This window comes from Oncorhynchus kisutch, linkage group LG25 (assembly GCF_002021735.2).
Source record: "Oncorhynchus kisutch isolate 150728-3 linkage group LG25, Okis_V2, whole genome shotgun sequence".
Classification (NCBI taxonomy): domain Eukaryota; kingdom Metazoa; phylum Chordata; class Actinopteri; order Salmoniformes; family Salmonidae; genus Oncorhynchus; species Oncorhynchus kisutch.
Genome location: NC_034198.2, coordinates 15,359,780 through 15,422,792, shown reverse-complemented (window position 1 = coordinate 15,422,792; position 63,013 = coordinate 15,359,780). Strand labels below are relative to the sequence as shown.

The 63,013-nt window shown below is 42.8% G+C and overlaps 3 long non-coding RNA genes across 10 annotated transcripts; 1 reads left to right on the top strand and 2 right to left on the bottom strand.

The window, feature by feature from the left end:
• Positions 1 to 2,485: 2,485 nt before the first annotated feature.
• LOC109870602 (uncharacterized) lies at positions 2,486 to 6,033 on the bottom strand. Its single transcript, XR_002252187.2, has 3 exons — positions 5,344 to 6,033; positions 3,980 to 4,064; positions 2,486 to 3,757 (listed from the first exon to the last, which is right to left on the bottom strand). It is a non-coding gene; the product is annotated as an uncharacterized LOC109870602 (long non-coding RNA).
• Positions 5,261 to 57,483, top strand: LOC109870603 (uncharacterized). 8 transcript variants are annotated; one of them, XR_002252188.2, is made up of 7 exons: positions 5,261 to 5,458; positions 44,103 to 44,180; positions 44,282 to 44,343; positions 45,437 to 46,109; positions 46,601 to 46,646; positions 47,105 to 47,292; positions 57,376 to 57,483. It is a non-coding gene; the product is annotated as an uncharacterized LOC109870603 (long non-coding RNA). The 8 variants fall into 8 exon arrangements; XR_002252190.2 differs by lacking the exon at positions 5,261 to 5,458 and adding an exon at positions 43,770 to 43,881; XR_002252189.2 differs by lacking the exon at positions 5,261 to 5,458 and adding an exon at positions 43,854 to 43,963.
• Positions 42,545 to 44,177, bottom strand: LOC109870605 (uncharacterized). The gene is made up of 2 exons (XR_002252195.2): positions 43,658 to 44,177; positions 42,545 to 43,515 (listed from the first exon to the last, which is right to left on the bottom strand). It is a non-coding gene; the product is annotated as an uncharacterized LOC109870605 (long non-coding RNA).
• Positions 57,484 to 63,013: the final 5,530 nt, after the last annotated feature.

Here is a 63,013-nt window from a genome sequence, read left to right as displayed (position 1 = left end):
GATCCTCAAATTGATGACATGCTAAAAGGGTGTGATTAGCTAAAAGTATTCTTTAATATAGACCCTCCCCCAATTACAGTTTCCACTGGTGCGAATGCCCCAGGTCCTTCTTTACCATTGTAATGAATTATTGTAAGGCGGTAGCAGCAATTACATACATGTTAGCGACACATATTTGCAATAAAAAAAATACATCTGTATACAATATATGACCTACTTTACTTTCTAGCATTCAAAATAATAGATAGATATCTCTAAATATGTCACGACAACTCTGCTCACCACTAGTGGGACAAGCCAATTTGCTTGCCCTGAACACTTTGGAATGATAGCGTTGGACAGTATTACTTACCCACTAATGCCGTGATTGGCTGTGATATTGTGTACACGTACACAATGGAAAGTGCATATCTCTCTGCCCATGTCATGCTGTGGCAGAATACATCACACACACACACACACACACACACACACACACACACACACACACACACACACACACACACACACACACACACACACACACACACACACACACACACACACACACACACACACACACAGAGATAGATTATAATGTGTAATAACTTGCACTCAGGTTAATAAGGAGAGGAGAGACACATGCTAATCCTCATAGAGACAGTGCTGACGTGTACAGTTCACTGTGCCGATGACAAGATGTGTTTTCAAAGTCCTGATCCCACATCAGCAAACTTTTATTTTCTATCCAACTTCTCACAACACTCACATACACTGCTGATGGTACATAGGCCATAACCAACCAGATACCAACACACAGCTGCCAGTAATACATTTGTTTAGAGAAATACATTTAAAAACAACGCAAATAAAACGTTTTACACATCCATCACAAATCTACAAAAAAACCTCACCTAATTTAGAACATAGGTTTTGAGTAATATTTCCATGATATAACAGCTGAAAAGTTGTTATTTTCCTCAATTACAAGACATAACAAATCAATCAGCTCATCAATTACAAGACATAACAAATCAATCAGCTCATCAATTACAAGACATAACAAATCAATCAGCTCATCAATTACAAGACATAACAAATCAATCAGATCATCAATTACAAGACATAACAAATCAATCAGCTCATCAATTACAAGACATAACAAATCAATCAGCTCATCAATTACAAGACATAACAAATCAATCAGCTCATCAATTACAAGACATAACAAATCAATCAGCTCATCAATTACAAGACATAACAAATCAATCAGCTCATCAATTACAAGACATAACAAATCAATCAGCTCATCAATTACAAGACATAACAAATCAATCAGCTCATCAATTACAAGACATAACAAATCAATCAGCTCATCAATTACAAGACATAACAAATCAATCAGCTCATCAATTACAAGACATAACAAATCAATCAGCTCATCAATTACAAGACATAACAAATCAATCAGCTCATCAATTACAAGACATAACAAATCAATCAGCTCATCAATTACAAGACATAACAAATCAATCAGCTCATCAATTACAAGACATAACAAATCAATCAGCTCATCAATTACAAGACATAACAAATCAATCAGCTCATCAATTACAAGACATAACAAATCAATCAGCTCATCAATTACAAGACATAACAAATCAATCAGCTCATCAATTACAAGACATAACAAATCAATCAGCTCATCAATTACAAGACATAACAAATCAATCAGCTCATCAATTACAAGACATAACAAATCAATCAGCTCATCAATTACAAGACATAACAAATCAATCAGCTCATCAATTACAAGACATAACAAATCAATCAGCTCATCAATTACAAGACATAACAAATCAATCAGCTCATCAATTACAAGACATAACAAATCAATCAGCTCATCAATTACAAGACATAACAAATCAATCAGCTCATCAATTACAAGACATAACAAATCAATCAGCTCATCAATTACAAGACATAACAAATCAATCAGCTCATCAATTACAAGACATAACAAATCAATCAGCTCATCAATATTCAGAACCACAACTAAATCTGTATTTGCACACCAGAGAGATCATTACAACCAGAGTCAACACGCAGCAGAGAAATACACTGGCCCAAATAACACCCTGTTCCCTACATTGGGCGGTTGTTAAAAGTAGTACACTAGGGAATAGGGTGCCATTTAGAAAAATGGACGTTTCCAGAAAGAACAGTGTTGCTCAAATGTTGTGGATTGTTATGTGTTGCATAAGGGCTATGTGTGCTCACACACACATACAAACATAAATTGGGGCAGGGCCGTGTATGGTGCCGAAATGACGATTAAAACAATTGAGTACACACACACACACACCTTATCACATACACTCTCATACACTTATTGTATCTTTATTATCTTATTAATATGGTGCTGTCTGGGGCACTGGGTTAGGACCATATACAGTAGAAACTTCTCCCCTAACCCCCCCCCCCCCCCCCCCCCCACACACACACACACACACACACACACACACACAATTAGGTGACAGGTCTAAATGGTGATAAGCAATAGACAATGACCCATTCTGCCATTCTCCCTTGAAATGTAGAGGTAAAGGTAAAAAATAAGAACGAATATTGTAAAAAACTCTCTCGATCCCATAATAATACCAACACAATGCTTTTAATTCCATGAGGGGTAGAAAAACGGTGTATTCTTCAGGGAGAAGGAGAGAAATAGCCTACAGACACTTTGTGTAAATAAATTCAGGAGGGAGGAGAGAGAAAGTGGGGGAGGAGGGAGGGAAAAGGAGGAGGGAGAGAATGTGGAGAGGAAAACATTGACAATCCTCCATGTTTAAAAACATAAAAAGGAAAGTCACCGACTGAAACCGTTTTCAGATGATGTGTTTTCTACAGCTCAATGGAAAACGTCTCTAAATCCACAAACACAAAACACACACACGTAACCGGTGTCAAATGGCTAGCTGGTTAGCAGTGCGTGCTACTAGTGTTTAAATCGGTGACGTCACTCGCTCTGAGACCTTGAAATAGTTGTTTCCCTTGCTCTGCAAGGAGCAGCAGCTTTTGTGGAGCGATAGGTAACCATGCTTCTTGGGTGACTGTTGATGATGTGTTCAGAGGGTCCCTGGTTTAAGCCCAAGTTGGGGCGAGGAGCGGGATGGAAGCAATACAGTTACACACACAGACACTAGATACCATGCTGGCAGTGTAGAGCCCTTTAGAGGAGGAGAGAAACGACACACAGACATTAGATACCATGCTGGTAGTGTAGAGCCCTGTAGAGGAGGAGAGAAACGACACACAGACACTAGATACCATGCTGGCAGTGTAGAGCCCTTTAGAGGAGGAGAGAAACGACACACAGACACTAGATACCATGCTGGTAGTGTAGAGCCCTGTAGAGGAGGAGAGAAACGACACACAGACACTAGATACCATTCTGGCAGTGTAGAGCCCTGTAGAGGAGGAGAGAAACGACACACAGACACTAGATACCATGCTGGCAGTGTAGAGCCCTTTAGAGGAGGAGAGAAATGACACACAGACACTAGATACCATGCTGGCAGTGTAGAGCCCTGTAGAGGAGGAAAGACACGACACACAGAGCTGTGTCATACATTGTCACACAACATCCAGCGGTTCTCTCACAACAGACCCCACCCATTTAGGGGATTTCCATAGAGGTGACGATGATGTAGTTTAGGCATGTGGAAGGGACACGCCCACTTATGCCTTTAGACTTTTCCTTTCTGACATCTTCCAGCTGCGACAGAGAGAGACAGTGTGGTGTCATTCTCACGGCATAATACTGTCAAACTGATTCATTGATTGATTGATTGACTGGTTGATTGCTAAAGTGTTTAAACTATACAGTACATGTATATACGTCTGCACTCACTAATGGGATAGGCCACTGGACAGAACTATCATTGCAGGATTTGCACAGGGCATTGAGAAAAATGATTTGATTGGCCAGTATACTTACAGTAGCAGGAAGGATATTGGTAAAACCAATGACTTCAGATATGGAGATGTCCTCTGGCTCTGTCAGAGCCTGGAAAGGAAAGAGTCTGGAAAGGAAAGACATGGTCAGCACACACGCGCGCGCGCACACACACACACATGCACGCACGCACGCACACACGCACACACGCACACACAGAGAAGAACAAAGACCCTAACAGTGCAATGTGGGTCATGTGATAGATGTATGTAAATGTTAAGTATCACATGGGGATTACAAGCACCAGATTACAGAACAACTAATGGAGTATCGTGTGTGTGTGTGTGGATTAAATATAGACATCTGTAATAAAGAAACTGACATGTCCCATCTCCTATATGGCGAGAGAAAGTAGTGGGGAGCTTTAGCTAAGTGGGCTATTGTGATACACACAGTAAATTTATGTTCAATACCTAGATACACACGCACATTCTGCCACTCACAGTGATGTGTTGCAGGCAGAAGAAAGCAGGGTCAGAGGGGGACTGAGAGATTTCTCAAACACCGCTGAGTCGTGACTTTTCACCTTCAGGGAGCAATGAACTTTTGACCTCTGAGAGAAGGTAGGGTGGAGCTGGGTGACATCACTAGACACCTGACCTTTTTTTTATTTTAATTACCCCTTTTTCACCCCAATTTCGTGGTATCCAATTGTTGTAGTAGCTACTATCTTGTCTCATTGCTACAACTCCCGTAGGGGCTCGGGAGAGACGAAGGTTGAAAGTCATGCGTCCTCCGATACACAACCCAACCAGCCGTACTGCTTCTTAACACAGCGCGCATCCAACCCGGAAGCCAGCCGCACCAATGTGTCGGAGGGTACACCGTGCACCTGGCAACCTTGGTTAGCGCTCACTGCGCCCGGCCCGCCACAGGAGTCGCTGGTGCGCGATGAGACAAGGACATCCCTACCGACCAAGCCCTCCCTAACCCGGACGACGCTAGGCCAATTGTGCGTCGCCCCACGGACCTCCCGGTCGCGGCAGGTTACGACAGAGCCTGGGCGCGAACCCAGGGACTCTGATGGCACAGCTGGCGGTGCAGTAGTTAGCAGACAGTTAACGCATTCCTCTTAAAGCTAGGTAAGACTACAACATATCACAGTCATAAAATGTGTCCTCGATAAAGCCACTACCAACAAAGTCAATGTTAATAAGAAATGTTTTCAGAAGATGGGCAGGGACTCAGCTGTCCTGATTTAGGGGGAAGCTCATTCCACCATAGGGGTGCCAGGAAAGAGAACAGCTTTGACTGGGATGAGCGGGAGCTGGCCCATCATAGGGGTGGGAGAGCCAAGAGGACTCGACGTTCCTAAAGTTTAAAGAGAGAGAGGCAGGAAGACTCACTGATTCACTGTTGTACAGGGAGGAGAAGCGACACTTGCCAGTCTTGCAAGGGTCAGATGTACTGGTGAGGGTTGAACGACGGGTGGAGCACATGAAGCTGCTATAACGATCTCTGGTAGGAACACACAGCAACACACCCATACATGGGATGTACTTACTGATTGCCAGAGAGAGCGAGAGAGCGAGAGAGAGAGAGAGAGAGAGAAGATTCATTGCATTGAGCCAGAGAGCTGATGGTAGGTTTAAGGTTGTCTAATCTACAGTATAAAAACTCCATCTGACATCTATTTCTAATCATCGTAAAGACTATTAAAGGGTTAGAGATTAGAGGTCACTAGGAACAGAGTAGATATGCATATTAAACTGCCACACCAGTAGAAATCCACTTTTTCGAGCGGAAAAATGAAGGCCAGAGCTTACCCATGATGTTGCACAACGATTTAAATCAAATCAAAATGTATTAGTTGCGTACGCAATTAGGCAGGTGTTATATTGCGTGTGCAGTGAAATGCTTATGTTACTAGCGCATAACAATTAAATAAAATGTCAATGATTAAAAAGGGGGAAAAAAATACAAAAAATTAAGAACCGCGGGACCAATCTAATTAACATTCCTAATAACACTGTAGCAGTAATCAAATGCTATCTATAGCACAGGAGGTTGGTGGTTCTTTAATTGGGGAGGATGGGCTCATGGTAATGGCTGGAGCAGAATATGTGGAATGGTATCAAATACATCAAACACATGGATTCCATGTGTTTGATGCCATTCCATTCCCAACATACTGGCCATTATTATGAGCCCATACCCACCACCCCAAAAAATATATAAATTGCTTTGTCAATGTGCACAATAATCTGTGCTTCAGTCTGCTCAACTGCAGCCTATTGACAACAACCACAGCTGCAGGTAGCCTATGCACTCTGATCCCATCCAGGCCTGGCCAGGGGAAACTAGCATGTATCTATATGTATCTATAGCCTAAAATAGGCCAATTTATTTGTGTTCTGAGAAAATGTGAAAGTGATCAAATGTGGTTTATAGTCACACTCACGGTGGATAGGCCTTTTTCATCCAAAATGATTGACTGGAATTAATCAGTCATTACAGTAGTGATGACATACTGTATGAGAACCTTTTTAATTACAGATACATAGGCCTACACGATGCAATCCTGCATACAGCGGAGTTCAGACCTGTTCTTTTTTTGTCCAACTGCAGTTGCAGTCTCGGTCGGTGTAAAGAGTTCTAATGTTTTCATCCTCCCTTGGGAAATGTTTGTCCAGGTGTTTTTTTTGTTGTTGTTTGTTTTAAACCATATGACCAAATGTATGTAGTTCTGTCCTTGAGCCGTTCTTGTTCATTTATGTTCTGTATTGTGTCATGTTTTATATTGTGTGGGCCCCCAGGAAGAGTAGCTGCTGCTTTCGCAACAGCTAATGGGGATCCTAATAAAATACTAAAATAACAGTACCATTACTGAATAGAAGCATAATCTTCTCCCATAATAGCCCATAGAAAAAGACGTTTATTTTACAGCTGATGTCATACGCTACAACTAGGGTCCGGAGTTGGTTAGCCTACTACCAGATCAGGAAAAACTGGGTAAGCATATAATGTGAACGTCTAGCAACCCAAAGGTTGAGTGTTGAAATCGCAATTTAGCAACTTTGAAAATACCAATTACTTTTTAGCTACTTTGCAAATTCTTAGCATGTTAGCTAACCCTTCTCCTAAACCTTAACCTAACTCCTAACCCTAACCTCAATATAAGTAATACAATAAAAAAATAAATCCCTATCAAAATCGGTCAGTTTCGGCAAGAGATCTGTTTATTTGCAGGGGCTGCATTTCAATCCAATCAATCCAGAGCTAGTTTCCGTCCTCCTCCTGGTACATTGACTTCAATTCAAAACCTAGAAGGCTCATGGTTCACTCCTTTCCATAGACTTACATAGTAATTATGACAACTTCCGGAGGATGTCCTCCAGCCTAACAGAGCTCTTGCAGCATAAACTGACATGTTGTCCACCAAATAAAAGGATCAGAGAATGAATCTAGTACTGAAAGCATAAGCTACAGCTAGCTAGCGCTGCAGTGCATAACATGTGTATTTGACTCAAAAGTAGAGAAAGACAATAGTTGAACAGTTTTAAACAAATGAATGTCTTCAAAAATTAAGCAGAAGCAAGATAGATGAGAGAGCGCTAGCTATATAGGTTGTATTTTTTTTAACTTTCACTTTCACTTAGCTAACAAATGTAGCTAGCTGGTTTAGCTTAAAAGAAAACACCCGGCTCAAACGGAGAGGGATGTTAGCTAACTGGCTATGGCTATCTAACACTGGAACACTTTCAAGTCAAGGTAAGCTTTTGGTTTTATTAATTTATTGCCACCGACTGATGTGTTGTGCACTGATGTCCACAAGCGAAGTGAAAAGGTGAGAGGAGGAGAGTGCGTATATAGTTGTGAGAAGGAATTATATATACAATGATGAAAGTGATCATACTGTTTTTATGTGGCTGCTATGAAAGTGAACTATAGTGGTTCCTCCATTAAAAGTTGCATGCTGCCGCAGCATTCTGTGGCACGTCATTTAATTCTCAACCATTTTTTTCTGTTACTGTTATTGCTAGTTTGACCCTCAGAGGGCATCTTTGAGAAGCATTTGATAGTATTCCGTATTGGCATTACCAGAGAATTTCTAAAAACTTTTTTGTAATAACATAGTATATGGGATTGATTTTAAGAAATTTGGCTTAATTCATTTGAATCTCTTGAGGCTAGGGGGCAGAATTTTCACTTTTGGATAAATAGCATGCCCAATTTCAACTTCCTGCTACTCATGCCAAGAATATAAGATATGCATATTATTCATAGATTTGGATAGAAAACACTCTGAAGTTTCTAAAACTGTTTGAATCATGTCTGTGAGTATAAAATAACTGTTCAGAATCTTTTTTCTTTTAGCCTCTCTCTGTTCCGATTTGTTATTGCCAAGGGATATTTCTTAGGAACCTGTTTTCAGTTCCTACTGCTTCCACTGGATGTCACCAGTCTTTGGAATTTGGTTGAGGTTATTCCTTTGTGCAATGAAGAAGTAGGCCAACTAGGAACTGGGTACACTTTTGTGAGTTTTGTGAGTTTTGTGAAGACATGAAAAGGGGCGCTGGTTTGTTTTCATTCCTGTATTGAACACAGATTGCCCAGTCTACAATTTGATCGATTATTAACGTTTAAAAATACCTAAAGTTGCATTACAAAAGTAGTTTGAAATATTTTGGCAAAGTTTATAGGCAACTTATGAAATATTTTGTAGTGACGTTGTGTTTTTTGTAAGCTGTTTTTTTCTGGATCAAACGCGCTTTATAAATGGATATTTTGGATATATATGGACGGAATTAATCGAACAAAAAGGACCAATTGTGATGTTTATGGGACATATTGGAGTGCCAACAAAAGAAGCTCAAAGGTAATGCATGTTTTACATTTTATTTCAGCATTTTGTGTAGCGCCTGCAGGGTTGAAATATGCTAACTCCTTTGTTTACTGCTGGTGCAGATGGTGCAGGCTATCAGATAATAGCTTCTTATGCTTTTGCCAAAAAGCATTTTAAAAATCTGACATGTTGGCTGGATTCACAACAAGTGTAGCTTTAATTGAGTATCTTACATGTGTGATTTAATGAAAGTTTGAATTTTATAGTATTTTATTTGAATCAGGCGCTCTGCATTTCCCCTGGCAATTGGCCAGTTGAGACATTTGCGTCCCGCCTATCCCTAACTAGTTTTAATATTATGGTGTTTCTATTCAGAAAAAAAAAACCCTAACGGTTTCCATTAGAATGGAACTGAAAATATGGCGCTGAACAACATGACGGTCGGCAGTACAGTACTGGGCTATTTAGCTAAAAAAATCCCTGTATCGTGCGGACGGGAGACCGGGGTTCAATCCCCAACAGGGAGGAAGGAGGAGGCTGTCTTTGTTCTTAACTGATTCCACATGTGTTATTTCATAGTTGTGATGTCTTCACTATTATTCTACAATGTAGAAAATAGTAAATATATAAGAAAAATCCTGGAATGAGTAGGTGTGTCCAAACATTTGACTGGTACTTGCTTAATTAATTAGAATAATATTATGGTGTTTCTATTCCATGACAAGACAAAAACCCTCAGGGTTCCGTTAGAATGGAATGGAAAATATGGCGCTGTACAACGTGACAGTTGGGAGTAGGCTACAGGATTGGAGGATTCTAAAATGGTTTGCCTTCATTAGACAACTTTGTTCCAATATTTCTGTAAATCAGTGATATTTATTCCCATAGTAATTCGTTATGGATCCGTAACTAAATCAACATTGCATTTTGAAAGAGTGTTGTTTATCATTATTTTATTAACAAGATGTGTTTGCGGGGAAAGTAGGAGACTGGGGTTCACATTCCTGTGGGGGAGGGGTGAGTAGGCTGTCCTTGTAAATGAGAATTAGTTCTTAACTGATTCCATATGTGTTATTTCATAGTTGTTTGCGTGTGACTGGGGGTGTATTCATTCCACCGATTCCGTTGAAAAACGTTTCTTAAATGGAAGCAAACAGAACCAAACGGGGATAAACATACCTGAATTTCTCTAATAGAAACTCTCATTTGCAATTGTTGCACTAAAGATTACAATCTAGATCAGCTGGATGCAGGCAAGAGTGTGCAAGACGTTATTGAAAGTGCCACTGTCACCTTGATTACAAAAAATTCTCTTGACCTGTGCACCTACAGTTTAAGTCGGAAGTACACTTAAGTTGGAGTCATTAAAACTTGTTTTTCAACCACTCCACAAATGTGCTGTTAACAAACTATAGTTTTGGCAAGTCGGTTAGGACATCTACTTTGTGCATGACAAGTCATTTTTCCAACAATTCCAACTTATATTTCACTGGATCACAATTCCAGTGGGTCAGAAGTTTACATACACTAAGTTGACTGTGCCTTTAAACAGCTTGGAAAATTCCAGAAAATTATGTCATGGGTTTAGAAGCTTCTGATAGGCTAATTGACATCATTTGAGTCAATTGGTGGTGTACCTGTGGATGTATTTCAAGGTCTACCTTCAAAATCAGTGCCTCTTCAATTGACATCATGGGAAAATCAAAAGAAATCAGCCAAGACCTCAGAAAAAAAATTGTAGACCTCCAGAAGTCTGGTTCATCCTTGGGAGCAATTTCCAAATACCTGAAGGTACCACATTCATCTGTACAAACAATAGTACGCAAGTATAAACACCATGGGACAATGCAGCTGTCATACCGCTCAGGAAGGAGACGCTTTCTGTCTCCTAGAGATGAACGTACTTTGGTGCAAAAAGTGCAGATCAATCACAGAACAACAGCAAAGACCTTGTGAAGATGCTGGAGGAAACAGGTACAAAAGTATCTATATCCACAGTTAAACGAGTCCTATATCGACATAGCCTGAAAGGCCGCTCAGCAAGGAAGAAGCCACTGCTCCAAAACTGCCATAAAAAAGCCAGACTACGGTTTGCAACTGCACGTGGAGACAAAGATCGCCCTTTTTGGAGAATGTCCTGGTCTGATGAAACAAAAATAGAACAGTTTGTCATAATGACCATCGTTATGTTTGGAGGAAAAATGGGGAGGCTTGCAGCTGAAGAACACCATCCTAACCCTGAAGCACGGGGGTGGCAGCATCATGTTGTGGGGGTGTTTTGCTGCAGGAGGGACTGGTGCACTTCACAAAATAGATGGCATCATGAGGGAAGAAAATTAAGTGGATATATTGAAGCAACATCTCAAGACATCAGTCAGGAAGTTAAAGCTTGGTCACAAATGGTTATTCCAAATGGACAATGACCACAAGCATACTTTCAAAAGTTGTGGCAAAATGGCTTAAGGACAACAAAGTCAAGGTTTTGGAGTGGCCATCACAAAGCCCTAACCTCAATCCTAAAGAAAATGTGTGGGTAGAACTGAAAAAGTGTGTGCGCGCAAGGAGGCCTACAAAACCGACTCAGTTACAGCTCTGTCAGGAGGAATGGGCCATAATTCACCTAACTGCAACAGAAGTGTGTGTGCATGTATGTTTGTGTTGTGTTGTGTCGGTATGTGTGTGTGTTTTAAGTGTGTGCGCGTACGTAGTGTTTGAATGTGTGGGAGTAACAGTGTAGTGTGTGAGTGACTGTGTATATGGTGTGTATATAAAGTCTAATAAGTGTGGGTAGTCAGTGAAAAATAGTCATTTGGGAGTTCTGCTTCGCTGGACAGCTCATTGCTGGGTTTCCCTTTGTAATCCGTTATCGTTTGCAAGCCCTGCCACATATGACGAGTGTTGTAGCCGTTGTTTTAGGATTCTACCTTCCTCGTCTTGTCACTCCCTGACCATAGAGAGCCCTTGGTTCTCTATGGTGTTGTAGGTCAGGGCGTGACTAGGGTGGTGTTCTAGTTTTCCTATGTTGGTGTGCTTGGTATGCTTCCCAATTAGAGGCAGCTGATTATCGTTGTCTCTAATTGGGGATCATATTTAAGTTCTCCATTGTTCCCACCTGGGATGTGGGATATTGTTTGTGTTTGTGCTGGTTGCAGACGGTGCAAATTGCCATACCAGGTGGTGATACCGCCCGACAGGATGCTCTCAATCTGTAGACGTTCATGAGGATCTTAGGGGCAAGCCAAATTTCATCAGCCTTCTGAGGTTGAAGAGGCGCTGTTGAGTATTCTTGAATGAACCATTTCAGGTCGTCAGCCGTAGATGTGGATGGCTCTCTACTATTTCCTGAAATCCACAATCATCTCCTTCATTTTGTTGATGTTATACTCCTGGCACCACTCCACCAGGGATCTCACCTCCTCCCTGTAGGCTCTCTTGTCGTATTTGGTAATCATGCCTACCACTGTTGTGTCAGCAGGAAACATGATGATTGAGTTGGTGACATACATGGGAGAACAGGGAGTACAGCAGTGGCATGCCGTGGGCCTGGGGGCTGGGCCTTCAGTGAGGTCCTACACAGTCCCACCCGAATTAATCAACCTCTTATTACCATCATTATGATGCCATGGCTAGACACTATACATTTAGACAGAAACGCAGTATAAAACCAGGCGTTGCGTCACCTTGAAATTGACATTTTTATTCATAGAATTGCAGGGGAAGAGTACAATACCTTTTCATTGTGCAGCTACCGTTGCCCTGCGCGCTTGTTCGTTGAGCTGTAGATCCACTCGGGTGTCCCCAAAAGTTTTCAAAAGCACCATTGCTTGTAAGTGCCCAGCCGTGTCTCATTGCTCCCTTGGTTAGACAACTCAAGTTTGCAAAGCCAGTGTGGCTCCAAACACCAAATCTATCACTTGCAAATAATAGGCATTCCCAGCAGTACAGTTTGCAGTGCTTCTCGGAGCCTGTGAGCCATTGATAGCGCTCGTAGTTGGAACTTTGAAAGTGGCGAACGAACCCCTTTCCCGCCTGTGACAGGCTTTGTAGCATCGGCCGACCTCTCCTGACAATGTCTAACTTTTCTTGAACAGTTTGTCTTGAGAATGGCGTTATAATTATATCCTCGACCAAATCGATATCTTCTCCTCCTTCCGCCATTGTGGGTTAAAAAACAGCTTAGTAGTACGCAAATTAATTAGTTTATCAAATTCAGATTCCTAGTTCTGAGGTTTGCATATACCTGCGTAATCCATGCATGGATTACGCCTCCTAGCTGGCTCCTGTGTAACACTGGAGCTAGCCAGCAGGTGTACAATAGCCAACTCTAAAGCTGATTGGTTGACACAAAATTTTCATTTCCATTCACTTTAAGCTACAAGCGCCCGCACTGTTGATTCTGAAGGCCTGAGGGCAGATTTTAGACCCCTGGCAACACATGATGGCTGAATATGATTGGATAAAAGATCTAACATAAAGAACAGCCCTCTAAATCTCAACCTGGGGCTGGAAGCAGTGCAACCAAGAGGAAAGCTATGAAATGAAGAGTATAACTCTTACTCTGGGGAATAATTTTATACATATTTGTGGGAAAATTTATTAAAAAAAATATTATATTCTGATGATGTTTAGGCCAGCAGAGAAGGCCTTGCTAGCCCTGACGGCCCACCACTGGAGTACAGGAAGGGGTTGAGCACACACCCCTGTGGGGCACCCCATGTTGAGGATCCGTGTGGTGTTGTTGCCTACCTTCACCACCTGGGGTCGGCCCGGCAGGAAGTCCAGAACCCAGTTGCATAGGGTGGGGTTCAGACCCGAGGCCTCGAGCTTAGTGATGATTTGAGACGATTCAATCGCTGATTACTTGTTTTCACAACTTTACAACTTCTACGATGGTAGTCTCAGACTGCATGCACGTAGCGATAGACAGTATGAGTCTTCAGACAAGGAGCATCCAACAATGTGAAAAATTGCAGTACTTATCCTTATGTTCTATCATGCAGCCAATGATGTCCGAGGAAAACAATGCCTCTTCTAGTCGGTTTATAGCATGAAGTTCATCAAAGAAACACAATACAACTGATTAGTGATTTAATTCAGAAGGAAGAGTAGAGGCCTGTTATTTCGCATCAATACACTGTCCTCCCCAGAGAAAGAGAAAGAAAGAAAGAAAGAGAGCGAGAACTCCAAACAAGGTAACGGTCTAAATTTCACGAATGGATGGACTTCATTAGTTGACATTAAACCTCCATTAAGTCATTTGCCCTTCTCTCCTAAGGTGTTACCTTCATAATCCTATTTCTATGGTTACCTTTATCTCCAAAGATCCACCTGTTATGCATGCTGTTGATGAAGAAGATGGGGATCTGAGTCACACACATGAGGAAGTCTGTTAACGCCAGGAGGTTAATAATGAACATGTTGGTCGGAGTACGCAAACTCTTACTCCTAGAGAGAGAAAGGGAGGTACGGTGGGGGGAGAGAGAGAGAGAGAGAGGAGGGGAAAGAGAGAGTGGAGGTAGAGGAGACAGGGATCGGGAGAGAGAGGGAGGAAGGGGATTAGTAATCCTACATGCACATTTACATTATTCTCTTTTTTTCCCTCTGTCAATTTCTGATAAATGACTTGAACCAGTCACCTGGACGAATAGAATGGGACAGTATGTTCGGAGTGAGCACACAAAAGTTAACTTCCTCCAATAGACCTGAAGGTCCAGAATGGGGTGCAGTCTGTAGCCCTTGGTAACTGTGGATAGGACCCCAGGCGAGATTGCGCACCAGTTGTCTACTCTCTTAGCGAGCAGCCCACGGGGGAGGCTGACTCTTGCTCACCAGTGGAGCATGGCTCCCACTAGTGGTGGCAGAGTGAGTTGCTCTTCAATAGTATTTTTGCTCTCTGCCATTGGCAAGACGCCTGGTTGCTACAGAGATGTTTTATTTAAAGAGACATTGTAGTGACACTGGAAACTGGTGACAGCAATTTGTCTCCCTGCCTCAGCTGAAAAATAAAAGCGGAGGGGAAAGCTGTGGTATGGAGGGCACTCGGAGGTAGAGTGGACTCCCTCAGACTTCCTTGAGAGCGAATGCATATTTGTATTTATTAAGGATCCATTAGCTGCTGCCACTCTTCCTTGGATCCAGCAACATTAAGGCAGTTATATCAAATGTAAAATATTACATGACAAACGTAAAAGTATAAATCATTTCAAATTCCTTATATTAAGCAATATAAGGAACCATTTTCTTGTTTTTTATTTTATTTACGGATAGCCAGGGGCACACTCCAACATTCGGACATCATTTACAAACAAAGCATTTGTGTTTAGTGAGTCCGCCAGATCAGAGGCAGTAGATTACCAGGGATGTTCTCTTGATAAGTGCGTAAATTGGACCATTTTCCTGTCCTGCTAACCATTCAAAATGTAACAAGTACTTTTGGGTGTCAGGGAAATGTATGGAGTAAAAAGTACATACTTTTCATTAGGAATGTAGTGAAGTAAACATTTTCAAAAATAAAAATAGTAACGTAAAGTACAGATACAAAACAAAAACGACTTAAGTAAAAATACTTTGAAGTACTACTTAAGTACTTTACATCACTGCTTGAAGGATATACTGATTTCTCGGGAACCCCATCATTTACATGAAGAAAATATGGTGAAAAGGGGGATGAGGTCGGGCTGCCTTCTGGGAGTTTGTAGGGGGGCAAGTAATCTCCCACTTCCATCCGTTCTATTGGCCAACGTGCAATCATTGGAAAATAAAATCGATGACCTACGATCAAGATTATTCTACCAACAGGACATTAAAAACAGTAATATCTGATGTTTCACTGAGTCGTGGCTGAAAGACGACATGGACAATATAGAGCTGGCGGGATTTTCCATGTACCAGCGGGACAGAGAAGCTACATATGGTAAGATGAGGGGTGGGGATGTGTGTCTATATGTCAATAACAGCTGGTGCGCAATGTCTAATTTTAAAGAAGTCTGAGGTAGAGAACCTTATGATAAGCTGTAGACCAAACTATCTACCAAGAGAGTACTCCTCTATATTATTCGTAGCCGTCTATTTACCACCACAAACCGATGCTGGCACGAAGACCGCACTCAACCAACTCTATAAGGCCATAAGCAAACAAGAAAATGCTCATCTAGAAGCAGCGCTCCTAGTGGCCGGGGACTTTAATGCAGGCAAACTTAAATCCGTTTTACCTCATTTCTACCAGCATGTCACATCTATGAGTGATCCAAGATGGCGTAGCAGTAAGTCGTCCTGTCGTGTCCCTTGTATATATCGTTTCTTTTTCGTTTTTTTTTACATATTTCTCTTCGCATATCTCTTTAAAAACATTTAGCTAAACCTAAGCTTCCAAATACTCTCCTGCAACCTGCCTCACCCAATGTAGCTATTTTTCCTAAAGTATTTATATTTACTTCGGAACCGGAACCCCTCAACTGAAGCTAGCCAGCTAACCACCAGCTATGCTAGCGGTCTTCAGCTAACCGGTCATCAGCTAACCTCTAGCTCGGAAAGCTCTCACCAGTTCGAACAACGCGACTCTAACCAGAGCATAACGGACCTATTTATTTTTCATCCCTGGAATCATCCCCGGATTTCCACCGCAAACGGAACATTTTTCAGCTGGATCTTCACAACTAGCTATCTAGCTAAACCGCAACCCCGGATGATTACTCCTGGCTAGCGTTTCCACCCACTTAGCTTGAAGCTAGCCCGAGCACCTGTGCTACCACCGTAGCATACTCCTGGGCTACAATACCCGGGCCCACGACCGGTCTATCGATGTCACCGCATGAAGAGGAATAAACAGACTCACCCCATCGCGACGTCCCCCAAAGGCTAACTCTCTAGCCCTCGCTATCTCCCTGCTTGCTAATTCGGCCTGCTAACTGCTAGCTTGTCTAGCTCCGGTCCGCTAACTGCTACCTTGTTTAGCCTGGGCCTACGAACTGTTAGCTTGTTAGCACAGGCCTGCTAACCGTCTGAATCGCCGCGCCCCAAACACTCACTGGGCCCATATTTACTTTCTATCTCTTAGATTTTTAATTTGTTTATACCTTCCGGAAACCTGCCACACCCAATGTGATACGGAATCGCTATTATTTTTTATTTTTAGAACACACTCAAGAACCTCCAGAAGCTAACCAGCTAACTAGCTACAAGCTATTTAGTCATTGTTATTTTATTTTATTTTTACCTGGATAACACTCGCCAGTCCAGCTTCCCTGCCCCATCCACCGCTGCCCCCTGGACACTGATCTCTTGGCTACATAGCTGATGCACGCTGGACACGGTACTCCATTCTGCTTGTTTGTTTTATCTGTTGGCCCCGTTGCCTAGTCAACGCCATTTTACCTGCTGTTGTTGTGCTAGCTGATTAGCTGTTGTTGTCTCACCTACTGTTTTAGCTAGCTTTCCCAATTCAACACCTGTGATTACTGTATGCCTCGCTGTATGTCTCTCTCTCTGTATACTGTTGTTCAGGTTAGTTATCATTGTTTTAGTTCACAATGGAGCCCCTAGTTCCACTCTTCATACCCCTGATAACTCCTTTGTCCCACCTCCCACACATGCGGTGACCTCACCCATTACAACCAGCATGTCCAGAGATACAACCTCTCTCATCATCACCCAGTGCCTGGGCTTACCTCCGCTGTACCCGCACCCCACCATACCCCTGTCTGCGCATTATGCCCTGAATATATTCTACCATGCCCAGAAACCTGCTCCTCTTATTCTCTGTCCCCAAGGCTCTAGGCGACCAGTTTTGATAGCCTTTAGCCGCACCCTCATACTACTCCTTCTCTGTTCCGCGGGTGATGTGGAGGTAAACCCAGGCCCTGCATGTCCCCAGGCACCCTCATTTGTTGACTTCTGTGATTGAAAAAGCCTTGGTTTCTTGCATGTCAACATCAGAAGCCTCCTCCCTAAGTTTGTTTTACTCACTGCTTTAGCACACTCTGCTAACCCTGATGTCCTTGCTGTGTCTGAATCCTGGCTCAGGAAGGCCACCAAAAATTCAGATATTTCCATACCCAACTATAACATCTTCCGTCAAGATAGAACTGCCAAAGGGGGAGGAGTTGCAGTCTACTGCAGAGATAGCCTGCAAAGTAATGTCATACTTTCCAGGTCCATACCCAAACAGTTCGAACTACTAATTTTGAAAATTACTCTCTCCAGAAATAAGTCTCTCACTGTTGCCGCCTGCTACCGACCCCCCACAGCTCCCAGCTGTGCCCTGGACACCATTTGTGAATTGATCGCCCCCCATCTAGCTTCAGAGTTTGTTCTGTTAGGTGACCTAAACTGGGATATGCTTAACACCCCGGCAGTCCTACAATCTAAGCTAGATGCCCTCAATCTCACACAAATCATCAAGGAACCCACCAGGTACAACCCTAACTCTGTAAACAAGGGCACCCTCATAGACGTCATCCTGACCAACTGGCCCTCCAAATACACCTCCGCTGTCTTCAACCAGGATCTCAGCGATCACTGCCTCATTGCCTGTATCCGCTACGGAGCCGCAGTCAAACGACCACCCCTCATCACTGTCAAACGCTCTCTAAAACACTTCTGTGAGCAGGCCTTTCTAATCGACCTGGCCCGGGTATCCTGGAAGGACATTGACCTCATCCCGTCAGTTGAGGATGCCTGGTCATTCTTTAAAAGTAACTTCCTCACCATTTTAGATAAGCATGCTCCGTTCAAAAAATGCAGAACTAAGAACAGATACAGCCCTTGGTTCACTCCAGACCTGACTGCCCTCGACCAGCACAAAAACATCCTGTGGCGGACTGCAATAGCATCGAATAGTCCCCGTGATATGCAACTGTTCAGGGAAGTCAGGAACCAATACACGCAGTCAGTCAGGAAAGCGAAGGCCAGCTTCTTCAGGCAGAAGTTTGCATCCTGTAGCTCCAACTCCAAAAAGTTCTGGGACACTGTGAAGTCCATGGAGAACAAGAGCACCTCCTCCCAGCTGCCCACTGCACTGAGGCTAGGTAACACGGTCACCACCGATAAATCCATGATTATCGAAAACTTCAATAAGCATTTCTCAACGGCTGGCCATGCCTTCTGCCTGGCTACTCCAACCTCGGCCAACAGCTCCGCCCCCCCCCCGCTGCTCCTCGCCCAAGCCTCTCCAGGTTCTCCTTTACCCAAATCCAGATAGCAGATGTTCTGAAAGAGCTGCAAAACCTGGACCCATACAAATCAGCTGGGCTTGACAATCTGGACCCTCTATTTCTGAAACTATCCGCCGCCATTGTCGCAACCCCTATTACCAGCCTGTTCAACCTCTCTTTCATATCGTCTGAGATCCCCAAGGATTGGAAAGCTGCCGCAGTCATCCCCCTCTTCAAAGGGGGAGACACCCTGGACCCAAACTGTTACAGACCTATATCCATCCTGCCCTGCCTATCTAAGGTCTTCGAAAGCCAATTCAACAAACAGGTCACTGACCATCTCGAATCCCACCGTACCTTCTCCGCTGTGCAATCTGGTTTCCGAGCCGGTCACGGGTGCACCTCAGCCACACTCAAGGTACTAAACGATATCATAACCGCCATCGATAAAAGACAGTACTGTGCAGCCGTCTTCATCGACCTTGCCAAGGCTTTCGACTCTGTCAATCACCATATTCTTATCGGCAGACTCAGTAGCCTCGGTTTTTCGGATGACTGCCTTGCCTGGTTCACCAATTACTTTGCAGACAGAGTTCAGTGTGTCAAATCGGAGGGCATGCTGTCCGGTCCTCTGGCAGTCTCTATGGGGGTGCCACAGGGTTCAATTCTCGGGCCGACTCTTTTCTCTGTATATATCAATGATGTTGCTCTTGCTGCGGGCGATTCCCTGATCCACCTCTACGCAGACGACACCATTCTATATACTTTCGGCCCGTCATTGGACACTGTGCTATCTAACCTCCAAACGAGCTTCAATGCCATACAACACTCCTTCCGTGGCCTCCAACTGCTCTTAAACGCTAGTAAAACCAAATGCATGCTTTTCAACCGATCGCTGCCTGCACCTGCATGCCCGACTAGCATCACCACCCTGGATGGTTCCGACCTAGAATATGTGGACATCTATAAGTACCTAGGTGTCTGGCTAGACTGCAAACTCTCCTTCCAGACTCATATCAAACATCTCCAATCGAAAATCAAATCAAGAGTCGGCTTTCTATTCCGCAACAAAGCCTCCTTCACTCACGCCGCCAAGCTTACCCTAGTAAAACTGACTATCCTACCGATCCTCGACTTCGGCGATGTCATCTACAAAATGGCTTCCAACACTCTACTCAGCAAACTGGATGCAGTCTATCACAGTGCCATCCGTTTTGTCACTAAAGCACCTTATACCACCCACCACTGCGACTTGTATGCTATAGTCGGCTGGCCCTCGCTACATATTCGTCGCCAGACCCACTGGCTCCAGGTCACCTACAAGTCCATGCTAGGTAAAGCTCCGCCTTATCTCAGTTCACTGGTCACGATGGCAACACCCATCTGTAGCACGCGCTCCAGCAGGTGTATCTCACTGATCATCCCTAAAGCCAACACCTCATTTGGCCGCCTTTCGTTCCAGTACTCTGCTGCCTGTGACTGGAACGAATTGCAAAAATCGCTGAAGTTGGAGACTTTTATCTCCCTCACCAACTTCAAACATCAGCTATCTGAGCAGCTAACCGATCGCTGCAGCTGTACATAGTCTATTGGTAAATAGCCCACCCATTTTCACCTACCTCATCCCCATACTGTTTTTATTTATTTACTTTTCTGCTCTTTTGCACACCAATATCTCTACCTGTACATGACCATCTGATCATTTATCACTCCAGTGTTAATCTGCAAAATTATAATTATTCGCCTACCTCCTCATGCCTTTTGCACACATTGTATATAGACTCCCCCTTTTTTTCTACTGTGTTATTGACTTGTTAATTGTTTACTCCATGTGTAACTCTGTGTTGTCTGTTCACACTGCTATGCTTTATCTTGGCCAGGTCGCAGTTGCAAATGAGAACTTGTTCTCAACTAGCCTACCTGGTTAAATAAAGGTGAAATAAATAAAATAAATAAAAATCTGCAACCAGAGGGAAAAAAACTCTAGATATTTAGCCAATATTGATCAGAGTTACCTTGTGCTATGGATATCTTCACAGTTATAACATTGGCACGGTGGTGTAAGCCTACACAAAACACAGACCTTATTTTAAGTGAATCTAAAAATATCCTATGGAATAAATTAATGAAGGCTGAACCGCTTTTCAGATTTTGCTAGGTGTCATGGGAATTATGACTCGCACTTTGGTAGTCAATTCTTACCATGTCCATTATTAAAATAGGATTTCCTGCATATAGAAATGACAGTTTTTGTTTTCAACATTCATCACAGCAACTTAAACTTAAACTATATTTGTACTCAAACAGTTGAGAGTATTTGTCTCCTAAGCAGACTTTCCAGTAACATTGTCACTTCAGAGCTGTGTGTGTGTTTTACAGATGGCAGAGAAAAGCAGAGCACCAGTGTGGGACTATTACATGGAATTGGCACCAGGGATAGCAAGGTGTCTTATTTGTGATAAAGATAAGCATGGGGTCAGCAACGGCTAAATCAAGAAATACCACCAATCTGTGGAATCACCTTAAAGAACACCCATCCAAAAGCCCATAATATGTATTATATTACGTAAAATAAAAGTGTTCATTAAGTATTGTTGCAATTGTCATTATTACAAAAATGTGTGTATATATATATATATACACATTTTTTATAAAATCGGCTGATTAATCGGTATCGGCTTTTTTTGTCTTCCAATAATTGGTATCGGTGTTGAAAAATCATAAATCGGTCGACCTCTACTACATACACTCGGTAACTCCCCAAGCATTACGACCAGAAATACTACTTTCCCGAATTGGATCATTTGTTCTTACCCCCCAGGGCAATTGAGCTTATTGCGGAGGCTGCTCCAAAACACAGCCAGCGGACAACAGGTATTCAGAGTGGACTTTTAATCTGACTCAGGAGGCATACACACCATCCACTGCTTCATAGTATATTAATCGATAATGTTCAGTCACAGGATAATAAAGTAGACAAGCTCAGGGCAAGGATCTCCTTCCAGAGAGACATCAGAGATGGTAACACTCTTTTTCACAGAAACATGGCTCTCTTGAGATATACTGTCCCCATCCATACAGCCATCTGGGTTCTCAGTACATTGCGCAGACAGGAATAAACAACCCTCTGGGAAGAAGAAAGGCGGGGGTGTATGTTTCATGATTAAAACCTGTTAGAGATAGGGGGCAGTATTTCCCCTTTGGATGATTTGCGTGCCCATAGTGAACTGCATCAAAATCTGTCCTAAATTGCTAACATATGCATATTATTATTAATATTGGATAGAAAACACTCTGAAGTTTCTAAAACCGTTTGAATTATGTCTGTGAGTATAACAGAACTCACAGGGCAGGCAATCTTCCAAACTAGTTTTGAAATCCTGAAAGTTGGGGCAACTTTGACGTCATCGCCCCCTCACTTGCCAACAAGTTATGGATCTGGAAACACTTCCTACGTCTTCCACTAGATGTCCTCATTCAGTAGAATGTGTAATGGAGCATTTGCTGTGAACTTTGACCTAATGGGAAGGAAAGTAGTAGGTGTCGCAAAAGATTTCCATGTTGTTGAGGCGCGTTTGCGTTTGAGTGCTTCGGCTGTTCCAATCAGCCCCAGATGAAAACGAATGATCCGGTTGGAATGCTATTGGATCTATATGATTATAACATCCTGAAGATTGATTCTGCACTTAGTTTGACCAGTTTCGTCGACCTGTAATATGTCATTTGGAAGTTTTGATGCAAAGTTATCCTGGACCAGAAGTCATTTTTTGGGCATTTGAGCTGAAAGTGGTAGCAAATGCTGCTACTTGGACACTAGAATTGAACATTATGAAACAAAACAATTTATTGTTGAACTAGGACTCCTTGCACTACATTCTGATGAAAGATCATCAAAGGTAAAGGAATATTTATGTTGTAATTTTGTATTTCTGTTGACTCCAACATGGCGGAGAAATATTGTTACGTCTGAGCGCCGTCTCAGATTATTGCAATGTTAGGCTTTTTCCGTAACGTAAAAAAAAATGTGACACAGCGGTTGCATTAAGAACCAGTGTATCGTTTTAATTATATGTAGAACATGTATCTTTAGTCAAAGTTTATGATGAGTATTTCTGTTATCTGGCGTAGCTTTCTATAATTCCTCCAGATATTTTGGAGGATTTCCGGAACATGGCGTCAATGTAAAAGGAGATTTATGGATATAAAATGCATATTATCGAACAAAACATTAATGTACTGTGTAACATGTCATATGACTGTCATCTGATGAAGATTTTCAAGGGGTTAGTGATTGATTTTGCGAGTTCTATCTTTTGCTGGAAAAAATGGCTACGTTTTTTCTTTGGTTTGGTGGTGGTCTAACATAAATATATGTTGTGTTTTCGCCGTAAAACATTTTAAAAAATCTGACACGCTGGGTAGATGAACAAGGTGTTCATCTTTCATTTGAGGTATTGGACTGGTTAATGTGTGGAGGTTAAATATTTCTAAAGAATATTTTTGCATTCCCTGCGCCACCTTTTCAGCTGAACGGGGGGTGGGGGGTGGTGGGGGGGGGGGGGGGGGAGTTCCCGTAGGGGAACCCCTCGCCTCAAGAAGTAACTACTCATGGTTTGACTGTGATAACACACAGAAACAGTGGCTAGAATGCCACATTCGCGCAAAACTGAAAGCGCTAACCATTTAACCATGGCAAGGTGACTGTGAATATGGCCGAATACAACACAGTGTAGTTATTCCCTCCATAAGGCAATCAAACAGGCTAAACGTCAGTACAGAGACAAAGTGGAGTCGCAATTTAACGGCTCAGACATGAGACATACGTGGCAGGGTCTTACAGACAATCACGGTCTACAAAGGGAATACCAGCCACGTCGTGGACATCTTGCTTCCGGCAAGCTAAACACGTTCAAGCTAAACACACACAGTGCCACGGACGCAGCCTGCTAACAAGGACATTTGGCTCTCCTTCTCCATGGCCAACGTGAGTAAGACATTTTAAGAGTGTTAACTCTCGCAAGGTTGCCGGCCCAGACGACATCCCTAGCCGTGTCCTCAGATCATGTGCAAGTGTTTACGGACATACTAAATATCTTTAGCTGCAATGACTGCAACCACATGCTTCCTGTAGTTGTTGATCAGTCTCTGACATCGCTGTGGGGGAATTTTGGCTTACTCTTTCATGCAGAACTGCTTTAAAATCTGCGACATTTGTGGGTTTTCCAGCATGAACTGCTCGTTTCAAGTCCTGCCACAACATCTCAGTTGGGACTTTGACCAGGCCAATCCAAAACTATCCATTTTCATGTAGACTTGATTGTGTGTTTGATCTGATCAAAAATATGTAAACGTTAGAGAAGGGGCAAAGACTTTTTCACGGCACTGTGTACATGACGTTTTTGGAGAGGTGCGGATGCTGCCACACTGGGCACCCAGGGAGCTGTTGTCGTGGGGGGTTAATTGCCTTGCTCAAGGGCACAACGGCAGGCAATTGCATATGGGATTTGATGCCAGAAACCCTATGGTTGCCAGCTCATTTTCAGACAGATTTTTCATGTCAGACCCGAGATTCGAACTGGCAAGCCGCCAGCTTGCCTCTCTAAATGCTAGGTTACTTGCTGCCCATGGATGGTTAACACAGTGCTAGCCTGGAAAAGCTAACCTCTCAACAATGGAAAAACTGTATATATAGTGTTCGCCATGTGGGCTAGTTGATTAGCTAGTTAGTCTGTCTGCCACCCATTGAAAATCATAAAATGATTAGTATACATCAAAAACATTTATCAGCTTCAATTAAAGTCAAAAGGTTTGACAGCAACACGTTATAAAATTCAAGTCAGATGGAAATAGGTTTTTGTTGTCCCAATACCTTGGCATTGGGTCTATGAACTGACATACACTGCTCAAAAAAATACCTACATGATTCCATATGTGTTATTTCATAGTTTTGATGTCTTCACTATTATTCTACAATGTAGAAAATAGTAAAAATAAAGAAAAACCCTTTCGACTGGTAATATATACACTGCTCAAAAAAATTAAGGGAACACTAAAAAAACACATCCTAGATCTGAATGAATGAAATATTCTTATTAAATACTTTTTTCTTTACATACGTAGTTGAATGTGCTGACAACAAAATCACACAAATTATCAATGGAAATCAAATTTATCAACCCATGAAGGTCTGGATTTGGAGTCCCATGCAAAATAAAAGTAGAAAACCACACTACAGGCTGATCCAACTTTGATGTAATGTCCTTAAAACACATCAAAATGAGGCTCAGTCGTGTGTGTGGCCTCCACGTGCCTGGGCATGCTCCTGATGAGGTGGCGGATGGTCTCCTGAGGGATCTCCTCCCAGACCTGGACTAAAGCCAACTCCTGGACAGTCTGTGGTGCAAGACATGATGTCCCAGATGTGCTCAATTGGATTCAGGTCTGGGGAACGGGCAGGCCAGTCCATAGCATCAATGCCTTCCTCTTGCAGGAACTGCTGACACACTCCAGCCACATGGGGTCTAGCATTGTCTTGCATGGAGGAACCCAGGGCCAACCGCACCAGCATATGGTCTCAGAAGCGGTCTGAGGATCTCGGTACCTAAATGGCAGTCAGGCTACCTCTGGCGAGCACATGGAGGGCTGTGCGGCCCCCCAAAGAAATGCCACCCCACACCATGACTGACCCACTGCCAAACCGGTCATGCTGGAGGATGTTGCAGGCAGCAGAACGTTCTCCACGGCGTCTCCAGACTCTGTCACGTCTGTCACATGTGCTCAGTGTGAACCTGCTTTCCTCTGTGAAGAGCACAGGGCGCCAGTGGCAAATTTGCCAATCTTGGTGTTCTCTGGCAAATGCCAAACGTACTGCACGGTGTTGTGCGGTAAGCACAACCCCCACCTGTGGACGTCGGGCCCTCATACCACCCTCATGGAGTCTGTTTCTGACCATTTGAGCAGACACATGCACATTTGTGGCCTGCTGGAGGTCATTTTGCAGGGCTCTGGCAGTGCTCCTCCTTGCACAAAGGCGGAGGTAGCGGTCCTGCTGCTGGGTTGTTGCCCTCCTACGGCCTCCTCCACGTCTCCTGATGTACTGGCCTGTCTCCTGGTAGCGCCTCCATGTTCTGGACACTACGCTGACAGACACAGCAAACCTTCTTGCCACAGCTCGTCCTGGATGAGCTGCACTACTTGAGCCACTTGTGTGGGTTGTAGACTCCGTCTCATGCTACCACTAGAGTGAAAGCACCGCCAGCATTCAAAAGTGACCAAGGAAGCATAGGAACTGGCCCACACGCGCTAGCTCTCAGCCAGGAAGCATAGGAACTGAGAAGTGGTCTGTGGTCACCACCTGCAGAACCACTCCTTTATTTGGGGTTTCTTGCTAATTGCCTATAATTTCCACCTGTTGTCTATTCCATTTGCACAACAGCATGTGAAATTTATTGTCAATCAGTGTTGCTTCCTAAGTGGACAGTTTGATTTCACAGAAGTCTGATTGACTTGGACTTGTGTTGTTTAAGTGTTCCCTTAATTTTTTTGAGCAGTGTATAAAAGAACAATTGACTCATCAATCTGTTCGTTTCAATTTAAGATATTATATCAAATACTTGCTACAAAAAGGATGCTCAACAGCATTGAACAGTCAGCCTTTGTGCAGACTGCCATAAGGAAACAGAATCAATAGAACATCATTTCTGGTACTGTCCATCGGTGGCTCATTTTCGGAGTCAGGTCCAGGAATGGTTGTTATGTCAAACAGTATTGCTACAAAAAGGATGCTCAACAGCATTGAACAGTCAGCCTTTGTGCAGACTGCCATAAGGAAACAGAATCAATAGAACATCATTTCTGGTACTGTCCATCGGTGGCTCATTTTCGGAGTCAGGTCCAGGAATGGTTGTTATGTCAAACAGTATTGTTAGGGGATCTGAAAAACCACAATCAGTTAATGGTAAATATCATGATACTTTTGGGTATTTATTTTTAGGGAAATATCGGGGGGGAAAAATACAAATAGAGAGGTTCAGGACCTTCGTAAAATATCATAGTAAAATGGAGGGATTTATTGCAAAAGGAAATAGCAAAATGGAATTATACTGGGAAATGTTTTTTTTAAATTTTTTATTTCACCTTTATTTAACCAGGTAGGCTAGTTGAGAACACCTTTATTTAACCAGGTAGGCTAGTTGAGAACACCTTTATTTAACCAGGTAGGCTAGTTGAGAACAAGTTCTCATTTGCAACTGCGACCTGGCCAAGATAAAGCATAGCAGTGTGAACAGACAACACGGAGTTACACATGGAGTAAACAATTAACAAGTCAATAACACAGTAGAAAAAAAAGGGGAGTCTATATACATTGTGTGCAAAAGGCATGAGGAGGTAGGCGAATAATTATAATTTTGCAGATTAACACTGGAGTGATAAATGATCAGATGGTCATGTATAGGTAGAGATATTGGTGTGCAAAAGAGCAGAAAAGTAAATAAATGAAAACAGTATGGGGATGAGGTAGGTAAAAATGGGTGGGCTATTTACCGATAGACTATGTACAGCTGCAGCGATCGGTTAGCTGCTCAGATAGCTGATGTTTGAAGTTGGTGAGGGAGATAAAAGTCTCCAACTTCAGCGATTTTTGCAAATCGTTCCAGTCACAGGCAGCAGAGAACTGGAACGAAAGGCGGCCAAATGAGGTGTTGGCTTTAGGGATGATCAGTGAGATACACCTGCTGGAGCAGAAAGATGGGTTAATCTGTGGACATTGGAGGTAGCAGTAGAAGTATTGTTCGCCGTTAGTTTACTCCAATTATGGTAGGGTAGGGGGGAAAAGTATATATACAAATATTTTTTAAATTAGAGGGACTAGAAATTATGCAAACAATTCAATTGATAGATCCTACAATCTGTCTGCAATATGTCACTTTTTGGGTGACCTGACCAAATTCACATAGAAATTTGAATTATAAATCTGTCACTCATTGAAAGATAATCTAAGAAGCGGTAGACTTGTTCTATGTGAGCTATTTCTATGCTTCCTGTACGTTTTTACTTTCGGTTTTGTATACCAGCTTCAAACAGCTGAAAATATAATAATTTGGGTTATTTAAAGGATATTTAACAGGAGTTTAGATGGTATAACTGAAATTAGGTGAACTATTAGAATTTTTGCAACCAGTGACTTCTGCATATTGCACATTTTAAAGCTGATCTACCCCCCCAAAAATAAAATATATTTTAAAATAATCATTTTTTTAAAACACTGGGGGTGTTGTTTTAACACTGTAGGGTGGAAAGCTGTATATTTCCCAGCATGCCTTTCAAATTAAGATGAGAGATACCCACCAATGACTGTTTGTTAGTGACAGAGATATGGTTGTAGCGTTCAACTTCTATTCCTGAATCCTTCACAAAAAGACTACCTAAGTGAACGGTAGTAGAATGGCCTTACTGAAGAGCACAGTGACTTTCACCATGGCACAAGTTAGTTTGTCAAATGTATGCCCTGCTAGAGTTGCCCCGGTCAACTGTAAGTGCTGTTATTGAGAAGTGGAAACATCTAGTAGCAACAATTGCTCAACCGCTAAGTGGTAGGCCGCCCAAGCTCACAGAACGGGACTCTCCGAGTACTAAGGAATGTAGCATGTCAAAATAGTCTGTTCTCGGATGTAAACCTTACTACCAAGTTCCAAACTGCCTCTGGAAGCAACGTCAGCACAATAACTGTTCGTCGGGAGCAACCATAACACAAGCCTAAGATCACAATGTGTAATGCCTAGCATCGGCAGGAGTGGTGTAAAGCTCGCCACCGTTGGACCCTGGAATCACGTTCTCAGGAGTTATTTTCTTTAATCCGTTATTTAATCAGGCAAGTTGACTGAGAACACATTCATTTACAGCAACAACCTGGGGAATAGTTACAGGGGAGAGGAGGGGGATGAATGAGCCAATTGTAAGCTGGGGATGATTAGGTGACCATGATGGTATGAGGGACAGCTTGGGAATTTAGCCAGGATACCAGGGTTAACACCCCTACTCTTATGATAAGTGCCATGGGATCTTTAATGACCTCAGAGAGTCGGGACACCCGTTTAACGTCCCATCCGAAAAATGGCACCCTAGCGTCCCCAATCACTGCCCTGGGGAATTGTGATATTGTTTTAGACCTGAGGAAAGAGTGCCTCCTACTGGCCCTCCAACACCACTTCCAGCAGCATCTGGTCTCCCATCCAGAGACTGACCAGGACCAACCCTGCTTAGCTTCAGAAGCAAGCCAGCAGTGGGATGGAGGGTGGTAAGATGCTGGCAACTGATGATGGAGTGATGATTCACACTTCACCATCTGGCAATCCGACGGATGGTTTGGCGGATGCCAGTTGAACGCTATCTGTCCGAATGCATAGTGTCAACTGTAAAGTTTGGTGGAGGAGGAATAATGGTTTGGGACTGTTTATCATGGTTCGGGCTAGGCCGCTTAGTTTCAGTGAAGGGAAATCTTAACGCTACAGTGGACAATGATATTTGAGATGATTCTGTGCTTCCAACTTTGTGGCAACAGTTTGGGGAAGGCACTTTCCTGTTTCAGCATGACAATGCCCCCTTGCGAGATTCGAGATTGTTGTGGAAGAACTTGACTGGCCTGCACAGAGCCCTGACGCCGACTGCGAGCCAGGCCTAATCGCCCAACATCAGTGCCCGACCTCACTAATGCTTTTGTGGCTAAATGGAAGCAAGTGCCCGCAGCAAATGCCCGCAGCTTTTCCCAGAAAAGCGGAGGCTGTTATTGCAGTAAAAGGGGGCCAACTCCATATTAATATCCATGATTTTGGAATGAGATTTTCGACGAGCTTTTGGTCATGTAGTGTATCTCTCAGCCATAGGAGACACACTTCAGAACAAACTTCCTTTTGATATATTTGGGGGATTATCTGTTGTTCCATGTAGTGAATCTGTTATTTAAGGCGTTTGTATGGGCTTATAGCAGTAAGGCCAGAAATACTTTTTCATACATTTTTTGTATTTTATATATTTGTTCAATACTTCCATCAATACTCCCCCCCACAGCTTAGACTCTGATGGGTTAAAGAAACACGAAAGCATTCTAATGAAGGTGCATACCTGTTTCATAACAAGCCTATTAAAGGTGGTATCGACAAAGTGATATAGCACCCATATTGGTTGATTGGTTGATGGTTATTACCTGCAGAAGGTGTACATGATGAGGAAGTTTCCCACCATGCCTGTGTTGCCGACAGCGAGGATGACGGAGCCAAGGGTGTGATGGTGGTGGTCTGGGACGTCCACCGTTGGGAAGGGCCACCGAGCCAGCATTGCGACCTAGAGTGTAAGAGACGGGATTGTATTTATGAAAGTAATAGAAACTACAAAAGTACATTTCCTGAAGAAAATATGAAGTGTTTGCTCCTCTTTAAGTGTGTTTCACTGTAATTAACTCAATGAGACACCATCACGATTTTGACCTCTACCCCCTTTTAAACATTGTATTCAACATCACGTTTGACCTACAGACTTATTGGTTTTGTGCCATTGAATTAGTCTATTTCTTCTGCATCCATTAGTACTCCACAGTTGTCACTGACTAGTTGGATATTCATATCCTACTGAGCAAACAATTTCTGTACTTACAGCATTCATATAAATTCATTTTTATCAGGTTTTGACATTTGCCAATAAAACTCATGAATGCAACCGTTTATGGTCAGTGCCATTTAAGATAAAGGAAGATAATTTATGAGCATTACCTTATTTCTATTACAGCATATTGGATGACTGTCATTCATATTCCATTCACCCAGTTCAATGTAACAGCGATAGGTTTATGCTACTACATGATACTCACATTTTCCCTATACCCATCATGAGGTTGCTACAACCTAGCCTACGAATGAAAGTCTACAATGTAGGTGCACACAGGTTTGAGGTGACAGACAGTGACATTCAATACCGCCTTGCACTCTCTTAACTGCATCTAGCTGATATAGGGTGTAATCATTAGTCCAACAGCTGCAAACGAGAGTTGATATTGAACAAATTAATGTGTGCTTACCCGGTTTTCTTCCGTTTAAGAAACGTTTTTCAACAGAATCAGCAGAATGAATACACCCCTGATCACGCGTAAACACAGGTCACTTTCATAGCAGCCACGTTGTATTCCTTCTCTCATCCATGCGCTCTCCTCCTCTCACCTCTTCCCTTTGCTTGTGGACTTCAATGCCAACACATCAGCTGTATGTGACCTGGCGAAAAAACCTTTCCAAGCCAAACCGCTAAAAAAAGCGTACATCGTTGTCACCATATTATCTAAAGTAACATCATAGTCAGCATAGCTAATAGAATTGAGGCATTAGTAAGCCTGCAGTAATGTTAGTGTACAGTCAGTAAGCAGTGACACCGGCGAGTCTGTGGCAATAAATTAGTAATACCAAAAGCTTACCTTGACATGGAAGAGTTCGTGTTGTGGTGGAAAGTCATAGCATCCCACTGTTTAAGCAGGGTATTTCCGTAGGCTAAACTAGCTAGCTGCATTTGCTAGCTAAGTAAGTGAAACTGAAAAAAAAATGACAATCTCTGTCTCTATTTCGGTCTTGCTTCTCCTTCATTTTGGAAGAAATTAAATTTGTTCAAAACTGTTCAACTATTGTCTTTCTCTTTGAGTCAACTGAGTCAACTGCTCGCTGCATTTTATACACTGTAGTGCTAGCTAGCTGTAGCTTATGCTTTCAGTATTTTAATTCTCAGATCCTTAATTCTCAGATCCTTTGATTGGGTGGACAACATGTCAGTTTGCTGCAAGAACTCTGATAGACTGAAGGACTTCATTCAGAAGTTGTGATAATTACTGTGTAAGCCTATGGAAGGGGGTGAGAACCATGAGCCTCCTAGGTTTTGTATTGAAGTTAATGTACCTAGAGGAGGACGAAAGCTAGCTGTCTTCCGGCTATACCATGGTGCTACGCTACAGAGTGCTGTTGTGACTACTGTAGACCTTTGCAAAATAGTGTGTTTTAATCAGTTATTTGGTGACGTGATTATATTTAGCGTAACTTTTTAAATGTACATTTATGAAATTGACTGAGGAGGATGGTCCTCCCCTTCCTCCTATGAGGAGCCTCCACTGCTAAACACACATGCTTTGTTTGTAAATTATGTTGGAGTGTGCCCCTGGCTATCCGTAAATATATTTAAAAAGGTGACGTCTGGTTTGCTTAATATAAGGACATTTAAATGATTTATACTGTTATTTTAGCAATTACATTTACTTTTGATACTTAAGTAGATCTAAAACCAAATACTTTTAGACTTTTACTCAAGTAGTATTTTACTGGGTGACTTTCACTTGAGTCATTTTCTAACCTTTCTGGTGCAGGAGTCCCGCTAGCGACCCACCTCGACAACATCCGGTGAAATTGCATATCGCCAAATTCACAATACAACAATAATTTTTCAGAATAAAATCCTAAACCATGTATAAAGACTTGACATCTAGTGGAAGCCATAGGAACTGCAATTTGGGAGGCAGAAGTCTTTGGTTTCAATAGATTAAGTTGGAATTGGCTGGCAGGTCAACAGAAAAAAAAATTGGTCCTCTGGTTTTCACCTGCCAAATCAGTTCTGTTATACACAGACATAATTTTAACAGTTTTAGAAACTTGAGTGTTTTCTATCCAATACTACTATGCATATGCATATCCTAGCTTCTGGGCCTGAGTAACAGGCAGTTTATTTTGGACACCTCAGTCATCCGAAATTCTGAAAACTGCCCCCTATCCCTAAGTTAAGGCATCTTTACTTTTACTCAAGTATGACAACTGGGTACTTTTTCCACCACTGGGTCTCGGGACTGTTGTAGTGGTATTGATAGTGACGGCAGTATTAATGCTAGTAGTAATGGTAGTAAAACGGTTTTCATAGGCTATGGGTTATTCATGGAGACCTATTTTGGGGTGGTTTGTACGTGAGGAGTTATTATAGTGGGTTATAGTGGTCTAGTAATAGTGATAGTAGTGGTGACTGTGTGCAGTGGTGGTGGTGGTAGCAATAGTGGGAGTTACTGCAATAGTAGTGCTATAAGTAGTAGCTGTGGTAAATTGCTGCATAAAGCTTTATTAAAGCAATTTCTTTTAAGTGTCAGTCTGTACACCCTGGACCAGAGCTAGTTAGTGCAGACCAGAGCTATACCAATGCTACTAGCTACACCCTGGACCAGAGCTAGTTAGTGCAGACCAGAGCTATACCAATGCTACTAGCTACACCCTGGACCAGAGTTGGACCAGAGTTAGCTAACAGCAAGCTACACACTGGATCAGAGCTAGTTAGTGCAGACCAGAGCTATACCAATGCTACTAGCTACACACTGGATCAGAGGTAGTTAATGCAGACCAGAGCTATACCAATGCTACTAGCTACACCCTGGACCAGAGCTAGTTAGTGCAGACCAGAGCTATACCAATGCTACTAGCTACACCCTGGACCAGAGCTAGTTAGTGCAGACCAGAGCTATACCAATGCTACTAGCTACACCCTGGACCAGAGCTAGTTAGTGCAGACCAGAGCTATACCAATGCTACTAGCTACACCCTGGACCAGAGCTAGTTAGTGCAGACCAGAGCTATACCAATGCTACTAGCTACACACTGGATCAGAGGTAGTTAATGCAGACCAGAGCTATACCAATGCTACTAGCTACACCCTGGACCAGAGCTAGTTAGTGCAGACCAGAGCTATACCAATGCTACTAGCTACACCCTGGACCAGAGGTAGTTAATGCAGACCAGAGCTATACCAATGCTACTAGCTACACCCTGGACCAGAGCTAGTTAGTGCAGACCAGAGCTATACCAATGCTACTAGCTACACACTGGATCAGAGGTAGTTAATGCAGACCAGAGCTATACCAATGCTACTAGCTACACCCTGGACCAGAGCTAGTTAGTGCAGACCAGAGCTATACCAATGCTACTAGCTACACACTGGATCAGAGGTAGTTAATGCAGACCAGAGCTATACCAATGCTACTAGCTACACCCTGGACCAGAGCTAGTTAGTGCAGACGAGCTAGACAGGAGCAAGTGCGGACCAGAGCTAGCTACTATGCCCTGGACCAGAGCTATTCCAGAGCTAGTGCAGACCAGAGCTAGACAACAGCAAGTGCGGACCAGAGCTAGATTATGACTAGGTACACTGTGGACCAGAGCTAGTTAGTCAAATCATCAAATCAAATGTTATTTGTCACATACACATGGTTAGTAGATGTTAATGCGAGTGTAGCGAAATGCTTGTGCTTCTAGTTCCGACAATGCAGTAATAATCCAACAAGTAATCTAACTAACAATTCCCCCCCCCAAAAAACCGACTGTCTTATACACAGTGTAAGGGGATAAAGAATATGTACATAAAGATATATGAATGAGTGATGGTACAGAGCAGCTTAGGCAAGATACAGTAGATGGTATCGAGTACAGTATATACATATGAGATGAGTATGTAACAAAGTGGCATAGTTAAAGTGGCTAGTGATACATGTATTACATAAGGATGCAGTCGATGATATAGAGTACAGTATATACGTATACATATGAGATGAATGATGTAGGGTATGTAAACATTATATTAGGTAGCATTGTTTAAAGTGGCTAGTGATATATTTTACATCATTTCCCATCAATTCCCATTATTAAAGTGGCTGGAGTTGAGTCAGTGTGTTGGCAGCAGCCACTCAATGTTAGTGGTGGCTGTTTAACAGTCTGATGGCCTTGAGGTAGAAGCTGTTTTTCAGTCTCTCGGTCCCAGCTTTGATGCACCTGTAATGACCTCGCCTTCTGGATGATAGTGGGGTGAACAGGCAGTGGCTCGGGTGGTTGTTGTCCTTGATGATCTTTATGGCCTTCCTGTAACATCGGATGATGTAGGTGTCCTGGAGGGCAGGTAGTTTGCCCCCGGTGATGCGTTGTGCAGACCTCACTACCCTCTGGAGAGCCTTACGGTTGTGGGCGGAGCAGTTGCCGTACCAGGCGGTGATACAGCCCGCCAGGATGCTCTCGATTGTGCATCTGTAGAAGTTTGTGAGTGCTTTTGGTGACAAGCCAAATTTCTTCAGCCTCCTGAGGTTGAAGAGGCGCTGCTGCGCCTTCTTCACGATGCTGTCTGTGTGAGTGGACCAATTCAGTTTGTCTGTGATGTGTATGCCGAGGAACTTAAAACTTACTACCCTCTCCACTACTGTTCCATCGATGTGGATAGGGGGGGGGTGTTCCCTCTGCTGTTTCCTGAAGTCCACAATCATCTCCTTAGTTTTGTTGACGTTGAGTGTGAGGTTATTTTCCTGACACCACACTCCGAGGGCCCTCACCTCCTCCCTATAGGCTGTCTCGTCGTTGTTGGTAATCAAGCCTACCACTGTTGTGTCGTCCGCAAACTTGATGATTGAGTTGGAGGCGTGCGTGGCCACGCAGTCGTGGGTGAACAGGGAGTACAGGAGAGGGCTCAGAACGCACCCTTGTGGGGCCCCAGTGTTGAGGATCAGCGGGGTGGAGATGTTGTTGCCTACCCTCACCACCTGGGGGCGGCCCGTCAGGAAGTCCAGTACCCAGTTGGACAGGGCGGGGTCGAGACCCAGGGTCTCGAGCTTGATGACGAGCTTGGAGGGTACTATGGTGTTGAATGCCGAGCTGTAGTCGATGAACAGCATTCTCACGTAGGTATTCCTCTTGTCCAGGTGGGTTAGGGCAGTGTGCAGTGTGGTTGAGATTGCATCGTCTGTGGACCTATTTGGGCGTTAAGCAAATTGGAGTGGGTCTAGGGTGTCAGGTAGGGTGGAGGTGATATGGTCCTTGACTAGTCTCTCAAAGCACTTCATGATGACGGAAGTGAGTGCTACGGGGCGGTAGTCGTTTAGCTCAGTTACCTTAGCTTTCTTGGGAACAGGAACAATGGTGGCCCTCTTGAAGCATGTGGGAACAGCAGACTGGTATAGGGATTGATTGAATATGTCCATGAACACACCGGCCAGCTGGTCTGCGCATGCTCTGAGGGCGCGGCTGGGGATGCCGTCTGGGCCTGCAGCCTTGCGAGGGTTAACACGTTTAAATGTTTTACTCACCTCGGCTGCAGTGAAGGAGAGTTCGCATGTTTTCGTTGCAGGCCGTGTCAGTGGCACTGTATTGTCCTCAAAGCGGGCAAAAAAGTTAGTCAGTCTGCCTGGGAGCAAGACATCCTGGTCCGTGACCTGGCTGGTTTTCTTCTTGTAGTCCGTGATTGACTGTAGACCCTGCCACATACCTCTTGCGTCTGAGCCGTTGAATTGAGATTCTACTTTGTCTCTATACTGACGCTTAGCTTGTTTGATAGCCTTGCGGAGGGAATAGCTGCACTGTTTGTATTCGGTCATGTTACCAGTCACCTTGCCCTGATTAAAAGCAGTGGTTCGCGCTTTCAGTTTCATGCGAATGCTGCCATCAATCCACGGTTTCTGGTTAGGGAATGTTTTAATCGTTGCTATGGGAACGACATCTTCAACGCACGTTCTAATGAACTCGCACACCGAATCAGCGTATTCGTCAATGTTGTTATCTGGCGCAATACGAAACATATCCCAGTCCACGTGATGGAAGCAGTCTTGGAGTGTGGAATCAGCTTGGTCGGACCAGCGTTGGACAGACCTCAGCGTGGGAGCTTCTTGTTTTAGTTTCTGTCTGTAGGCAGGGGTCAGCAAAATGGAGTCGTGGTCAGCTTTTCCGAAAGGAGGGCGGGGCAGGGCCTTATATGCGTCGCGGAAGTTAGAGTAACAATGATCCAAGGTTATTTCAGCCCTAGTTGCGCAATCGATATGCTGATACAATTTAAGGAGACCAGAGCTAGCTACTATCTGCACCCTGGACCAGAACTAGCTTGCTACGTGCTATGCCTTGAACCAGAGCTGGACCAGAGCTAGTGCAGACCAATGCTAGACCACAGTGAGTGCAGACCAGAGCTAGCTAGTTACTAAGTGTAATCTGGACCAGAGCTAGTTAGTGCGGTCCAGAGCTAGGCCAATGCTAGTGCAGACCATTGCTTGCTTGCTAGCTAGCTATCTATTAGCTACACCATGGACCAGAGCTGGACCAGAGCTAGCTGGCCCACACGCGCTAGCTCTGGCCCACACGCGCTAGCTCTGGCCCACACGCGCTAGCTCTGGCCCACACGCGCTAGCTCTGGCCCACACGCGCTAGCTCTGGCCCACACGCGCTAGCTCTGGCCCACACGCGCTAGCTCTGGCCCACACGCGCTAGCTCTGGCCCACACGCGCTAGCTCTGGCCCACACGCGCTAGCTCTGGCCCACACGCGCTAGCTCTGGCCCACACGCGCTAGCTCTGGCCCGCGGCGTAGCTAGCAGTTGTCTTTATGTCTTTTTGTATTTATGGTGAAGTAGTGGTAGTGACGGTAGAAGTAATTGTAGTAGTAGTAGTAATGGTATAGTACACTATAAAACCAAGTGTTTAGGATCTGAATACATAACACTTTTTAAACTCGTCAAGGCATTTAGAATTTCAATGAAAATGCGTCAGTGTTCAGATTGTAAACAGAACATGTTTATTCACTGCAACACATTAACACTTTTATTTAGCACAAAGCGTTTGGGAGTGTTGTTTGAACACTGTAGGGTGTAAAGCTGCATTTTAAATATTCGCCAGCAAGCCTTTTGAATCAATGTGAGAGACAGGTAGCCTAGTGGTTAGCGTGTTGGGACAGTAACCGAAAGGTTGCTGGATCGAATCCCTGAGCTTACAAGGTAAAAAGTCTTGAGTAATTAACCTATTTTCAACACACTTGGCTGGATAGCCTCAATGCTTCAGGAAGCCTGGCTTCCATGCACAGCCAACAAACCAGTGATGCATACTTTTGGAACATCTACATTTTAGAAAGTCTAATAAATCCATGTGATATAGCCTACACCATCACAATAAATACATTATTTCAGACAGGTCTAAAGAAACATGATATGAAGAAAATGTAGTCTATTTCAGAAGAACAGAATAGAATACTCTGAATTGTTAGGCACTGATCTGGCTATGCCATATGGCTGTGGGCTACACTAGTTCATTTAGCAGACAATATTTGCTTAGAATTCCATGGAATTCTTTTTGATTTTATAGTATGAAGAATACAATTGAACATAGCTGAATAAAATAGAAAGGACATTTTCTCCAAATGCACATGCGGCTGTACTGTGTTTAGTGGTGAACAAAGAAACAGGTAGTCCTATACTTAATTTATAATTATTTATGTAACTTTAGTTGTGATACAATCATTGGATTATATGCTTGGACTTTTACCACATTCTAAGGCTGCATGATGTGACTAATGATGATTTTTTTGTAAGTTTCATGAAAGGCCTAAGCTCTGCTTTTCTTTTTTTGCGCAGGCTGTACACACTTCATCAGGCTCTCATTCACATTTTGACAAGCACTTGATAATGCCTCAAATGTCCTGCGGTATCCCCTTTGTGTGACCATAATGCCCCCTAAAAAGCCATGCCTTTTGCGGGCAGTGGCTGTTGTGCCCTTGGGGTGAATATAATCATTATAATTCCCTTCTCCCGGCTGCATGATCCAAAGCACCTCTCACTCAAGTGGCTCTCCTTCACATGATTGGCTTTTTCTCACAGGCTACAAGTGAAGACATACACATATTGGAGCATATTGGAGATATTAGAAGAACTGTCCATATTTACTTTTCATCAGCCAACAAGATGAGTCGGCCTAACAAACAGCAAAAACACTAGCCTATATCAATCTACTATACCCCATAGTACAAAAGTTTACCTATTCTATTCTGTGCAAGAAATAAATATTCCAAACACGTCTGGGGCAGTTGTGGGATGGGATAGATCCCAAATTAATACAACCACTAGCTTCAAAATATATGTTTTAAGCAATGTGGCTGACACAACAGATTTAGAACGTTTAGCTTAAAATGTTGATAAACTATTACTCTATTTCGTGACATTATAAGTGCAGCAATGCTCACATTGCAGTAGGCTATAAGCGCAAACTTTCCATTAGCAGGAAAACACCAATCTCAAAAGTGACCGCAAATCCGATTATCCATGTCATGCTTTTATTAGAAATCAAATTAGCCACATGCGCCGAATACAACCTTACCATAAAATGCTTTCTTACAAGCCCCTAACCAACAATGCAGTTCAAGAAATAGAGTTTAGTTTATTTAGTAAATATTTTCTTGAGTAGCACAATAAAATAACAATAATGAGGCTACATGTAGGGGGTCCTGGTACAGAGTCAATGTGCGGGGGTACAGGTTAGTCGAGGTAATTTGTACATGTAGGTAGGGGTAAAAGTGTATTTTTATGGTGAAAATGATCTTCCCCAAACTTGAAACTCACGTGCTGCGTATGTATGCCAGTTAGGCTCTACATCCATTGTAAAGCGGATTAATGTGCTTAATTGTAAGAAGTTATTTGGCCACTTTAGTTGTGATACAAACCTTATCAAAACATAGGGCTATGGGCAAGGCTACATGAGGTGTGGGACTATGAGTCGAAAAAGTCACACAAGCTGGGCATCATTCACAATTGATATTATACAGTCGGAAGTTAACATACACCTGAGCCAAATACATTTAAACTCAGTTTTTCACAATTCCTGATATGTAATCCTAGTAAACATTCCCTGTCTTACGCCAGTTAGGATCACCACTTCATTTTAAGAATGTGAAATGTCAGAATAATTTGTCAGAATGACTTATTTCAGATTTTATTTCTTTCATCACATTCCTAGTGGGTCAAAAGTTTACATACACTCAATTAGTATTTGGTAGCATTGCCTTTAAATTAACTTGGGTCAAACATTTCAGGTAGGCTTCCACAAGCTTCCTACAATAAGTTGGGTGAATTTTGGCCCATTCTTCCTGACAGAGCTGGTGTAACTGAGTCAGGTTTGTAGACCTCCTTGCTCGCACACGCTTTTTCAGTTCAGCCCAAAAATGTTCTATAGGATTGAGGTCAGAGCTTTGTGTTGTCCACTCCTATACCTTGACTTTGTTGGCCTTAAGCCATTTTGCCACAGCTTTGGAAGTATGCTTGGGGTTATTGTCCATTTGGAAGACCCATTTGCGACCGAGCTTTAACTACCCGACTGATGTCTTGATGTTGCTTTAATATATCCACATAATTTTCCATCCTCATGAAGCCATCTATTTTGTGAAGTGCACCAGTCCCTCCTGCAGCAAAGCACCCCCACAACATGATTCTGCCACACCCGTGCTTCATGGTTGGGATGGTGTTCCTCGGCTTGCAAGCATCCCTCGTTTTCCTCCAAACATACAGTGGGGCAAAAAAGTATTTAGTCAGCCACCAATTGTGCAAGTTCTCCCATTTAAAAAGATGAGGCCTGAAATTTTCATCATAGGTACACTTCAACTATGACAGACAAAGACAAAATGAGAAGAAAGAAAATCACATTGTAGGATGTAATGAATTTACTGCAAATTATGGTGGAAAATAAGTATTTGGTCAATAACAAAAGTTTCTCAATACTTTGTTATATACCCTTTGTTGGCAATGACAGAGGTCAAACGTTTTCTGTAAGTCTTCCCAAGGTTTTCCCACACTGTTGCTGGTATTTTGGCCCATTCCTCCATGCAGATCTCCTCTAGAGCAGTGATGTTTTGGGATTGTTGCTGGGCAACACAGACTTTCAACTCCCTCCAAAGATTTTCTATGGGGTTGAGATCTGGAGACTGGCTAGGCCACTCCAGGACCTTGAAATGCTTCTTACGAAGCCACTCCTTCGTTGCCCAGGCGGTGTGTTTGGGATCATTGTCATGCTGAAAGACCCAGCTCTGACTCAAATCGATGCCACATAAGCTGTTTTCAAAGTTACTTGCTTTTTAGGGACAGTCACTCTTTAATCAAATGGTTTCCCAGCTTGTAAGTAAACGTTTCACCCTAAAGTCTGTTTTTTCGGCACGTGACAAACACCATTTGATCTGATCCAGAGTGCCAGTGCCCCTTCAACACTCACTGTTTGGAAAAACAGGCGACGTGCTTTTGAGAAGTAGTGTGACCTACACAGATAATTCCTTAAGGCAGGACAGTGCAGACAGTGCAAGGTGTGTGTAGACTTTCACTAGCGACTGGAAAAGAGTCATCCAAGGACTCACCTCTCCAGCAAGGGGACACTCATTTTTCTCTGTTCTCCATTTCACTGTAGTGTTTTTTGCGGACTGGTGTCTGCAGAAACACTACAGTGAATACTGTTAGAGTTGCGTAAATTTGAATCTGGTATCAGGATAAATATAACAATGAGTCACCGATTGTATACTATTTATTTTTTATTAGCTAAGTAATAAATGGGAAATGCAACTTTCGTATATACGGGCTCACTGTAATACCACGCAGGGCAGAACAGAGAACTGACAAGATGTATGTAAACAGTGTTCTTATACTGTGATCGACATTGTCCCAACCCGTCTGTTGGCCTATCACAGTAGAGACTGGGCGTGGTTTAGACTCCCCCAGCCTATTATTGATTGTTTGTCATACGAGCTGGTACCAGCCCCAGGGCGCTCCAGTTGATAGATGTAACTTGCTGTGAAGAATATCTATGGCTCATGCTCCATACCGTAATCTCGTACCTGGCTCCTGTTATCTAACAAAAGACTGCTTGTTCTCCCAACACCCCGCTCTGAATGTGCCCCCCCCCCCCAACTCATTGCACAGTTCCTGTCTTCATGCTACTCTGTATTTTTCCATCATGTGAAAGGCCCATGGCCTTGAAACTGTTAACAATGTTTCAAGTCAGCTATGTTGCATAACACATACATACATACACACAAGCCAACAGCAGATAATATTCAATCATATATATGGTAATGGCTATAATGTAAAACACAGAATCCAACATTACGTAGTATTTACTGCAGTATACTATAGTATAAATGCTGTGTAAAAAAAGAGTAGTGTGTGTGTATATACACTATAGTAATTACTGTAGTGTTTTTGCGGACTGTAGTATCCTGTAGTGTTTACTGTTGTGTTTTTGGGCACATTACTGTAGTATTCACTAAAGTGTTTTTGTTGCATTATCTTTGACATAGAAGTGGGAAGCCTTCTCCTTGAGGAAACATACTGCAGAAATACTAAAAGAGCAAATGTTCCATAACCTGTAGGTCTGAGTTCTGAACAGAGAGTTCAGCGCTTCTGCTCTGTTCTTTAACCATAGGGAACACAATACACGGTCAGTACTTGTCATGTAGGTTTCTCACTTACAGGTGGGCCAGGTGTCTCCCAGGATAAATAGACCTCTTCCACATTCATGGAAGAGACTCTCTCCATGCAGACACCTTTATGGATTTTGTTGTGTTTCTTGGTGGTTTTTGGGTTGTTTGCGACAGCACCTTTCAACACCCTGCATTATCACATTCATGCATGCCAAACACTCACTTACACTACTGATTACTGATTACACACACCATTGTATATTTTTCTTAGTTGCTTTAGTTAATAAATATATATTTTGTTAATCCTTATCTCCACGTTGTCTCCCTTTGTTACGGGCTTTGAGCCGGTTCGTGACACTGACTCCTGACACTTGTTAAATCAAACTTTATTAGAATTGTGTTTCAAAAATCTTGATACATTTTAGAACACACATTTTGAAACTAAATGAAACACATATTGCTGGGGAAATTCACAGGGACCACCACCTTTTTTCATTAAGCACCTTTATCATTGGGAAAGTGAAACTATAACCAAAGCAAGATAATGATGATGGTGAGCACTTATGAATGCATTTTTCATACAAGCTCAATAAAACACAAACATTAAAAGGTAAAAGATACAACAGATAAGAAACACATGAAATACGGTGAGAGGAACAGCAGGCTATAGCATAACTGTTCATCAAATTATACATCCCCTAAAATAATGTTTCTCTTCTGATCTGCCCTGGAATGTTCAGTGCTTCCCTTTTCCTCCTTCCACCTCTTCCTTTATTTCCCCCTTTATGTCTTCCTGTTTTATGTCTTCTTCTTTTATGTCCTCACTCTCTCTTTTCCTCTGCTCTCCACTTTCCTCAATGCCTAGCTCTGCCATTTTCTTCAAGACATCCTCTGTCGTCCCGACGCTCTTTCTCACTCTCTCTCTCAAGGCTGGGAAATCCTTTGGGAATATCTTTAACGTCTCACTATGATCCTGCACCATGATTATCCCAGTAGTATAATACACATTTATAGTGCCTGCCTTTGTTTTCAGTTGTTTGAAATATTCCTTAGATCTTTTATCCCACCGTTTTCCCTCAGGATAGTGTTTCAGTATTTCCTCTTCCCATCTAGAACCATTTGTTGTGTAGAAAATGAGGTCGCATGGAGCCTTTTTTCTTTCATCACGATATAAAGTCTCTGGATTTCTCTGCAAAATGTTTTTTTTTAATATTTTCTTTTCCTTTTCATCTGTCATCCCCTCAGGGTAGGGGATGAGGGGGGGCAAATTGTTCAGTTTTACCTCTGCCATTTCTAGATGTGGCAACTAGATTTCCTTTGACTGTTTGTTTACTACCACCTGTAATAAAGATGTTAATGTATTTATTATCTAGGTCACTCATTAACAACATATTCTCTTTCACAAAAAAGCCAGGTTAAATATTAGGAGCAGGGCCCTGTATTTTCTTGACTAATATTGGAAGTCTTTAATCTGTACTCACTCTGGAGCTGTGTGTCCGCTTTCTCGGTCTGTAGAAGATCTGTGTTCGTTCAGTTCTGAAGCCTTTTCCTCTTCCTTTAACAACCTCGGTGTAGCAGGAGATACAGTACTGTGTCCTCTCTAGGAAATGGTCTCTGTGTTTTCAGAGTTGTAAGGACAACTGAAAAGATGACCGCGAAGGAAGTGTAACTGGTGATATTTCCGCTGGCCACTCCCGTATATAACGTAGGTTCATTTAAGGTGACGTGCCAGAGCCTTTCTGATGTTCAGGTTTTGACTGAATGAAAACGATACTAATCTGAAATGTGTGAGTGAACCCAGATGAAACTTCAGGGATGAATGTTGATCGATTGGATATACTTGAAAATACGATGGTTGCCAATGATCAGGTTACATTGCTACATTGCTGTCTAACTATATCCCTCGCGGTCTCTGTGTCTGTTCAGGAGAGTTTGGAGAGGAATTTTGGAAAACAGGGAGGACCGATCCCTGTTCCCACCGCTGACTTCCAGACCAGAGTCGCTGTGAGCACACACACACACACACACACACACACACACACACACACACATTACGTAATATGTTGGCAGTTTGACAACACATATTTCCTTCCTCTCCACTCCAGGAGCTTCTGAGAAGGACATTGTTCACTCTGGCCTGGCCTACACCATGGAGAGATCTGCCAGGGTAAGAGTGTGAGCGAAAAAGTTATCCTTTTTAGATAAAACTATATTAAATATATTCACGTCACCAAATACCTGATTAAAACAGTAGTCTCAATAGCACCTTCTAGGGTAGCACCACGGTATAGCCGGAGGACAGCTATTTTCCTTCCTTTTCTGCGTACATTGAATTCAATACAAAACCTATGTGGCTCGTGCTCCTCAACCCCCCTTCATAGACCTACAGTACATGGTAATTATGATGAATTCCGGAGGACGTCCTTCAACCAATCAAAGCTATTGCTGAATGAACTGACATGTCCATCCAAGCAAAGGATCAGAAAATGTACCTAGAAAATGTACCTAGTACTACACGTGTGATTTAGAAGCTTGCCGAGTTGGTGACATTGTAGGATATATTGAGATATCGAATAGTTATTTAGCATTTTTACGATATTATTCCATTCAAATTAGTTTCTTCAATCTACAGGAGACGGAGCAGGCAGATTATATATTGTTTTCTTGGTTTTAGAAATACATTTTTTGTAGCATTAGGGCCATTTATTTAAATTTGCCCTGCTAACTTTACTACTAGAGTGCAGTTTTTTTCACCAGAACGGCTAGATAACGACAATGTTTTTTTTTTTTGAAGAAGCCCTTTCATTGCCCACATCAGATTCTGCATAGTCAACCTGTGCAACACAACTAGAAGGTTGGAGAAACAGGGGTACTGCATTTTTGTGCATGTAAGAGTTGGCATTGGTACAGGCCACCAGCCATTGACACCAGGAAGGGTGGGGCCATGGACTGCTTACGCCAAATCCTGTAATGCGTAATGCCTCAAGAACCCGGGATTCGTCGGGCCAGGCAATGTTTTTTCACTCCTCAATTGTACAATGTTGGTGATCCGCTTCTGGAGCCGCTTCTTGTTTTTAGCTGATAAGAGTGGAACCTGGTGTTGTCGTCTGCTGCAATAGCCCATCTATGATGAGATGTCGTTCTGCACACCACTGTTGTACAGCGCCATTATTTGCCGGTTTGTGGTCCGCCTATTAGCTTGCACAATTCTTGCCATTCTCCTTTGACCTCTGTCATCTACAAGCTGTTTTCGCCCACAGGACTGCCGCTGACTGGATGTTTTTCTCGGGGAAACCCTAGACACTGTCGTGCATGAAAACCCAAAGAGGCCAGACGTTTCTGAGATACGACGCGCCTGGCGCCAACAATCATACCACACGCACTGGCTTAAGTCATTCATTTTCCCCATTCTAACATTCAATCAAACAGTAACTGAATTCCTCAATGCCTGCTTTATATAGCAAGCCACGGTCACGTGACTCACTGTCTGTCGGAGCGAACCATTATTATGAACGGAGTGGTGTACCTAATAAACTGGCCACAGTGTGCAATGATAAACAATATGGCTGTATTTAAATGTGTAAATAGTGTTAACTTAATATAATGTATATAATATTATTTTATGTGTACTGTAGCTCTGTTAACTGTATTTAGTAATATGATATAATGTTGTATTAGGAGTTGTGTTGACTGTGACTCTTCCTTCGGAGGCCAGAACAGACAGTAAAATGTGTCCAGTTCTCACTAGGTTATGTTTATAGAAGAAGATGTCAAATTCTACCTAGCAGAGCTGGCTCTGGCCCTCGACCACCTGCACCATCTTGGCATAGTTTACAGAGACCTCAAACCAGAGATGTATTTTGTGGGACGAAGCAAGGGGACAAGATGAGGGAAAGTTCCGCTAACAAGGGCAACTACTAGGAGCTTGCAGAGGTAATTTCACATTATTACGCTTTACTTGCTGAGCACATGGACATTTCTTCTGTTTTCTCTGTGATGTCGAAATAAATCCATTAAAAGTGAGATTAAAAGAGAGGTTGACACAGTCAATTCTTTTTTCACATTGGCAAATGGAGGAAACCACAGACATCAGCTGTCACTTGCAGTTGTTGTCAGGTATGCGGATGATCCAGGCTTTATTCATGAACTTTTCTTGGGTTACTTTGATGTGTCAAGTGGGTGAAATGCGCAGTCTGTGTTTGACTTTGTCGGAGTTGAACTTAATGGAGAAACTGGTTGCCCAAACCTATGATGGCACTGTTGTAATGGAACGTACAGTATCTGCTATTTACAGCGAAATGCCCTCCTGTTCCCTGATTTAAGAGGAGATGACTACTCCACTTCCAGTGTCAACTCTGTACTGAACTGAAGCCATGTCTCATGTGCCCTCTCATTCAGTGGCTCACTGAATATTTCCTCTACAGGCACTGTGTCACGGCCGTCGTTCAAGGAAGACCAAGGTGCAGCATGGTGAGCGTACATTTTATTTTATTTAGTCAAATGTCGTCAACAAAACAAGAAATAACAAAAATGACCGTGAAGCTTACAAGGGCTACAGTGCCCCTAACAAAGACAACTTCCCACAATGACAAAAGGGGAAAATGCTGCCTAAGTATGATTCCCAATCAGAGACAACGATAGGCAGCTGTCCCTGATTGAGAACCATACCCGGCCAAAACATAGAAATACAAAAACATAGAACGCCCACCCAAATCACACCCTCACCAAACCAAATAGAGACCTGAAAGGTCTCTAAGGTCAGGGCGTGACACACTGAGTAGCCCTGTCAATTCTCTCATTACTGCATGTAATTTTAATAACAATCACATTATTCCTCATAAAATGTGATTGTAATTCTTGCTTTGACTAACCCATTCTTAGCTCTTTTGTCTAACTGTGTTTTAAGTTGTTTTTTTTGGTCTTCCCAGTCAAATCCTGTCCTCATTGGAAGAGTTGAGTTCTTCTCCAACACCATCCATCCATGATGAGCTTGTCCTGCACTGAATCCTCTGAACATCTCAACCCAGGTCCTGCACTGAAGTCAAGCCTCTGAACACCTTAACTCATGCTTCATACCCTCATTCAAATCACTGCTGTGATCCCTTCCCAACATGGCGTAAGTAGCCCTCTCATTCCCATTACTAATTATATTTTACTATAAAATGTCTTTATTAAAATGTTTACAGTGGGTCTCCCGTCCTCCTAAATAGTTGGTAGCAGTATTTATTAGACAGGGGTAAAGATAAAGCTTTTGTTCAGGCACCAGGCAGGTCTTAACCATGCCGAAAGGAAAAGAGAAGAATAGAGAGAGTACCACTACCAAACCTACACACAGAAGAAGAGACTGCCTAGAGTGTAGCCTGTTTACCAGATAGCCAGTGGAGAGAAAAGAGAATACACACCCTATAAAACCCACAGCACAGGGGTAACCCCACCAAGAATACCTCATACAATAATAATAATAATAATAATAATAATAATAATAATAAATGGCAGAGCAATTGAACAGCAACTTCATACAAGAAAGAACCCAGTCATCAACAGAGGATTTGCAGTCATATGTATTATCATCCAGTGGAGGAGTGCAGAGGGTATGAATGTGGGGGGGGTGTTCATAGAAGAGGTCGACCGATAATGGTTTTTCAACGCCGATACAGATACTTGGAGGACCAAAAAAAGCCGATACCGATTAAAATCTGCAATTTTTTTGGGTTGTAATAATGACAATTACAACAATACTGAATTAACACTTATTTTAACCTAATATAATACATCAATAAAATCAATTTAGCCTCAAATAATGAAACATGTTCAATTTGGTTTAGATAATGCAAAAACAAAGTGTTGGAGAAGAAAGTAAAAGTGCAATATGTGCCATGTAAAAAAGGTTAAGTTTAAGTTCCTTGCTGAGAACATATGAAAGTTGGTGGTTCCTTTTAACATGAGACTTCAATATTCCAAGGTAAGAGGTTTTAGGTTGTAGTTAATATAGTTAGGACTATTTATCTCTATACCATTTGTATTTCATATACCTTTGACTATTGGATGTTCTTATAGGCACTATAGTATTGCCAGTGTAACAGTATAGCTTCCGTCCCTCTTCTCGCCCCTACCTGGGCTCGAATCAGGAACACATCGACAACAGCCACACTCGAAGCAGTGTTACCCATCGCTCCACAAAAGCCGCGGCCCTTGCAGAGCAAGGGGAATAACTACTCCAAGTCTCAGAGCGAGTTACGTTTGAAATGCTATTAGCGCACACCCAGCTAACTAGCTAGCCATTTCACATCGGTTACACCAGCCATTAGGCTGATAAGCTTGAAGTCATAAACAGCGCTGTGCTTGCGAAGAGCTGCTGGCAAAACGCACTAAAGTCCTGTTTGAATGAATGATTACGAGCCTGCTGCTGCTCAGTCAGAGTGCTCTATCAAATCAGACTTAAATTATAACACAACACACAGAAATACGAGCCTTTGGTCATTAATATGGTCGAATCCGGAAACTATCATTTCGAAGAAACAAAACGTTTATTATTTCAGTGAAATACGGAACCGTTCACTATTTTATCTAACGGGTGGCATCCCCAAGTCTAAATATTGTTGTTACATTGCACAACCTTCAATATTATGTCATAATTATGTAAAATTCTGGCAAATTAGTTCACAATGAGCCAGGCTGACCAAACTGTTGCATATACCCTGACTCTGCGTGCAATGAACGCAAGAGAAATGACACAATTTCACCTGGTTAATATTGCCTGCTAACCTGGATTAGTTCAGGTTAGGACTATTTAGGACTAGGGGCAGAACGACAGATTTTCACCTTGTCAGCTCGGGGGATCAAATCTTGCAACCGTACAGTTAACTAGTCCAATGCTCTAACCACATGATTACATTGCACTCCACGAGGAAAAATGTCCACAATCTTCTCGGCCACATGCCATTAGTACACCCCACCTCAATACAGTTCAAATAACAATAAACAACTTGCAAACAACCTCCTTTTTAACTAAAATGTCCACCCAAATACTTCTGGCAGAGCAATAATAGTCCAGCTCTAATGAACTTCAATGGGAAGTGCATTTGAAAAATAGAACGTCTGTTGCAGGGTAAAGCACTGGAAGTTTGCGGGAAGAGAAAGAGAACAAGAGAGATCTTAGCTGTGCTCTTCAGGCTTGCTGGTGTACTGTCTGACCGTCCGATGGTTTGTTGGTTTGTATGTCAAAACTTCGCAACAATGTTGCTACTAATCCATGCGATCCATAACCGGCGCGGTCCCAAACGATAACAACCGCGACCTAGAGCTGTCACACCGATGATTGAGTTAAATACGTTATAAACTACACACGCTGAAAATAAACCAAACTTCTGCAGCATAGGACACACAATCAAACTGTCGCGCCAACCAAGAGCTCCTCCCCAGAGAGCTGAAAAAGCTGTCTTTATTTCCTCCTTCCTTACTGCTGATGCGCTCTTAAAGTGGCAGCGCACGGTGAAGGCTCCGTGCAGGATTTCGCCACAAGTTCAAGTCTCCAGTCAACACTGCTGCTAACCTAGGCATAACGCTCTAGCGGCCTGCCACACTGCTAGTTTGGCTCTCTGGTCCAGTTCACCTAACATTCGGTAGTTTTTGTGCCCTCCAAGTTAAAACTCTCTCCCCTTAAGGTTAGGGTAAGGGCAAGGATTACATTTAGGGTTGGGATAATGGTTAATGTTAGGATTTAGAGCTAGGGTTAGTGGATAGTTAGTTGAAATGTTACGGAGAGTCTGTAGAACATCTACAGATTGACTATCCAAATGAAGTGTTACCCATCTATGTAACCAGCATGTTTCCTTCTTACTTCTACCTACACCGGTTGATGGATTACACCATTCCGTTGGCTGCGCTCTCCTGCAAAGCCCTGTTCGGTGACACAGAATAGCCAATGCCAGTGGCCACTTTCTAGGGGCGAGGTCCAAGAGAATCAAGCATGCTTTGCAAGAAACACTATGCTCATAGGCCTCAGGCAGTTAACTGGGACACCCTCTCTGCTCCCCTAGCAGTGGGCATGACTCGCGTGCGCTGGCACATTACCAACCGCTGAGAGCCTGCTTTCTGCATCTATCCAGACTGAATCAAGAGACAAATTGTTTGAAGCGACAACTCTATGAGTGTTTTTGGAGACTCCATCCCTACACGGTGATAAACGCACCACTAGGTACTGTTGTACTGTCTACTTACGTGCCCCAAACCAACAGTGCAGTTTTATATTTTATTCTTATCTGTTTAAAAAAAAAGTAACAAGTAATTAAAGAGCAGCAGTAAAACAACAACAATATATACAGGGGGGTGCCGGTACAGAGTCAATGTGTGGGGGCACCGGTTAGTTGAGGCAGTATGTACATGTACAGTAGGTAGAGTTAAGGGTGATGCCCTATGCTTTTTCTCTCCCCTCTGCCTGGTACCCCTCACTCTTAGCAGAGTGATGTAACAGGCTTATCCCTCATCTTCGAGCCCCTCGATGACCAGGGGTGCCCTGTTTAGCAGAGATCACTTTTCTGCTTTACAACCAGTCCTGGTAACCACCGTTACGCAGGGATCTTCTGACCCAAGCGTACGCAGAGATTTGACATCCTCACCCAGTAGCCATGGCCCTCTGGGAAGGGCCCGTGGGAGGATGAATCTGAATGTGACAAGCCTGCCACTCAAGATCATTGACGATCTGCCTGAATGACTATCATCCCGTAGCAGTCACATCTGTAATCATGAAGTGTTTTACAAGGCTGGTCATGGCACAAATTAACACCATCATCCTTGACACCATGTACCCACCCTAATTCGCATACCGCCCCAACAGATCCACAGATGATGCAAACTCAATTGCGCTTCACACTGCTACAACAGGAGTTCCCTGACCCTGGTGTCCCGTATACAACAGGAGTTCCCTGACCCTGGTGTCCTGTATATAACAGGAGTTCCCTGACCCTGGTGTCCCGTATACAACAGGAGTTCCCTGACCCTGGTGTCCCGTATACAACAGGAGTTCCCTGACCCTGGTGTCCTGTATATAACAGGAGTTCCCTGACCCTGGTGTCCTGTATATAACAGGAGTTCCCTGACCCTGGTGTCCCGTATACAACAGGAGTTCCCTGACCCTGGTGTCCTGTATACAACAGGAGTTCCCTGACCCTGGTGTCCCGTATACAACAGGAGTTCCCTGACCCTGGTGTCCTGTATACAACAGGAGTTCCCTGACCCTGGTGTCCCGTATACAACAGGAGTTCCCTGACCCTGGTGCATAATACACAAGGTTTCTCTCTCTCCATTTTGACTAATACCATTCAATTAAATAATAAAACATTTAAAATAGTACCTGACTAGTGCCAGGTCTCTCTCCATTTAGAGACATCAATATCAAGCCTGTCTGTCAGTCTGGACTCCATCTTGCAAGTCTCCAAGTGCTGGCTCCGGAGATGCATTTGTGAACACAAACAGTACACAGTCACTGTTCTATTACCAATGGCAGTTAGGATAGGTGATATCTGACAAACAAACATATACAATGTTGAAGTTTGAACAGGTCAGACTAAACCTACCTAATTCTGGTCTCCCCATCGACGACCATTGTGAGTAGGCCAGAGGTGAGACTGGAGGTAAGGTCTTTGCCAGCGCTCTATTGATGGGCATGGCAGTGTAGATAAGCTTCTGGCCACTGATAAAAGATACTGGTCGTTCACGCACAAACAAACACACACACAGAGCACTGATTACACTATCAATGGTGTTTATGATTAGCCTGGTGGAACTAATCTGATCTATGCGTTCACCTTTCGATTTCACTTCAGATATCCCGATATCTGAAGTGAAATGAAATGGGAAACGTAACAATCAGGCTGGTTAGACCAGGCTAGATTATTGATGTAGAAATGTATATGATTTATATGTTTAAGGGGATGTTAAGATAATGACTAAATGTATTCCACCCTGTCACTGTATAGTGGAGGGAAATGTATTTGTAATCATACGACTAGAATTCTTTAATGTTTGTGCTTTGGACAAGTTAAGACTTTACTATTTAGCAATGTAGGCGAGACAGTGTGTGTGTGTGCACAGGAAAAGAGGAACTGTCAACAGACAACTTGTGACCACTGTGAAACTGATAACAGGAAAAGAGGCCTCCCCACCCAGGGAGGGGAAAACCCATTAGGCTTGCAGGAGATGATGTAACATGTTGCAGGATATGATAAGCAATGTATGTGTAGGAGAAGACTGGTCAATTGTATTGACAGTGTTAGGAAAAGAGGGGGGGGGGCAGTTATGACCAAATATGAGGTATATAACCATTGTATGATGTTAGAGCTCTCGTGTATAAAAATGTTGACTATTGTAAGCTGGGATTCTGTCTGTTTCATTCAACCAGAATCTTACAAACTCTGGGTTGCAGACTGAGTAGTTTAATTGAATTTCAGTTTAAGAACATTGAGAACAAAATTCTCCTAACAATTATGAAGGTAAATTGGAACAAAACTCAAAACTGTTTTGACTATGACCAGGTCAAATGTCACCAACCTGATTCAAGTGTCCTCCCGATACATTTATAGGAATGCTCACAGCGAAGGCATGTCTGCGTGATGCTGAGGGTTCACTTGCTGGTCTTCTCTATGTTGCATGTTTGGCTGAAAACTGGACATCTCAAACAACTGCAGCAGGCAATACTCATAAACAATGTACTTCCTGATCTTATGAGCTGGGGTTGACTGTGACAGGGTGATATACTAGACAGCCAAGTGATGAACTGCATTCTGTTATAAAGAAAGGACAAAGCTTTTTGATAATGCACTTCACAACCAAAATGACTACTGCTTGTATCTGTTAGGCTGTGTAATTAACCTACTCGTTTATCATACCGGGCATAACATACATTACCGTGGTTGATGAAGCCATCTGTGTAATCAGGGCAGTAACTAGGGTCAAGCTAATTCTAGGTCGTCACTAGTTACCACAGCCACAAAGTCATAAAGCCACACTGCTAACCTAATGCCTGACCTTCATTTAAGACCAAAAAGCAAATTTTTGTTTTCATACATTTTTAAGATTGACAACTTTATAGGTGTAGTAACTAATGGAAAAAATAAGTCTATGCTTTACAGATGTAGACTGACTGTAGCTCCAGATTAGATCAGATTCAGGCTGGTGACACCGTTACGGGTTGTTGCTCCTAGTTCACTGTATCAGTCAGACTCAGACATAAGTTAGCTACCACCATAGCTGCATCCATTATTTTGTTTTGCACTAAAAGATAAAGAAAACACTTGTATGCGCAACGAACTAACATGCAAATCTGCCTTGTAGGCTAACATTAGCTAGCCTGCCTCACTTTATAAAATAATATGGTTACCTCCATAACCAGCAATAACGTTATTTAACGGCGTTAGCTAAGTTATACCAGAAGTCATTATATTTCAGTATCTCTGGTTATACTGACCACTACCGGTCGTTGCAGACCAAGCAGGCGTTACTGCTGCATAATTGGGAGACGACGAACTCCAAGCACCTATTCTGCATACTAGCTGGGGTCCTTCAGCATGTCAACCATAGAACTTTGGCTGTGGATGCATGATCAATCTGTATAAGGCCCGTGATCCTTTGAATGCTTTGGGGGCTATGAAACAATGGAGCCCCATTCAATGAAGGGAAGCAAAGTGGACAAAGGGGTGATTTGCACGTGGAGCTTGGCAAAAGGGGGCATGATTTGACATAATTGTAATCCAAACCCCACTTTAATTTACTCTTTGTGACACGCTGAGGTTCTAAACTCAGTTTTAGACGAGACTGACTTCATGTCCAAAATGTTTCCAATTACATTTGTATTTTTTATTATTAGAACTTTTTAACCCCAATTGTTAGTTAGTCTTGTCCCATCGCAGCAACTCCCGTACGGACTCGGGAGAGGCGAATGTCGAGAGCCATGTGTCCTCTGAAACACGACCCTGCCAAGCCACACTACTTCTTGACACACTGCTCACTTAACCCGGAAGCCAGCTGCACCAATGTGTCCGAGGAAACACTGTACAACAGGCAACACAAGTCAGTGTGCAAGGAGCCTGACACAAGGAGTCGCTAGAGTGCGATGGGAGAAGAACATTACGGCCGGGCCAAATCCTCCCCTAACCCAGACGATGCTGGGCCAATTGTGCAAATAAGTAGCTATGGGATGTAGTTGGTCTCCCGGTCGCGACAGCCCGGGATCAAACCTGGGTCTGTAGTGACCCCTATAGCACTGCGATGCAGTGCCTTAGACCTCTGCGTCACTCGGAAGGCCCCTTTGTATTCAATTTTGACATTAGAATAATGTTTGGCTCATATCGATGCCACATAAGCCATTTTCAAAGAGTTACTTGCTTTACAGGGACAGTCACTCTTTAATCAAATGGTTTCCCAGCTTGTAAGTAAACATTTCACTCTAAAGTCTACACCTGTTTTTTTGTTGGCACATGTGACAACTACAATTTGATTTGATCTGATCCAGAGTGCCAGTGCCCCTTCTACACTCACTGTTTGGAAAAACAGGCGATGCGCTTTTGAGAAGTAGTGTGAATGGTATTCCGAATGGTGACATTTGCGTGATCGTTTTTCGGAGTGGATGCCCTGATTCTAGTTTGTGAGCTAGACAGGCTACTGCCTGGGAAGGTCTCCCACTCAGAACTACAAGATGGGGAGGGGGCGGGGGTAGGTTGACCTCAGGTCTCCCCACTGTAAGCCCGAGGTAGGGGGAGCGGGGGAATCTATTAAATAGAGCACCTCTAACTTTGCACAGTGCTAATGCAATTAGTAATGCAATTAGTTGTGCAATTAGTTGTGCAATTTAGTTTGTGTGTTTTTTGTTTGAAGTGCAATAGTTTCTTCTTTATAAGTGTGTTATTCTATTTGTGTGATATAGGATTTGTGCAATTTAGTTTTATTTGTGTGTTTGTCAGCAATAGGGCAATAATTTGATGCTCTTTATTTGCATTTATATACTACAATTTATTTATATTTGTGTTGTTCCAAATAACTGAATAAAAAGAACAGTTAGGTGCAGAATGGGGCTTTGTGTAGAATAACCAGTCTGGCTGCTACCTTGTCATTTGGCTCACAATCAAATGGTGTACAGTACCTGAGAGATGGGTTCGCCAGTCATAGGGGACGTCATGCAGTTCAAATCCTGTCAGACCAGTCTCATTCTGATTAAGCTGGGCACAGAGGGAGTGTGACTGTGAGGACCAACCAAGTTCTGTCACATCCCAAAGGGTCTGACTGTTAGCTACCCAAACATCACCCAAAGGGTCTGACTGTTAGCTACCCAAACATCACCCAAAGGGTCTGACTGTTAGCTACCCAAACATCAAATCAGTTTATCATTTACCGTCACTGAACAGACCAACTGGATAGCATTTCTACCCTCAGAATGTTCCAGAGTGCCAACACCACGCATGAGAAAAAACAATAGTGTAATAGTATTCACTGTAGTGTTTTTGCAGACATTACTGTAGTATTCACTGTAGTGTTCTGGCTCGTGGTGGCCCAATGACCTATTAAGACACTTCATGTTAGTGTTTCCTTCATTTTGGCAGTTACCTGTATGTCTGGATCACATGTTGGTCCTATAATGGAAATAGTTCTGCTGCAGGGTAGCACTGACCTGACAGAGAAAGAGTCATATGTCTAGAGAGACAATACCCCTCTCTCTCCTTTAGTGATTCACTCTTGCCCTAAAAACACATCATTGGGTAAGCCTCTGTAGGGGGTCTGTGTTTGTTTACTGTGTACTGACTCTGTTTGAGTTGGACCACTTCCAGTTCCCATAGCTATTTAGTTGTATCAGGCTCCTACTGCCAAACACCAGGGTTGTTTAACTCACCGGTGAGAGACAGCGATGATAAGGGGTTGTAAAACCGCAGTAGGGATTATTCATCATCAGTGATGAGTGTTTCATCCAACAGACCCAGTTGTTTTTCCAGAGTGTTGTATGTGCTCTGTGGGCGTTTCTGGGGATTGAAATTGATCTCATTGGTTGGTCTCTCTTAGGCCATAACCAGCCGGAGCTCCGGGAGGGGAAACAATGGTCCTACCCAGCAGAGGCTGAGGGGTAATCTCAGAGCTAACAGCACTAACAGGGTAAACCTGGTTTTACAGCAGTAACAGGCACCTAATCATACCTACATGCTGTGGGTTGGTACAGAGAAGGACTGCTACCAACAGTCAGCCAAGATGGCTGTTAGTGCCTGTCCTTCCTGCTGGATCCAAACCCTGTAGATGAGTTGCCCAGCTGGTGTACACAGGTGTACAAAGGTTGGTTCTGTACAGAGGTTGGCATGGTGTGTGAACATGAATCTTAAGAGAGTGAGGGCCACCCTCCATGATATATTAGGCAGGGAGACAACGTGTGTGTGTGTGTGTGTGTGTGTGTGTGTGTGTGTGTGTGTGTGTGTGTGTGTGTGTGTGTGTGTGTGTGTGTGTGTGTGTGTGTGTGTGTGTGTGTGTGTGTGTGTGTGTGTGTGTGTGTGTGTGTGTGTGTGTGTGTGTGTGTGTGTGTGTGTGTGTGTGTGTGTGTGTACAAGTGATTGAGACTCAGTCATGCATGAATTTGAGCCAGTAGACTTGCCATTTGGATTATATGTAATATGCTGTATGAGATTGATTTCACTCTATTTCAACGTAACAGAACGTGTTTGAGTATGAAGTGAGTTGGACCGGCTGGATTCTAACCGGGAGTAGAGGGAGGAGGAAGGGATGAAGGAAGAGAAAGGGGGAAGGAAGGAGAGCAGTGGAGAATTGAGGGGACCTGTCTCTTCACCACTCTTTAGGCTCAGAGGGATTTCTGCTAGATGTTCTGTTCCTTGTCTGACCCTCTGAGCTGTTCTACTAGAGTGTGTGTGTCAGGGAGATACATTGGGGAAAAGAGAGAGAGCTCTGTGTCTCTGTTCATAAAATGTACTACACTCTCAGAAATAAAGGTTTAGATGTGTTCTTACATGCTTGTCACAGTAGTGGTACCATGTAAGGTACGTTCTTTGTACTTTAAATTATAGGTACATTATTGTACCCTTGCAGTTCGTACCTTAAGTCTCCTTTTCACCTCATTTAACACCTGATTTACTTAACAAATGGCACACCTCAACAGGTTATCCAAGTGGGTCATGACATGGCATTCCTCTTTTGTTCTCTGTTGCTCCTCTAGTGTTCATCAAGCAAGGTGAAGTCCGATGACACCACGACTTCCCATCAAACCAACTCCTTAAATGCCCTACTCCTTGAAGTTTGCAGTTGTCCCACCACCCCCCCCCCCCCAAAAAAAAAATTTAACATAAAAAATAAAAACAACTTTAGTGTGTGTACTTGACTATATTTACACTTGGGATATCACTTTTTATCAGGAGAAACAGTTACAAAATCACTGGAGGACGTCTTAAGAAAAAGAGCCAAGTGTACCCTGGGGGACAAGATAGTACAGGTACAAAAGAGTACCTTTAGTCTGCTCTTTTTAAGTGGCAGAAATGCTCCTTGAAAAAGTTTTGGGGGTGTTGTTTTAACACTAAGGTGTAAAAGCCTTATTTAGATATTTCCCAGAGAGCCTGTCAAGTGAATTTTAGAGTTACCAGTACCACCCGTGTTTGCTAGTGACAGAGACATGGTAGTTACATTCAATGGCTTCCAATCCTGTAGCCTTCAGCAAGTGTGGGTGGCAGGTAGCCTAGTGGTTAAGAGCTTAGTGACTAAAAGGTCTCTGGTTTGAATCCCTGACTGGGTGAAAAAATCTGTGGTTGTGCCCTTGAGCAAGGCACATAACCCTAAATGCTAATAATGGCAGTGACCCCACTCACCGAGTGGTATATGATAAAAACCTCATATCCAATTCACATGCATATAATATACAATTGCACATGATATTATTATAAGTGAGTGCCTAAGTTAATATTTTGTCATTGAAATTAAACTCTGTGACAATATGAGATATACAGTGTATATATATATATATATATATAAGGCCATACTTTAACAGCCTAGTTTTAAACTAACACAGTGGTCTGAAACTCCTGGTTTGCAGGCCATATCAGGCAAGTCACATTATGCTGGCTTGCAAAATAATACAGTGCCTTCGAAAAGTATTCAGACCCCTTGACTTTTTCAACAAAAAAAATTATGTTACAGCCTTATTCTAAAATTGATTAAATATAAACAATACTCAGCAATCTTAACACAATACCCTATAATGACAGAGTGAAAACAGGTTTTTAGAATTAAAAATAATGTATTAAAAATATTTACAAAACATGTCTTATTTACATAAGCATTTAGACCCATTTGCTTTGAGACTCAAAATGTAGCTCGGGTGTATCCTGTTTCCATTGGTCATCCTTGAGATGGTTCTACAACTTGATTGGAGTCCACCTGTGGTAAATTCCATTGATTGGACATGATTTGGAAAGGCACACATCTGTCTATATGAAGGTCCCACAGGTCCCACAGTGCATGTCAGAGCACAAACCAAAACATGAGGTCGAAGGAATTGTCTGCAGACCTCCGAGACAGGATTGTGTCAATGCACAGATCTGGGGAAGGGTACCAAAACAGCATTGAAGGTCCCCAAGAACACAGTGGCCTCCATCATTCACCGAGACATTCATTCATTCATCGTCAACACCGAGACTTTTTCTAGAGCTGGCCGGCCAGCCAAACTGAGCAATCGGGGGAGAAGGGCCTTGGTCAGGGAGATTGTCACTCACTCTGACAGAGCTCCAAAGTTCCTCTGTGGAGATGTTTGAACCTTCCAGAAGGACAACCATCTCTGCAGCACTCCACCAATCAGGCTTTTATGGTAAAGTGGCCAGACGGAAGCCACTCATCAGTAAAAAGCACATGACAGCTGCTTGGAGTTTGCCAAAAGGCAACTACAGACTCTCACCATGAGAAACAAGATTCTCTGGTCTGATGATACCAAGATTGAACTCTTTGGCCTGAATGCCAAGCGTTACAGTCTGGAGGACACCTGCCACCATCCTTACGGTGAAGCATGGTGGTGGCAGCATCACGCTGCAGGGATATTTTTCAGCAGCATGGACTAGGAGACTAGTCAGGATCGAGGCAAATATGAACAACGCCAAGTACAGAGAGATCCTTTAATGAAAACCTTCTCCAAAGCACTCAGGACCTGACTGGGGCGAAGTTTCACCTTCCAACAGGACAACGACCCTGAGCACACAGCCATGACGACGCAGTAGTAGCTTCAGGACAAGTCTATGAATATCCTTGAGTGGCCCAGCCAGAACCTGGAGTTGAACCCAATCAACAGAAATGTACCATTATACTACATTATAGCCTTTTTTGTGAGTGTAGACTGTGTGTATGTGTGTACGGGCGTGCCTGTGCATATGGCACGTGCTTATATGAGAGAACAAAGTGTAAGAGGGATGAAGATAATGTATGGAGAGGACTGGAAGATAATGGATGGAGAGGACTGGAAGATGAAAAACAAAGGGCAAGTGGTGGACAGTAACATCAGGGGATATGTTTTTTTTCTCTCTGTTGTGATGTTCACCCTCTTCCACATGTGCTTTTAGTTAGTCTCATGACTACCCCAAAGCAGAAAATGCTCCCGCTTTCTATTTTCTACTTTCCCTACATCCAAAGCTATAGATTCCTACCACCAGCGGGCGAGTGGAGTTTTTCATTCAAGACATGCTTTGCATCTCTGGCGGGTAGCCCCCACTCATAGGACCACTATAAGCCCTTGGCAGGCTGCTTTTGCAGGATCGAAATTTACTGAATGGTTACCAGGAGGAAAATGGGGGAGGGTCATGCTTTTTCAATTTCAGTCAAGGGGAGGGTTTAGTTGTTTTTAAATCCAGGCCAGGGTAGAGTCACATAATTTGTAATTGATGAAATGTAAATATTTCTCAGTGTTTTAGATTGAGTTGAGTTGAGCAGTATACACTTACAAAAGAGAACATTATTGGCACAAAATTAAAATTCATACAAGTATTTTACATCATTTTAAAGATAAACTTGTTGTAAATCCAGCCACAGTGTCCGATTTCATATGCAGCGTGATATGCGTCCATACTTCTTTAATAAAGAAAGAACACTGAACAAACTAACAAAACAAACCATGAAGCTAATATGTACAGTGCAAATAAACATAGAACATGAACCCAAAAATACCCTAGGCAAAATGGCTACCTAAATATGGTCCCCAATCAGAGACAACGATAAACAGCTGCCTCTGATTGGGAACCAATTCAGGCCACAATAGACATGCAATAAACCTAGACGTACAAAACCCCTCGATATACAAAAACCCCTAGACAAAACAAAACTAACATACCCAGCCTAGTCACACCCTGACCTACCCAAAATAATAAAGAAAACAGAGATGACTAAGGTAAGGGTGTGACAATAAAATTAATCACTAACCTTTGATGATCTTCATCAGATGACACACATAGGACTTCATGTTACACAATACATGTATGTTTTGTTCGATAAAGTCTATCATTTATGTCCAAATACCTCCTTTTTGTTCACGTGTTTAGCCCAGTAATCCAAATTCATGAGGCGCGATCACTAGGTCCAGACGAAAAGTAAAAAAGTTCCGCTACAGTCCGTAGAAACATGTCAAACGATGTATAGAATCAATCTTTAGGATGTTTTTAACATACATCGTCAATAATGTTCCAACCGGAGAATTCCTTTGTCTTCAGAAATGCAATGGAACGCAGGTCACTCTCACGTGAGCGCACGTGATCAGCTCATGCCACTCTGGCAGAACCCTGACTCAATCAGCTATCATTCCCCCCTCCTTCACAGTAGAAACCTCAAACAAGATTCTAAAGACTGTTGACATCTAGTGGAAGCCTTAGGAAGTGCAATATGACCCCATAGACACAGTATATTCGATAGGCAATGACTTGAAAAACTACAAACCTCAGATTTCCCACTTCCTGGTTGGATTTCTTCTTGAGTTTTTGCCATCCATATGAGTTCTGCTATACTCACATACATCATTCAAACAGTTGTAGAAACTTTAAAGTGTTTTCTATCCAAATCTACTAATTATATGCATATTCTAGCTTTCATGGCTGAGTAGCATGCAGTTTACTCACACCTTTTTATCCAAGCCACTTAATACTGCCCCCCAGTCCCAAAGAAGTTAATAAACCAAATTAGGCACATTTGTGCAGACTTGATACAACATTTTTTAACAGATGTTAATTGGATCAGTCAAACTTTGCACATACACTGCTGCCATTTAGTGGCCAAAGTCTAAATTGTGCCTAGACTCCTCAGTCAGATAATGGCCTCTCTTGCATTTCAAAAGATGAAAAAAAATAGATTTTGTTCCTTTGTATTATATTTTACCAGATCTAATGTGTTATATTCTCCTACCTTAATTTCACATTTCCACAAACTTCAAAGTTTTTCCTTTCAAATGGTATTAAGAATATGCAAATCCTTGCTTCAGGTCCTGAGCTACAGGCAGTTAGACTTGGGTATGTCATTTTAGGCGAAAATTGAAAAAGGGTCAGATCCTTAGAGTTAACAAGGGCCCCAGGATCAGCAGAAGTAAAACAGCACTATAACATCAAAGATCCACCACCATATTTTACAGTAGGCATACGGTTCTTTCCTGCATATGTATCCTTGTGTGTGTGGCTATTTTTGTCTCATCTGACCATAGCACCCAGTTCCAATCCAAGTGCCAATTTATTTATTTTATTTTATTTCACCTTTATTTAACCAGGTAGGCTAGTTGAGAACAAGTTCTCATTTGCAACTGCGACCTGGCCAAGATAAAGCATAGCAATTTGACACATACAACAACACAGAGTTACACATGGAATAAACAAAACATACAGTCAATAATACAGTATAAAAAATAGAACAAAAAGTCTATATACAGTGAGTGCAAATGAGGTAAGATAAGGGAGTTAAGGCAATAAATTGCCAATGGTGGCGAAGTAATTACAATATGGCAATTAAACACTGGAATGGTAGATGTGCAGAAGTTGAATGTGCAAGTAGAGATACTGGGGTGCAAAGGAGCAAGATAAATAAATAAATACAGTATGGGGATGAGGTAGATAGATGGGCTGTTTACAGATGGGCTATGTACAGGTGCAGTGATCTGTGAGCTGCTCTGACAGCTGGTTCTTAAAGCTAGTGAGGGAGATATGAGTCTCCAGCTTCAGTGATTTTTGCAGTTTGTTCCAGTCATTGGCAGCAGAGAACTGTAAGGAAAGGCGACCAAAGGAAGAATTGGCTTTGGGGGTGAGCAGTGAAATATACCTGCTGGAGCGCATGCTACGAGTGGGTATTGCTATGGTGAACAGTGAGCTGAGATACGGTGGGGCTTTACCTAGCAGAGGCTTGTAGATAACCTGTAGCCAGTGGGTTTGGAGACGAGTATGAAGCGAGGGCCAACCAACGAGAGCATACAGGTCGCAGTGGTGGGAAGTGTGTGGGGCTTTGGTGACAAAATAGATGGCACTGTGATAGACTGCATCCAATTTGTCGAGTAGAGTGTTGGAAGCTATTTTATAGATGACATCGCCGAAGTCGAGGATCGGTATGATGGTCAGTTTTACGAGGATATGTTAACCAGCATGAGTGAAGGATGCTTTGTTGCGATATAGGAAGCCGATTCTAGATTTAATTTGGGATTGGAGATGCTTAATGTGAGTCTGGAAGGAGAGTTTACAGTCTAACCAGAGACCTAGGTATTTGTAGTTGTCCACGTATTCTAAGTCAGAGCCGTCCAGAGTAGTGATGTTGGACGGGCGGACAGTGATCGATTGACTAGCATGCATTTAGTTTTACTT